This window comes from Pristiophorus japonicus, chromosome 1 (assembly GCF_044704955.1).
Source record: "Pristiophorus japonicus isolate sPriJap1 chromosome 1, sPriJap1.hap1, whole genome shotgun sequence".
NCBI classification, from domain to species: domain Eukaryota; kingdom Metazoa; phylum Chordata; class Chondrichthyes; family Pristiophoridae; genus Pristiophorus; species Pristiophorus japonicus.
The window spans coordinates 296,208,170-296,280,258 of record NC_091977.1 but is presented as its reverse complement, the minus strand read 5'-3'; the positions used below and the strand labels follow the sequence as shown (position 1 = coordinate 296,280,258).

General features: G+C 43.2%; 1 protein-coding gene across 1 annotated transcript; it reads left to right on the top strand.

Annotated features, from left to right (window-relative positions):
- The first annotated feature begins 31,988 nt into the window (after nucleotides 1–31,988).
- ywhaba (tyrosine 3-monooxygenase/tryptophan 5-monooxygenase activation protein, beta polypeptide a) lies at nucleotides 31,989–64,732 on the top strand. The gene is made up of 6 exons (XM_070888486.1): nucleotides 31,989–32,129; nucleotides 32,718–33,058; nucleotides 54,062–54,185; nucleotides 62,530–62,693; nucleotides 62,776–62,871; nucleotides 63,779–64,732. Exons 2-6 carry the CDS (start codon nucleotides 32,765–32,767, stop codon nucleotides 63,836–63,838), a joined length of 738 nt encoding a protein of 245 aa, XP_070744587.1. The 5' UTR covers nucleotides 31,989–32,129; nucleotides 32,718–32,764; the 3' UTR covers nucleotides 63,839–64,732.
- The last annotated feature ends 7,357 nt before the right edge of the window (nucleotides 64,733–72,089 follow it).

The following is a 72,089-nucleotide window of genomic DNA, read 5'->3' as shown; positions in this document are numbered from 1 at the left end:
TCCTGAAATTCTGGCTGCACTTCAGTCCCACTCTCCTGATCTTTGGGCACCCTGTGCGGAGGGGAGCGGGTAGGTCCGAAGGCCTCCTCGTAGGACTGCTCCTGGGCACGGCCAAGGGTGCCATCAGCCGGTCCAGGCAGCGGGCGGTCGAGGGGGTCGTTCAACCTGACTGCCTGCCTCTCTTCCGCTCTTACATCCGGTCCAGGGTGTCCTTGGAGATGGAGCATGCGGTGTCCACCGGTACGCTCGCGGCCTTCCGCGAGAGGTGGGCACCGGAGGGACTGGAGTGCATCATCACGCCCGGCAACCAAATTTTAATTTGATTTTACGTTTTAAAGTTTAATTTGTTTTAATTGCCGGTGCTTTTAGTGTCCCCCTTCCCTTTTATAGGGGGCATTGGGGAAAATTGTGATTTTAGTGCCCAAAAAAAAAAAACCAAAAAAAAAAAAAAAAACACACAAAAAAAACCAAAAAAAAAAAGGGGGGAAAAAAAGGGCCTTGAAAATGTCTGGAGTGTCACCCAGGTCGGGTGGCACCGTTTATTGTTTTTATGTTTTCACAGGTGAACTCAAAAGAGTTTCATGCACAAGGATCCCCAGATCCCTCTGCACCTCAGCATGTTGTAATTTCTCCCCATTCAAATAATATTCCCTTTTACTGTTTTTTTTCCCAAGGTGGATGACCTCACATTTTCCGACATTGTATTCCATCTGCCAAACCTTAGCCCATTCGCTTAACCTATCTAAATCTCTTTGCAGCCTCTCTGTGTCCTCTACACAACCCGCTTTCCTACTAATCTTTGTGTCATCTGCAAATTTTGTTACACTACACTCTGTCCCCTCTTCCAGGTCATTTATGTATATTGTAAACAGTTGTGGTCCCAGTACCGATCCCTGTGGCACACCACTAACCACCAATTTCCAACCCGAAAAGGACCCATTTATCCCGACTCTCTGCTTTCTGTTAGCCAGCCAATTCTCGATCCATGCTAATACATTTCCTCTGACTCCGCGTACCTTTATCTTCTGCAGTAACCTTTTGTGTGGCACCTTATCGAATGCCTTTTGGAAATCTAAATACACCACATCCATCAGTACACCTCTATCCACCATGCTCGTTATATCCTCAAAGAATTACAGTAAATTAGTTAAACATGATTTCCCCTTCATGAATCCATGTTGCGTCTGCTTGATTGCACTATTCCTACCCAGATGTCCCACTATTTCTTCCTTAATGATAACTTCAAGCATTTTCCCCACTACAGATGTTAAACTAACCGGCCTATAGTTACCTGCCTTTTGTCTGCCCCCTTTTTTAAACAGAGGCGTTACATTAGCTGCTTTCCAATCCGATGGTACCTCCCCAAAGTCCAGAGAATTTTGGTAGATTATAACGAATGCATCTGCTATAACTTCCGCCATCTCTTTTAATACCCTGGGATGCATTTCATCAGGACCAGAGGACTTGTCTACCTTGAGTCCCATTAGCCTGTCCAGCACTATCTCCCTCGTGATAGTGATTGTCTCAAGGTCCTCCCTTCCCACATTCCCGTGACCAGCAATTTTTGGCATGGTTTTTGTGTCTTCCACTGTGAAGACCGAAGCAAAATAATTGTTTAAGGTCTCAGCCATTTCCACATTTCCCATTATTAAATCCCCCTTCTCATCTTCTAAGGGACCAACATTTACTTTAGTCACTCTCTTCCATTTTATATATCGGTAAAAGCTTTTACTATCTGTTTTTATGTTTTGCGCAAGTTTACTTTCGTAATCTATCTTTCCTTTCTTTATTGCTTTCTTAGTCATTCCGTACTGTCGTTTAAAATTTTACCAATCTTCTAGTTTCCCACTAACCTTGGCCACCTTATACGCATTGGTTTTTAATTTGATACTCTCCTTTATTTCTTTGGTTATCCACGGCTGGCTATCCCTTCTCTTACCGCTCTTCTTTTTCACTGGAATATATTTTTGTTGAGCACTATGAAAGAGCTCCTTAAAAGTCCTCCACTGTTCCTCAATTGTGCCACCATTTAGTCTGTGTTCCCAGTCTACTTTAGCTAACTCTGCCCTCATCTCACTGTAGTCCCCTTTGTTTAAGCATAGTACGCTTGTTTGAGACACTACTTCCTCACCCTCAATCTGTATTACAAATTCAACCATACTGTGATCACTCATTCCGAGAGGATCTTTTACTAGGAGATCATTTATTATTCCTATCTCATTACACAGGACCAGATCTAAGATAGCTTGCTCCCTTGTAGGTTCTGTAACATACTGTTCTAAGAAACAATCCCGTATGCATTCTATGAATTCCTCCTCCAGGCTACCCCGTGCGATTTGATTTGACCAATCAATATGTAGGTTAAAATCCCCCATGATTACTGCCGTTCCTTGTTCACATGCCTCTATTATTCCCTTGATTATTGTCCGCCCCACCGTGAAGTTATTATTTGGGGGCCTATAAACTACGCCCACCAGTGACTTTTTCCCCTTACTATCTCTAATCTCCACTCACAATGATTCAACATTTTGTTCATTAGAGCCAATATCATCTCTCACAACTGCCCTGATATCATTCTTTATTAACAGAGCTACTCCACCTCATTACCCTTCTTGTCTATCCTTCCGAATTGTCAGATACCCCTGTATGTTTAATTCCCAGTCTTGGCCACCCTGCAACCACGTTTCTGTAATGGCCACCAAATCATCCCCATTTGTAATGATTTGTGCCGTCAACTCATTTATTTTATTTCGAATGCTGCGTGCGTTTAGGTGGAGTGTTTTAATACTAGTTTTTAAACCATTATTTTTAGTTTTGACCCCTCCTGCAGCCCCCTTATATTCATACATATTGTCCCTTCCTATCACCTTGTGGTTTACACTTACCCCAGTGCTACTCTGCTCTGTTGCCTCCTGCCTTTTGCATTCTTTCTTGGGGTCCTGTTCATCTGCGCTCTGACCCACTCTAACTAGCTCAGAGCCCTCTCCTGGGTTCCGAATACTCCTCGCATTGAGGCACCGAGCTTTCAGGCTTGCCTTTTTATTACACTTTGACCCTTTAGAATTTTGTTGTACATTGGCCGTTTTTGTTTTTTGCCTTGGGTTTCTCTGCCCTCCACTTTTACTCATCTCCTTTCTGTCTTTTGCTTCTGTCTCCATTTTGTTTCCCTCTGTCTCCCTGCATTAGTTCCCATCCCCCTACCATATTAGTTTAACTCCTCCCCAACAGCACTAGCAAACACTCCCCCGGTACACAAACAATGCCGTGCAGTGATAGCTAGAGCAAATAGGGTGTTGGGGTGTATCCATAGGACAATTGAGCATAAGATGAGGTGTACTGTCTTGTCCTTGTACAAGACCTTAGTCAGGCCACGCTTGGAATACTGTGTCCAGTTTTGGTCTCCTCACATGGTGGTTGATATTGAGGCTCTGGAAAGGATGCAGAAGAGGGCCATTGGACTAATTCCAAGTCTAAAGCATCTCAGTTATCAAGATAGATTAAAAGAGTTGGGACTCTATACCTTCAAGCAGCGTAGACTTAAGGGGGATATGATTGAGGTTTATAAGATAATGAAGGGAATAGACAGTGTTCCAGCTGACAGTTTATTTCAATTAAATTGGTTAGGCAGGACCAGAGGGCACAATTTTAAGTTGTATAAGGCTAGATCTAGGTTAGATGTCAGGAGGTGGTTCTTTTCACAGAGAATAGTAGACCTCTGGAACAAACTGCCGTTTCATGTGTTGGATGCAGACTCACTGAATTCCTTCAAGCAAAAGCTGGATTTGTTTCTGGCCACGGCGGAGATCACCTCTTATAGAAGGTAGGTACTGCAGGGAATTTAATGGCCAGAGTGATCTCCTGGACTAGTTTCGATTGCCTTGATGGGTCGGAGAGGAATTTCCCAGATTTTTTTTTTCCTAAATTGGCCTGGGTTTTTAATCTGTTTTTTTGCCTCTCCCAGGAGATCACATGGTTTTGGGTGGGGTGGAGTGTATATATTGTGATACACGAAGTATCGCAATTGTGTGGGATAGGCTTGATGGACCAGATGGTCTTTACCTGTCCGTCATTTTTCGTATGTTCGCATATTCGTAGTATTACAAGGCCTACTGAACTGATTCTGTGATGTCACTTTTTCAGTACTAACACACTAATAAGTGTCAGCCGTGGCTCAGTGTGTAGCACACTCACCGCTGAGTCAGAAAATTGTGGGTTCAAATCCCACTCCAGGGATCTAGGCTGACACTCCAGTGCAGTGCTGAGGGAGTGCTGCACTGTCAGATGTGCCGACTTTTGGATGAGACGTTAAACCAAGGTCCGCCTGCTCTCTCTCTCAGGGGGATGTAAAAGATCCCACGGCACTATTTTGGAGAAGAGCAGGGGAGTTATCCCCGGTGTCTTGGCCAATATTTATCCCTCAATCAACATAACAAAAAAACAGTTTATCTGGTCATTTTCACATTGCTGTTTGTGGGAATTGCTGTCTGTTGGCTGCCGCGTTTCCCAACAGTGGCTACACTCCAAAAGTACTTCATTCTCTGTAAAGCGCTTTGGGAGAGGTCCGGTACTCGTGAAAGGTACTAAATCTGACCATCTTTGAACAGAGAGTGCTGACCGTCATCAACATTAAAACATAGGCACAGGAGTTGGCTATTCAACCCCTTGAATCTGTACCGACATTCAATTTGATCATGGCTGATCTGTACTTCAACTTCATTTAACCGCCTTTGATCTATATCCCTTGATACCCTTACCTAACAAAAACCTATTGATCTGTCTTACAGATGTTTAGTGTAAGGACCATGCTTTCGTACGCCTCAATGAATATGTTGACTATGACTTGGAGTTCAGCCTTTGTATGTGCGCAGACGCAGGCGTCATCCGCATACTGTAGCTCGACGATAGAGGTTGGGGTGGTCTTGGATCTGGCCTGGAGATGACGAAGGTTGGACAGGTTCCCACACTTGTTGAGTGTGAGGTGGAGCATGGCAGCGAGGAAGATTGAGAAGAGGGTTGGCGCGATGACGCAGCCCTGCTTGACCCCAGTCCGGACGTGGATTGGGTCTGTAATGGATCCGTTGGTAAGGATCACGGGCTGTATGTCGTCATGGAGCAGGCGGAGGATAGTGACGAACTTTTGGGGGCATCCGAAACGGAGGAGGACGCTCCATAGACCCTCGCAGTTGACAGTGTCAAAGGCTTTTGTAAGGTCAAAGAAGGCCATGTACAAGGATTGGTGCTGTTCCCTGCATTTTTCTTGCAGCTCTTGTGCTGTAAAAATCATCTCCAGGATGGGACGAAATCCACACAGTGACTCTGGGAGGAGTTCCTCAGCCACAGGGAGAAGACGGTTGAGGAGGACTCCCTTACCCTCAGTGACTATCTGTCCCACCTGTGACAGGGACTGTGGTTCTCGTATTGGACTGTTCAGTTACCTAAGGACTCATTCTTAGAGTGGAAGCAAGTCTTCCTCGATTCCGAGGGACTGCCTATGATGATGATGAATTGGGTGGCAATGACATGTTCAAGGACCTTGGGGAGAAAGGACAGGTTCAAGATAGAGAGGTTGTTTGCGAAGGTAAGGGAATTGAATGGGGTATGGTAGCATAGTGGTTATGTTACCGGACTAGCAATCCAGAGGTCTGGACTAATGATCCAGAGACATGATTTCAAATCCCACCATCCCACCACGGCAGCTGGGGAATTTAAATTCAATTAATTAAATGGAATAAAAAGATAATAAGCCAGTAATGGTGACTGTAGACATGAAACTACTGGATTGTCATTAAAAACCCATCTGGCTCACTAATGTCCTTTAGGAAAGGAAATCTGCTGATCTGGCCTATATGTGATTCCAGTCCCACAGCAATGTGGTTGACTCTTAAATGGTGGCTCACCACAACCTTCTCAAAGGCAATTAGAGATGGGCAATAAATGCTGGCCTTGCCAGTGATGCCCACATCCTGTAAATAAACAAAATGAAAAAAAAAAAGCATGAAATGGTCAACAGTGTCAAAGGCGGTAGAGTGGTTGAGAGGGACAAAGTGCTAACAGTCTCACATGATGTCATTTACAACTTTGATCATTGTCTGTGTGCTGTGGGTGGATCAGAAACTGGATAGGATGGACAGTAGTAGTAAGAGCAGTGAGTATACAGTTGGGTGGCAAAGACATGTTCGAGGACCTTGGGGAAAAAGAACAGGTTCAAGATGGGGAGGTTGCTGGAGAAGATAAGGGGATTGAATGGATATTTTAAGAAAGGTGGTTATGATCGCAATTTTCAAAAGGCTGAAAACATGCTTGAGGATAGGGTCAGTTTAACAATATTGGCAAGCTGCAAAGGGATGATGGATAGTCAGGAACTGGATTGTAATCAAAGAATGTTACAGTACCGAAACAGGCCATTCGACCCATTATGTTTGTGCCTGTGTTTTAATTACGCACTCCTGTGCACTCACCATATCCTATAATATATCTCTTTTTCAAGAAATGAATTCCTTTTTAAAAGATGGTGTGGACCCTGCTTCAACAGTTTATGGCACAGAATTCTGCATTCCAACTATCGGCTGCATAAAGATATTTATTTCCCTTTATTTCTTTTTGTGACTTTCTTAAATTTGTCCCGTCATTACTGTCTCACCAATGAGTGGAAACAATCTATCATTATCTGACCATAACCCTGCATAATCTAGAAGACCTCCGTCAGGTCACCCCTCACAGGGGTGGGTGATGACAGCCTTCTCGGGGCCATCCTGTTATGTGAGCTGGGGGCCGAAATTCAGCCTGTTATCACCGGAAAGTGGCGGCCATGCAGCGGAGTCATCAGAGCGTGCACTGCAGCCTCTCCGCCCCGGAAGCTAAATTCATTTTTAAAAGTCAACCAGCCCCCGACAGTTTTTTGTGTTGGTGCACTGTGCCAGCTCAAGACCGCCAGCGGACTTCAAAGGCGTGTTGCGTGCATCTCCATTTTCTTGGGCCGAAAATTTTTCAGAGTTCTCTAAACTTTCTCACTCGCCCTTTTCATAGCGGCATTGAATGCTAGTGGTCTGGAGGCCTCAATCTGTACTCCACAGAGGCCTCATTGTGTAGGTTGAGAAATCTGCTGGCCTGCCTTACTAGTGGTGCATTAGCCATGTCCTTGACTCAAACGCCTTCGCTGCTCAGCCCCTAGCTGCAAACCCTGTCCTTTAAGAAGGCCAGGGAGCAGCTGGCTCATTAATAGCAAATCAGCAGTAGATGAATTTTGCAGTCCAAACGCCACTCCGCACCCAACCGCTGCAAATTGCTGATTCCCGCCAATCAATACCGCTCCATTCCATTTTTCCAGCAAAACTGCTGAATTTCGATCCAATGGCCGCTGCAATCATTGCAGTGGTAATGACTGGCAAAAAGCGGTAGGTGTGCCCTGTTTCGGGCGGAGGTGAATTTCTACCCCCAAGTCTAGATCCCCTAGACTTGGTGCCAGAATCAAATTAACGATGGGAGACGTGAAATCGACACCACAGAGATCATTAATCTTTGTGGGCAGCTTTCTTCGAGGCCAGCGGCAAGCACTGTCACTTTGCCGCTGGCTACAAATGTATCCTATTTAATTACTCCACTTGCTCTTCTTGTATTCTTTAATTCCCAGTACCACATTATTTTCTGAAATCCAAAAAGTACTTTCTATGACCATAATTCCTCCATCAGAAGATTTCCTTTTCCATCTGTAATTGGTTCTATTCTATCTTTTCTTTCATTAGTCTTTTACTTTTTATATGTTTATTAAATCCTTTACTATTTCCCTTTATGTTAAATGCAGTCTTTCTTCAATCTCTCATTGCCTTTCTCATCTATTTTGCTCTCTCTCTACATTTTCTAATGTCGGCCTCATTTGCTTCTGTGTTATTTCTCTAGGAATCTGGTTAAGTGATCTGGGGGCCGAAATTCAGTCTCCCAATAAGGCCTGTTACCGCCGGAAAGTGGCAGCCACACGGCGGTGTCATGTGGCCGCCGATTTGTGGTCGAATAGCCGTCAATTGCAAAATTCTCCTCGGGTGTTTTGCATCAGTGTGGACATCCGCCCTGCTCCCCCCACTTCTGCCCCACTCCTGCAGATGTGTCGTTAACGATGTAATTCCAAGGAACTCCTGCTTTTACTGCACCCTTTGCTTTTTGTGGGACTATGCCTAATTTGTACCCTAATTATCTATTTGAACATTTCCCATTGTTTTTTTCACCAACTTAGCCCTACCAACTTTTTATTTCCAATTTATCTGGACTAGTTCCATTCTTATCGTTTGTAATTGGCTTTTTTCCCCAGTTAAGCAGCTTTATCCTTGACTGTTCTGTCTCCTTTTCAAAGTTGTATCAAACCAAATTATTTTATGGTTGATTTTTCCTAGATGTTGCCTACCCTTAATTTGCCTACTTGCTGCATTTCATTTCCTAGAAATAGATTGAAAGAAAGAAAGACTTGGATTTATATAAAGCCTTTAACACCATCGGACGTCTCAAAGTGCTTTACAATCAATGAAGTACTTTTGGAGTGTTGTCACTGTTGTAATGTGGGAAACACGGCAGCCAACTTGCGCACAGCAAACTCCCTCAAACAGCAATGTGATAATGACCAGATAATCTTTTTTTTGTTATGTTGATTGAGGGATAACTATTGGCCAGAACACCAGGGATAATTCCTGTTGTGTATGGAGAAAGTGTCAGACTGAACACTGTGAACTCAAAGTAAAGTGTGACCTTAGTCTTTTCTTGCAGGTCTCCAGAGTGCCTCTCCAACCTGTGAGGTCTCCTGAAATACCTGTGCTCCCAAGGGATTATTGGATCCCTTGAGATTCCAGGGGATAAGCCCTTTGCTGACTGTACAGAGTAAATACGAGTTTACATATATAACAACACTCCCCCCCCCCCAAAGTCAATAGTGTAACTATTTACAATGTGAGTCGATCTGGGACCCTTCTTGCCCTGGTTGATCGTCTCGTGTGAAAGCTGGTGTTGTTGAATCATTTGTTGGGCTGGGCTGCTGTGCAGCTGGCCTTGCTGGGCTGACTGGTGTGTTGGGCCCTGCTGGGCTGCTGTGGATGATGGGTTCTGCTTCGTGGTCAACCGTGGTGCCGGTTGCCACTGGTGTGTATGTTGGGGGATCAAAATAAGTAGGGTCCAAGGTGGGTTGCTCAGGATAGTCCACGAATCTGAGTTTGATTTGATCCAAGTGTTTCCGGTGAATGAGTCTATTTGAAAGTTTGACCCGAAACACCCTGCTCCCCTCTTTGGCCATGACAGTGCCGGGAAGCCACTTGGAATACGTGTCTACAACCACAAGGAACATTTTACCCAAGAATGGGTCTGCATAGTCGATGTGTACCCTAGACCATGGTTTGGATGGCCAAGACCATAAACTTAGCGGCACCTCCCTGGGTACATTGCTTAACTACGAGCATGTATTACATCTGTGAATGCAGGATTCTAAGTCTGCATCGATACCGGGCCATCACACGTGAGATCTGGCTATCGCTTTCATCATTACGATACCTGGGTGGGTACTGTGGAGGTCATTGATGAAGGTGTCTCTGCCATTCTTGGGGATCACTACTCGATTGCCCCACAGAAGGCAGTCTGCCTGCATAGACATTTCATCTTTGCGCCACTGGAACTGCTTTATCTCTTTCTGCATTTCCACTGGGACACTGGACCAGCTCCTATGAAGCACACTGTTTTTGACTAGAGATAATAAGCGATCCTGGCTTGTCCAGGTTTTGATCTGGCGGGCAGTGACGGGTGATTGCTCACTCTCAAATGCTTCCATAACCATGGCTAGATCTGCAGACTGTGCCATTTCCACCCCTGTGATGGGCAATGGTAGCCTACTGAGAGTATCGGTGCAGTTTTCTGTGTCTGGCCTGTGGCGGATGGCGTAGTTGTATGCGGACAACGTGAGCACCCATCTCTGGATACGGGCCGATACGTTGGTATTTATCCCTTTACTCACGGAAAACAGGGATATAAGTGGCTTCTGGTCAGTTTCCAATTCGAATTTTAGCCTAAATAGGTATTGATGCATTTTTTTTACCCCATAGACACACGCCAATGCTTCTTTCTCAATAATACTGTAGGCTCTCACAGCCTTGGACAGACTCCTGGATGCATAAGCAACAGGTTGCAGTTTCCTGAAATCATTAGCTTGTTGCAATACACACCTGACGCTCTATGACGACGCATCACATGCTAGTACCAAACGCTTACATGAATCATACAACACAAGCAATTTGTTTGAGCATAACAATTTTCTCACTTTTACAAAGGCATTTTCTTGGCTTTTGCCCCAAACCCATTCGTCCCCTTTTCATAGTAAGACATGCAGGGGTTCTAACAGTGTGCTGAGATCCGGTAAGAAGTTACCAAACTAGTTCAGGAGTCCCAGAAACGACCGCAGCTCCATCACGTTCTGTGGCCACGGTGCGTTCTCGATTGCCTCCATCTTCGCGTTGGTGGGCCTGATTCCATCCACCGCAATCCTCCTTCCCAAGAATTCCACTTCAGGCGCCAGGAAAACGCACTTCGAGCGTTTTAACCTGAGCCCCAGGCAGTTGAGTCGACTAAGAGCCTCCTCCAGACTCTGCAGATGCTCGACTGTGTTCTGACCTGTGACCAAGATGTCATCCTGGAAGACCACGGTGTGGGGGACCGACTTCAGTAAGCTGTCCATGTTTCTCTGGAATATCGCCGCTGCTGATCGGATTCCAAATGGGCATCTGTTATAAACAAAAAGACCTTTGTGCGTGTTGATGCAGATGAGGGCCTTCGATGATTTCTCCAGTTCCTGCGTCATGTAGGCTGAAGTCAGATCCAGCTTCGTGAACGTCTTTCCTCCCACCAGCATTGCAACGAGGTCGTCAGCCTTTGGTAGTGGATATTGGTCCTGCAGGGAGAAATGATTGATAGTTACTTTGTAATCGCCACAGATTCTGACGGTGCCATCTCTTTTGAGGACTGGGACGATAGGACTAGCCCACTCGTTGAACTCGATCGGTGAAATTATGCCCTCTCTTTCCAGCCGGTCTAGCTCGATCTCTACTCTTTCTCTCATCATGTACAGTACTGCTCTTGCCTTGTGATAGATGGGTCGCGCCTCCTGAATTAGGTGGATCTGCACTTTTGCTCCTTGGAATTTCATGATGCCTGGTTCGAACAGCGAAGGAAATTTCTTTAAGACCTGGGCACACCAGCATATCTTTCCTAGCTAGCTCCTGCCAAGCAGCATGGGACCATCGCCCGGTACCACCCAGAGTGGTAGCTTGTGCACCGTTCCATCGTAGGAGACTTTACGGTAGCACTGCCGATTACAGGAATCAGTTCTTTTGTGTAAGTTCTTAGTTTTGTGCGAACTGGAGTTAAAACTGGCCTTGAGGCCTTGTTGCACCACAATCTTTCGAAATTATTTTTGCCCATGATGGACTGGCTCGCGCCCATGTCCAGCTCCATTGACACAGGGAGTCCATTTAGTTCAACATTCAGCAATATCGGGGGACAATTCGTGGTGAATGTGTGCACTACATGTACATCTGCCTCCTCCATCTAAGGCTCTGGTTCGTTGTGATTCTCCATGGATCTGTCCTCCTCTGCAACATGGTGGTTTGCAGGTTTAACAGGATTTGCAGCTCACCTGCACACTCTTTGAAGGTGTCCCATTGTTCCACAGCCCTTGCAAACGTACCCTTTGAATCGGCACAAATGGAAATAATGATCACCCCCGCAGCGCCAACAAGGTGTTAATGGCCTTGCATTCATCACCCTTGATGGTGGACTCTGAGACATTTGTGGACGTGCAGCTGCAGGTATGTGTGACTTACCCTGTACGTTACAATTTGAAAACAACATCACATTATTCACAGTACTTGTAGCAGCACTTGTGTGCTGAGAGATTTGCTTCGTACTGTCACTGGTGGCAATGAACGTCTGGGCTATCGCTATGGCCTTACTCAAGGTTGGGATCCCTACAGTCAAAAGTTTGCGAAGTATGGTTTCGTGGCCAATGCCAAGTACGAAAAGGTCTCTGAGCATGTGCTCCAAATGTCCTTCAAATTCGCAATGTCCTGCAAGGGCTTCTTGGCTTGGCGACATAACTCGCCATTTCCTGGCCTTCAGACCTTTTGTAGGTGTAGAACCAGTACCTCGCCATCAGAACGCTTTCCTTCGGGTTCAAATGCACTTGGACCAGTGTGCACAAATTGTCGTACGATTTCTCCGTGGGTTTCGCTGGAGTGAGCAGATTCTTCATGAGGCCATACGTTGGTACCCCACAGACGGTGAGGAGGATCGCCCTTCGTTTGGCAATGTTCTCTTCCTCATCTAGCTCGTTGGCCACGAAGTATTGGTCGAGTCGCTCCACAAAAGTTTCCCAATCATCTCCCTCCGAGAATTTCTCCAGGATTCCCACTGTTCTCTGCATCTTTGGGTTCGCTAGCTGTATCTAATCGGCAGTTGTTATGCATGGAGAAAGAGTCAGACTGAACACTGTGAGCTCAAAGTAAAGTGTGACCGTAGTCTTTTATTGCAGGTCTCCAGAGTGCCTCTCCAACCTGTGAGGCCTCCTTAAATACCTGTGCTCCCAAGGGATTATGGGATCCCTTGGGATTCCAGGGGATGAACCCTCTGGTGGCTGTACAGAGTAAATACAAGTTTACATATATAACAATTCCCCTGCTCTTCTTCGAAATAGTGTTATGGGATCTTTTACATCAACGTGAGAGGGCAGACGGGGCCTTGGTTTAATGTTTCATCCGAAAGACGGCACCTCTGACAGTGCAGTGCTCCCTCAGCACTGCTCTGGAGTGTCAGCCTAGATTTATGTGCTCAAGTTCCTGGGCGCAGATTCCTTTCTTATTGGTTAAATACATACAGATCTAGAAAGTAGTGCTGGACACATTGTAGAAACCTCTTCCCTTCTTTGCCATATACATCCCTCTTGACTATTTTGTAACACGAAAATTATTTAGCTCCCAGTCTAGCCATAGCCTAAGCCACATCTCTGCTAATCATATATTATACCTTTACCCGGCAGGTAGTTGGTGCCTCTAGCTCACCACTTTTATTCACAATGACCCAGAATTTGTGGGAGGGAGGGAGTTCACCACTGGCCATGAAGTACACTCTGCACAACGATCCTCGCAATCCCTTTGACAGGAATTTTGGGTTGCCTGACTCAATTCAAATCAATGGACTGTAGTGGGGATTCCCTTGTTCGAACTGTTGTGATGTCAACAGGCTGCCTCAGCAGCCAATCACAACACAGAATTCTCACAGCCAGCGAACAAGGAAGTGAGTAAGTTCTAAATAGCTAGAGAGATCAAAACAAAGATTGGGGCTCTCACATGGGGAAAAGGCAAACCTGAAATATAGATGGACAAACTTTAAAAAAAAATTTAAATACATTTTTTTGAAAAGTTTCTTAAAAATTTTCATTTTTATTAAAATGGACAAATTTCACACTGTGCAAAATTAAAATTAGTTTTTCAGACCCTTAACATTTGTTTAGTAATCAGTACACTGTTAAAACCCCAGTTACACCTAATCCCTTTGGGTCTAACTTCTTGTGGGGAATTTAACAGCATAATTACTGTGGAAGAGCTAAAGATTCCATCAGTTTCACTGTGTCGGTGCTGTCAATGACAGTCTGCAACTTCGGGATTTCCGCTTGCGCCAATCCCAAAGTTTCGGTAAGTTTCAAAGACGGAATGACGGCAAGCACTGCCAGTTCACCGTCATCCCGACCACAAATTCCAGGCCATTATTTTGTGCATTTATTTACATATAATGTAGACCTGCCTCTCTCCTTTTTCTGACCTGTTCTTTGTAACATTCCAGTTGATTTTCTCCTTCATCTTTCCTACACTCCTTGTCCCTTTTGCTTTCCTTTCTGCTTCCTCATCTGATTTTTCCCTCTTCCCTGACATATTAATTAAAGCTCTTCCCTGCAGCACAAGTTACTCTCCCAATGAAGACTTTGGCCCCAACCTTATTCAAATTAAGTCCATCAATTCTGTACAATCTGTTCCTGTCCTAGAACTGGTCCCAGGAATCTGAAACCTTCCTTCCCAAACCATCTATATATTGCTGTATAAATACAAGTTCTTTCTTTATAGAGGGGGCTGCCGGAGGGCAAATTTAAATTATTTTGAGCACTTTCTATTTCAATCATCCCCCTACGAACTACCAAGTTGAACCAGACATTTCAGCATATTGGGGTAGAATCGATACACCCCAGTGGCATGGCATCCACCACTGACACGTAGAAAAGGGCCCTGTTCCTCAACCCATAAGCTTTGCTGGGATCAGCTGGGATGTGCCCTCATCATTATGTTTTGCCTCCATGGTCTTTGAACTTTCAAAATAGCCCAATTTCCATCAGAAAATACAACTAATTGCAGAACATCTCTCCACTTGCATAATCAATTAACTTATTACCAGATTAAAACAGCCCATACATAAGACACGAGATAAACAAATTGAAATCATTCCTGCTACTGAATAGTTAAAGTGAAGTAAGTATAAGTGAAAATATAACACAATAAATAAGTAAAGCTGTAGTAATTCTTCCAGCTGAAGCTAAACTCCACACGGTGCTGGCTCTTTGCACTCTATTGGTCAGTCACTGTTCAATATGAGGCAGTAGCAGTGCTTCCAACAGAAGGTGGGCAGATGAGTATGCCTTTATTTGGAACCCTTAAATTTTGCTCAGCACGAGAGCAATGGCAGGAGCTGGCTGGAGCATGCAGTGCCAACACCAATACCCCATTCTGGACAAGCTAGTGCCACAAATATCACCTCATCGGATCTGCCAAGCTAAGTGGAACCTGCCACATATTCCACGAATGCATTGAACTAAGCACATTTGCAGCTTATAGTCACCTCCCACTCACTGTAGTGAAATCCTTCAAAGCTCATCATCAAATGCACGAGGTACCATGGATTCTTTATTCCTTCCCCCCTCCCCCCTCCACACACAAAAAAAAACCTTACTCTGCAAGTACTTTATCACTTACCTCTTTACATACTTTCACCATCCTCCCCCTGCCCCCCACTGAAAATCTTGCATGGTATATAATTGCTTGGATAGTGGACCTGTTATTACCTGTGGTTTGCATGCTTACACCCGAGTTAGATTGCATGCCGTGCCAACTAGAGGAAATTTTCTGTATTATTCTTAAAGAAAATCATGGTCCCTAGGATCAGATAGAGATTGATCATTGGTGGTAGAATCTATACTGCGGCTTTCTCACGCCATGCGAGGTGGAAACTTTGGATCTCCTGGGGAGGTTGGTAGTAGAGGGAATCAGAGATAAAGAACTCCGAGAGCAGGTGATAGCTGCTATCATAGCAGCCTTGAGCATGGAGAGAGTTGCCCCTTTCAGCTTAAACAGGTTTGGAGAGTGGTTATAGACAACCAGGTCTCAGGATTTCACTGATCTAATTGGTACGATTAGATTTGTTTTCCCAAATGGCAGGAATATGCTCACATGATGCTGCTGTTTCTCAAGCTAGCAGTACGTGTGTGCCCCCTGCCAACCCCCTTATATGACTGCACAGGTGGCAGAAAGGAGCCAGAGCAAAGCTGGCAATAAAAAAAATATTGCAGCCAACAACAGGTCTATCTTAGGACTCAGCTGCCATGAGACATGGGCCACTTCAGTCCCATTTGGACACGCAGCAGAAAAGCCACCTCATGCACTCCTGTTACTCAGGTAGCACTTAGGAGGAGTACAAGATTAAAAGAAAAAGACTTATATTTATACAGCACCTTTCACAACCACCAGACTTTCCAAAGCACCTACAGCCAATGAAGTACTTTTTGAAGTGTAGTCACTGTTGTAATGTAGAGCACGCGGCAGCCAATTTGTACACAGCAAGCTCCCACAAACAGCAATGTGATAATGACCAGATAATCTGTTTTAGTGATGTTGATTGAGGGATAAATATTGGCCAGGACAACTCCCCTGCTCAAAGGATCTTTTACGTCCACCTGAGAGAGCATACAGGGTCTCGGTTTAACATCTCATCTGAACGATGGCACCTCCGACAGTGCAGTACTCCCTCAGTACTGGAGTGTCAGCCTAGATTTTTGTGCTCAAGTCTCTGGAGAGGGACTTGAACCTACAACCTTCTGACCCAGAGGCAAAGGTGCTACCCACTGAGTCATGCCTAACATTAGGGTTAAGAGTTCTCTCATCACAGACTGGTACCAAGGATAAGCATGGTGGTAAGAAGCACTGGCCATATTAGTTGCATATAGACACTATTCTTGGCAAGGTTGGTGTTGATGACAAGACTTAAACAGGAGTTGAGTGTGCACAGAGAAGGGAGCAAAGGTAATGGCTTTGGGTGATGGGAAGGGTAGGAAAACTGTTGGATGCATTAGTGGTGGTCAAGATGATGTAGATGGCATTGACTTCTTTCTTTCTGCCATGGTATGTGTTATGTATGTAAACCTGTAATTACCATGTCTAACCATCAAAGGGTTTATCCCCTGGAGTCTCAAGGGATTGTGGAGCACCTGTATATAAGGAGGCTTCAGAGGCTGGAGAGGCACTCTGAGATCTGTAATAAAGGACTACGGTCACACCTTACTTTGAGCTTGCAGTATCTAGTCTGACTCTTTATTCAAGACATAACAGTATGGGCCAGATTTTACTGTACCAGGACATCTAATGTGATCTGCCATTAGTTAGACCTGCCCTTGCACATTTAGGTTTTTCAATTTTTTTGCATGGCAAGTTGCTGGAAATGCAAGCTGATAAGATCACAGCAAGGGGAACCATGTATCTCCTTAACCGATCAGATTGAAAGATTTAGAAATAAACAGGAAGGACTAAAAAGGAGGGTGAATTAGAGTGGATGAATTCAATGTCAAATCAGGTACAGAAAGGGAAAGAAAGATTGGATTAAGAGAGAGGAAAAAAAAGACAGAATGGAAAAGTTAAAAACATTCTGGGAGTTTCCATATTAACATGTAAGGGGTGGAAATTCTGTCCACCCTTTACAAGGCAAATGATAGAACATGACAGGACTATCTAAGTTGGGAGTTCTCAGTCCTGGCCATAGATGGAGACCAGAATAGTAGTGACAGCCGGTACATTTGGAGGGATGAGGTGTACCGGCCTACACCAAGGCGCATGTGGGCCCTACCGGAGAAGTCTGCATCTGGGAAGCACCCTGTACCTCTGAGGAGGATCAATTTACCCAAAAAATATTCTGAATTGTTCCCCTACCTCAGAGCGGTGGCAGGGTTGGGGGTGGGGACCCAAAGTCTGGGCACATGAGGTAAGGTTGCACCTGAATGGCACTTGTACCTAAATGGTCTGCCCCACGCAAATAAGATACCCTCGCACTGATCCAGCGGGCATGCTCCTGGTGCAAATTGAGCAGAAAATCTAAGCCAGTATATGTTAAGTATAGCTCAGAACTTCCTGTGCACTGCACGGCTTTTCCATTTCCCACACTAATAAGCAAGACTCACAGCTCCTAGTAGGTTTGTTTTACTGCAAGTTTGCACCTGGTAGGAAGTGGATTGAGATAGCCCAAAATACAGTGCTACTTATGAGGAAGTTGGAAGCATGACCCTTGTGATGCAAATAGTTGTCTGATACATTGAAGGTTGTACTGAATTTGTTAAAGCTATTTTTTGGAGTCCGCACTTTTGGAAAGGTGTTGTAGAGTGAGATATGGCTCTTATAATTTTCTTGATGTTAATGATGTGACAATTGTGAAATGGTTAGGACTCCAAGCCTGGCTATTAAAAAAAACTCAAAAAAGTTGCCAAACAGCTTCTAACAAGCCAACACAGCCCCCTAAAAAGCTAACAACTCAAAAAAACAATGTACAACAGAAAGTCAGCCCTGAATAAAGATTTATGACCAAGGCCTCTGCTTCAAGACAACTGAATAAGGTAAATTACTTTTATTGCATTCACAATTTTTATTCGTGTTTTAGGCTCACATTCCGCAATTTATTTTATTTTTCTTTGAAAACTGAAACCCAATTTCCTCATGCAAGACACATAAAAATAAGTTACAATGGGAGTGCGCTGGGACATGAACTTGTTATGACTGATGCTGTAGCTATGCCCAAAATTCCATTGGTTGTGGTATAGGGGGAAACAACTGAAATGTGCAGAAGTTCAATCTTTGCTGTGGTGGATTTCGATTTTGTTTAAAAGGGAAGTGAGTACTGGTGGTGTAAAATTTTATTCCCAAGGGAATATAGGGACAGGCTCCTCCAAGAAATTTTAATTATTCACAATTTTTGGGGATGAATTTTCCAGCCCAATGATCACGTTTTTAACATGCTACTATGTGATATTTTGAAAGAAGTATGTTTTCTGAGCAAGACAGATTGCTGGAGGCATCAGAGAGTGCGCCTACGAGCTTTCAGCACATGGATAGTCGTATGAAGAATTCCAAATCCCAAATGTGTGAGATACAAATTTTGTGTTGCTATTCATTCTTGGGACGTGGGCATTGCAGGCAAGACAATATTTATTCCACACCCTTAGAGGCCCTAAGAAGGTGGGGGTGGGTCTACTTCTTGAACCTCTAGAGTCCATGTGGCGAAGGTACTCCCACATTGAATGGACCTTGAAAATCAAATGGACCTGATTTCAGTCCAATTACCTCTCACTGCCATCCCACCCGTCACACTCCCTCTCCACCTGATTTTCCTCTTCTGGTACAAGTCATGTCTAAAAGGTTAAGAACTGGTGCTAAATCTGGCTAAGTAGTAATATGTCAATAGCACTCTGATTTCTGGATGAGCACATTAGCATTTTTATTCATAGACCTGTAACCTCCTCAAAGGAATCCAGTAAGTTGGTCAGACATGCTCTGCCCTTTCTGAATCCGAGCTGGCTCACTCTAATCATATCCTGTTCTGGCAAATGAAAATTCCTTAAATTCTTGGACATTTTTCTGACAATCGAACAAAAGGCTCACAGGTCTGCAATTTGAGCATTCATTCCTTACCACTTGTTTTAAAGGTGGGGATCACATTGGCTACATTCCACTCCGTTGGCAGGTTATCCAGTTCCAGTTAACTTTGAAAAATATGGGTGAACAGCCAACCTGCTCAGCCAACTCTACCAGCGCTCTTGGACAGAAACTGCCAGAGTCCAAGGTTAACCTTAAGGTTCCTAAATCTTTCTACGATTCTTCTCTTATGTGCTTTCAGTTGCGTAGACCCTGGAACTTCCTCTCTAAACCTCTCCATTTCTCTACCTCGCTCTATTCCTTTAAGACACTCCTTAAAACCTACTTCTTTGACCATCTGTCCTAATATCTCCTTATGTGGCTTGGTCTCAAATTTTGTTTGATAACGTTCCTGTGAAGCGCCTTGGGAAATTTTATTATGCTAAAGGCGTTATGTAAATTCAAGTGTTGTTATGATACTAAGGGGCCGAAATTGGCTATCGGCCCGGTTGCGAACGGTAACCTCTCCGAGGCCCGACATTCTGCGCCTGGTGTAGAAGTCCTTCTCCGGAAGCGAAATTGGGGGAACCTCCCCTCACAGTAAGCGGAGAACAATGTCGTGCGTTCCACTTCCTCGCGGGGCGGGATCAGGGGTGATACCTGGGCACATCACTGTAATGTCTGTAAGCTTGTAATGTTTGTAGCTCCACACTGTAGATGTGGACAGATTGTGTACTGCAAGTGCAGGGTTAATAATAAACAGAACTAGGCAGATTTCCGGAGATTTCCGAGAGAGCTGCCTGCCATGTTAGGAAGCTGTGTGTGCTGTGCTCTGTGAATATATCACATTTGGCGACAGAAGATGGGATTTTTTGGATAATTTAAAGCTTAAATTTTGTTGCTGAAGGATTCAGCCAGCCGACAGAGAGAATTTGGAAGTTTCTGTCTTTGGAAAAAGCTACAAAAATCCGAGGTAAAATACAGCACACGGTATGAACAGCTAGAGAGTAAAATGGCGGTTGTATTGGGATATTTGGGAGAATATAGACACGACCTGGAATGTTTTAAAGCGTATGTGGATCGGTTAAAAATGTATTTCATTGCAAATAACATAATCGAAGTGCCAGACAATGCAGTCCAGAACCAGGCTGTGTTGGAATGTAAGAAAGCGATCTTCTTATCGGTGGCGGGTCCAGCATTATACGAAATCCTTGTAAATCTGCTTGTGTCCGACAAGCCAAAGGACACAACGCTTAAAGAGATTTTAATGAAGCTGGAGCAGCACTGTAATCCCAAACCGTTAGAAATTGCTGAAAGCTATCATTTCGGAATTCGGAATCAAAAGACTGATGATTGTATCAGTGATTACATCATTTCGATAAAGGAGCTATCGATGCACTGTAATTTTGGAAACTTTCAAAACCGAGCATTACGGGATGGCTTTGTTTGTGGGGTGTAAAATGATGTGATCAGAAGGAAGTTATTGACGATGGATGACTTGACTTTTGAGATTGCTTGTCAGACAGCGAGGTCGATTGGTGTGATATCTTCACAGAGCACAGCACACACAGCTTCCTAAAATGCAGGCTGCTCTCTCGGAACTCTCCGAAAAGCTGCCTGTTGTTTAATGATTAACTATGCAGCTGCAGTACACAATATGTCCACGTCCACAGTGTATAGCTACAAGCATTACAAGCTTACAGACATTACACTTCTCCCTCCTTAATGAAAAAGCCATCATAACAAACATCATAAATAACTTTCATTTTTATACATATTTACAACTTGACCACTTGTTTTCTGTTTCAAAGAGAATATCTTCGCTCTCGAATAGAAGCTTCCAAACATAGTGTTGATTTCACACTCATTTGAGGCACATCCTGATGAACATTTTCCTCCACAGAATTTCTTTGATTTTCATTTGAACTCACTCTAACTTCAGGCTCTTTGCTTTCCTGACTCGGTCTCAGACTTTCATTCTGATTCTCTCCTGGATTTGGCCATCCATTTGCAATATACTCATACACCTTAGACATCACTGGGTCACGTTTGGTTACTCTACCAATCTCTTCAGCTGTGACTGGCAGTTCATCAATGTATGAAAAATAAAACACTTCTTCCCTATCGGGTGTAACCTATGATGGGGAAGGCAATCTAGACATTGCATCAGCATTACTGTGATCAGCAGATCGTCTGTATTCAATATCATATGTACATGCTGACAAAGTCAAAGTCCATCTCTGCATTCGGGCTGCAGCTAATGTTGGAACTGGGGACTTTGGATGGAGGATTGCTGTTCGGGGCTTATGGTCCATAATCATGGTAAATTTATGACCATTCAAGTATTTGTGAAACTTCTTGACCCCAAAAATTAATGCCAAAGCTTCCCTTTCAATTTGCGCATAATTTTTCTCAAAGGCACTGAGAGTGCGTGAAGCAAAAGCAATTGGTCTCTCCTCCTCACTACTTACTACATGAAAGATTACTGCCCCAACTCCATACGGAGAGGCATCACATGCTAGTTTAATCTCCTTAGATATGTCACAGTGAACTAACATGGTACTCTCTACCAATTTGGCTTTACACTCCTTGTATGCTGTTTTGCATTCTTTTGACCACTTCCACTGGACCTGTTTTTTCAAAAGTTCATTCAGTGGATGTAATACTGTAACCAAATTTGGTAGGAACTTCCCATAATAGTTCAAAAGATCCAAGAATGAACGAAGCTCAGTGACATTCCTGGGAATGGGTGCATTTCGAATTGCATCCAATTTTTCCATGGTTGGATGTAAATCATCTTTGTCTACCCTGTACCCTAAGTACTCCACTGAGTTGTTAAATAACTCACACTTACAAGCAGATACTCGTACTCTGTGCTTCTCTAGCCGTTTGAGGACTTCATTCAATATGTTATTATGAATTTGCCTAATCGGTGCTGAAATTAGAATCTCATCCAAATAACATACTAGCCCTTCAATACCTTGCAAAATCTGGTTCATCACCCTCTGGAATATGGCAGGGGCGGAAGACACTCCAAACGGTAGCCTATTAAACTGATATAGGCCTAGATGCGTATTTATAGTCAAACATAACTTGGACTCCTCATCTAGTTCAAGCTGTAAGTAGGCATTCGTAAGATCCAGTTTTGAGAAGATCTGACCACCTGTCAGTGTTGTGAACAAATCTTCTATATTCGGCAATGTATTGGGGACATTACCCTCTAGAACCTGGTTTACGATTACCTTATAATCACCACACAATCTTACCTTACCATTGGACTTACATACAACAACAATGGGTGTAGCCCAATTACATCGATCTATCTTACAAATAATGTTCTCAGTCTCTAGTTTTTTGAGTTCTTGCTCAACTTTCTCCTTGAGTGCATATGGTACAGAACGTGGCTTGTAGTAAACCGATCTAGCGTCCTTCTGTACCCTGACACTCGCCTTGAAGCCTTGGATCAGATTGCCCGTTTCGCAGAACACCTTCGGATACTGCTTGATAACCTCATCTGTTGCTGAAAATCTCGCTTCACAGAGAAAATCTTACTCCAATCCAGCTTCAGTGAGCTCAACCAATTTCTTCCTAGTAAAGCAGCCTTGTCTCCTTTCACTACTATTAGAGGCAAGTTCTGAAATTGATCTTTATATTTCACCGGTACGGTGATACAGCCTACGACAGGAATTTTCTCTCCCGAGTAGCCTCGCAGCTCTATCTTGGATTTCTCTAGTTGAAAATCATGCAATTTGTCGTGGTACTGTCACTCCGGTACTACACTCATGGAGACACCCGTGTCAATTTCCATTGGTATCTTGAATCCCGCAACATCTATGTGGATTTTGATGCTTTCCGAATCACTGTCCATTAACCTCGTGCTCCTGATGACGTGTAATTCCAACATCTCCTCGTCCTGTTGTTGTTTTTCCATGCTATGAAGTTTCTTTGGATTTCAACTCATAGCTTTGAACGCTGGACTCATAGCTTTAAAAACTGGTTTACCTTCAGTCGGCATGCCTTCGCAAGATGTCCAGTCTTTCTGCAGAAGAAACACTCTGCCTTCACGTATGGACAACTTTGAGCAATGTGTTGTCCCAGGCACCTATAGCATGACTTCGACGCTCTGTTAGAATTTGCAGTTTCTGAGACTTTCGGCCATGGCCGTCTTTTACTTTGAACCTGCAGGTGATTTACCTCAGTTGACTGACGACCATAATTATTATTTAATTCTCGGGAATATTGTTCGGCCATGCTCATCGACCTCGCTGTCTGACAAGCAATCTCAAAAGTCAAGTCATCCGTCGTCAATATCTTCCTTCTGATCGCACCATTTTTCACCCCACAAACAAAACGATCCCGTAATGCTCAGTTTTGAAAGTTTACAAAATTACAGAGCTTTTATCATGCTATGATATAATCAGCGATACTTTCATCCACCTTTTGATTCCGAATCCCGAAACGATAGTTTTCAGCAATTTCTAACGGTTTGGGGTTATAGTGCTGCTCCAGCTTCATTAAAATCTCTTTAAGCGTTGTGTCCTTTGGCTCGTCAGGCACAAGCAGATTTACAAGGGTTTCGTATAAGGCCGGACCTGCCACTGATAAGAAGATCGCTTTCTTACGTTCCAACATAGCCTGGTTCTGGACTGCATTGTCTGGAACTTCGATTATGTTATTTGCAGAGAAATAAATTTCTAGCTGATCCACATACGCTTTAAAATGTTCCCAGTCGTGTCTATATTCACCCAAATATCTGATTACACCTGCCATTTTTAATCTCTAGCTGTTCACACCGTGTGCTTTTTTTTACCTCGGATTTTATAGCTTTTTTCCAATCCAGAAACTTCCAAACGTCTCTCTGTCGGCTGGCTGAATCCTTCACCAACAAAATTTAAGCTTTAATTCATCCTAAAAATCTCCCATCTCGCCGCCAAATGTGATATCTTCACAGAGCACAGCACACACAGCTTCCTAAGATGCAGGCTGCTTTCTCGGAACTCTCCGGAAAGCTGCCTGTTGTTTAATGATTAACTATGCAGCTGCAGTATACAATACGTCCACATCCACAGTGTGGCGCTACAAGCATTACCAGACTACAGACATTACAATGGGCATGGCCGAACAATATTCCCGAGAACTAAATAATGATTACGGTCGTCAGTCAACCGAGGTAAATCACCTGCAGGTTCAAAGTAAAAGACAGGCATAGCCGAAAGTCTCAGAAACTGGAAATTCGAACAGCGTCGAAGTCGTGCTGTAGGTGCCTGGGACAACAAATTGCTCAAAGTTGTCCATACGTGAAGGCAGAGTGTTTCTTCTGCAGAAAGACTGGGCATATTGCGAAGGCATGCCGATTGAAGGGTAAACCAGTTTTTAAAGCATTGAGTCCAGCGTTTAAAGCTATGATTAGAAATCTCAAGAGACTACATAGCATGGAAGAACAACAACAGGATGAGGAGATGTTAGAGTTACACGTCATCAGGAGCACGAGGTTAACGGACAGCGATTCAGAAAGCATCAAAATCCACATAGATGTTGCGGGATTCAAGATACCAATGGAAATCGACACGGGTGCCTCCGTGAGTGTAGTACCGGAGTCACTGTACTGTGACAAATTGCGTGATTTCCAACTGGAGAAATCCAAGATAGAGCTGCGAGGCTATTCAGGAGAGAAAATTCCTGTGGTAGGTCGTATCACCGTACCGGTGAAATATAAAGATCAATTTCAGAACTTGCCTCTAATAGTAGTGAAAGGAAACAAATCTGCCTTACTAGGAAGAAATTGGTTGAGCTCATTGTAGCTGGATTGGAGTAAGATTTTCTCTGTGGAAGCGAGATTTTCATCAATGGAAGAGGTTATCAAGAAGTATCCGAAGGTGTTCTGCGAAACGGGCAGTCCGATCCAAGGCTTCAGGGTACAGAAGGACGCTAGATCGGTTTATTACAAGCCACGTTCCGTACCATATCCATTCAAGGAGAAAGTTGAGCAAGAACTCAAAAGACTAGAGACTGAGAACATTATTTGTAAGATAGATCGATGTAATTGTGCTACACCCATTGTTGTTGTACCTAAGTCCAATGGTAAGATAAGATTGTGCGGTGATTATAAGATAACCGTAAACCAGGTTCTAGAGGGTAATGTCCCCAAATACATTGCCGAATATAGAAGATTTGTTCACAACACTGACAGGTGGTCAGATCTTCTCAAAACTGGATCTTACAAGTGCATACTTACAGCTTGAACTAAATGAGGAGTCCAAGTCATGTTTGACTATAAATACTCATCTAGGCCTATATCAGTTTAATAGGCTACCGTTTGGAGTGTCTTCCGCCCCTGCCATATTCCAAGGGGTGATGAACCAGATTTTGCAAGGTATTGAAGGGCTAGTATGTTATTTAGATGACATACTAATTTCAGCACCAAATAGGCAAATTCATAATAACATATTGAATGAAGTCCTCAAACGGCTAGAGAAGCACAGAGTACGAGTGTCTGCTCGTAAGTGTGAGTTATTTAAAAACTCAGTGGAGTACTTAGGGTACAGAGTAGACAAAGATGGTTTACATCCGACCAAGGAAAAATTGGATGCAATTAGAAATGCATCCACTCCCAGGAATGTCACTGAACTTCGTTCATTCTTGGGTCTTCTGAACTATTATGGGAAGTTCCTACCAAATTTGGCTACAGTATTACATCCACTGAATGAACTTTTGAAAAAAACAGGTCCATTGGAAGTGATCAAAAGAATGCGATACAGCATTCAAGGATTGTAAAAGCAAATTGGTAGAGAGCACCATGTTAGTTCACTATGACATATCTAAGGAGATTAAGCTAGCATGTGATGCCTCTCCGTATGGAGTTGGGACAGTAATCTCTCATGTAGTAAGTAGTGGGGAGGAGAGACCAATTGCTGTTGCTTCATGTACTCTCAGTGCCAGTGAGAGTAATTATGCGCAAATTGAAAGGGAAGCTTTGGCATTCATTTTTGGGGTCAAGAAGTTTCACAAATACTTGAATGGTCATAAGTTTACCATCGTTATTGACCATAAGCCCCTAACAGCAATCCTCCATCCAAAGTTCCCAGTCCAACATTAGCTGCAGCCCGAATGCAGAGATGGGTTTTGATTTTGTCAGCATATACATATGATATTGAATACAGCCGATCAGCTGATCACAGTAATGCTGATGCAATGTCTAGATTGCCTTCCCCATAATAAGCTACACCCGATAGGGAAGAAGTGTTTTATTTTTCATACATTGATGAACTGCCAGTCACAGCTGAAGAGATTGGTAGAGCAACCAAACGTGACCCAGTGATGTCAAAGGTGTATGAGTATATTGCAAATGGATGGCCTAACCAGGTAACAGACAAAGATACACATCCATTCTTCTTTCATAGTAATGATTTATCAGTCAATAAAGATTGTATCATGTGGGGTGCAGGAGTGGTTATACTAAATAAATTCAGGTTCAAATTATTAGGAGACATCCATGACCAGCACCTAGGAATGTGCTTGACCAAAAGATTTGCACGCAGTTATTTAAGGTGGCCAGGTCTTGATAAAGATATAGAGTACATCGTGAGTCAGTGTATGACATGTCAATCGGTAAGCAAGCAACCACCAACAGTACCATTACAACCATGGAAATGGCCTCCTAGGGTGTGGCAAAGGCTACATATTGATTTTGCTGAGTTAGAAGGATAACAATTGTTCATTGTGATTGATTGCCATTCAAAGTTGGTTGAGGTGTTTCCAATGTGGAAAATAACAAGAAGTAAAACATTGAACATTTTACGAAAATTATTTTCTTCATTTAGCCTCCCCGAAGAACTTGTTTCGGATAATGGACCACAATTTCATTCAGAAGAATTTGCACAATTCACGAGCAAAAATGGTGTGAAACATCCCAAGGTTCCACCTTACCATCCTGCTTCGAATGGTGCAGCAGAGCGCACTGTACAAATTGTAAAACGTGTCCTCATAAATCAAATGTTAGATCCAAATCCAAGGAAACGACAGTTGTCATTGGATCACAAATTGGCTATTTTTTTGATTTTATATCGAAATACTCCTCATACAACTACTGGTAAAACACCAGCAGAGTTGTTTCTCAAACGACAGCCACGAACCAGATTCTCGTTGTTAAAGCCAAATTTGGCACAGTCCGTAGAAGAGACACAATTAAGACAGAAAGAGAATCATGATCGAGGTAGAGTAAAAGAGAGAAGTGTGAAATTAAACCAGAAGGTGAGAGTGAAGAACCATCACCATAAATGGTTAAAGTGGTTACCAGGAAGAGTGGTGAAGATATGTGGTCCTCACACATATTTGGTAAAGATGTTTGATAAGGGACAGGTTAGGTTTGTTCATATTGATCATATTTTACCTACACACATGGAAGGAGTTGAAGGTGGGAATGATTCAATTATTTCTGACTTATCAGATAGTTTTGATACACCAGCAGCAAATCCTAAATCCAATGTACTGGAAACAAATCCAGGAGAGAATCAGAATGAAAGTCTGAGTCCGAGTCAGGAAAACAAAGAGCCTGAAGTTAGAGTGAGTTCAAATAAAAATCAAGGAAATTCCGTGGAGGAAAACGTTCCTCAGGATGAGCCTCGAATGAGTTTAGATTCGACATCATGTTTGGAAGGTTCTGTTCGAGAGTGAAGGTATCCTTTTTGAAACAGAAAACAAGTGGTAAAGTTAAATTTGTAAATATGGGAAAAAAATAAGTTTATAGCCTGTGTTATGTATAAACATGAAAGTTATGTATGATGTTTGTTATAATAACTTCTTCATTAAGGAGGGAGAAGTGTAATGTCTGTAAGCTTGTAGCGCCACACTGTGGATGTGGACATATTGTGTACTGCAAGTGCAGGGCTAATAATAAACAGAGCTCGGCAGATTTCTGGAGACTTCCGAGAGAGCTGCCTGCCATGTTAGGAAGCTGTGTGTGCTGTGCTCTGTGAATATATCACAATCACAGAGTGCTATGCGCGTTTCAATGCCCCTCCCCTTCCACTAAAGGGACGCTGCGAGCTCTGCAAACCCTTTGATGGCTTCCACTGGATAACCAGGGATTTGGGGTGCTGTGGCCGCAGCCCGGGCTGCAATTGCAGCCCAGACTCAGCGTAAGCATCGGACAACGGCCCAACTGGTAAATGGGTTAAAAAGAATAAGATGGCCGCGAGCAGCGCAGTGCACCTCACCTTTAACTTTCGCCCTGTGATGGGTATGCGGTCAGGTTTGCGATCCACGATGCTGGTGCAGATATTGCCCACAGCGGCCTCACGGGGCGCTGCCCAATTTCCACCGCGGGACAGAAATGGGCCGCTACAGACGAAAAGGGGGCGCTACCAGCGGGGCGTGACGCTACTGGCTTAGCGCCTCCACTAACTCCCATGCAGATTCGCGGGATCCGGTTCCCCAACCCCCACCCCAGAGGTGCTAACGGGAGGCACACAACAGGGGAATTTTGCCCACTAAGAGTTTACAAGCAGCTGTCTCCCTTCTGTTCCACTCTCAACAGAGTAGACTGATGGGGCAGTAATTGGCCAGATTGGATTTGTTCTTCTTTTTGTGGACAGGAAATATTTGGGCAATTTTCCACATTTTTGGGTAGATGCCAGTGTTGTAGCTGTACTGAAACAGCTTGGCTAGAGGCATGGCTAATTCTGGAGCACAAGTCTTCAATACAACAGCCGGGATGTTGTCGGGGCCCATAGCCTCTACTGTACCAAGTGCGCTTAGCCATTTCTTTATATCACATGGAGTGAATCAAATTGGATGCAAACACTTCAGCCTTTTATTTTGGACTTGTGTGCTGGGCTCCACCATCATTTAGGCTGAGAATATTCATGGAGCCTCCTCCTCCCGTTAGTTGTTTAGTTGTCCACCATCATTCATGATTGGGTGTGGCAGGACTGCAGAGCTTTGATCCCAAATTCAATCGCTAATCTATGCTGAGTTGCCTATTTCAGCCAAAGTAACAGTGCGGACAATGCAACTTGTCTCAGCATTCCTGGAAGGAGAAAATTAGCTTGGGTTCCTGCATCTGATTGCTATCTACTAAATGCTACTCAAAGTGCACATTTATTGATGTTTGGCAAGAAGAGAATAATTTAGACTTAGCTAAGATGTGTGTCAGCCATGACTAGGTTGGTAGCATCCTTGCCTCTGAGTCAGACAGTTGTAGGTTTATGTCCCACTCAGGGACTTGAGCACAAATATCTAGGCTGACACTCAAGTGCAGCACTGAGGGAGCGTTGCACTGTCAGAGGTGTTATCTTAAAGATGAGATGTTAAATCGAGGCCCTGTCTGCTTGCTCAGGTGGACATAAAAGATCCTATGGCACTATTTCGAAAAAGAGCAGGGGAGTTATCCCTCGTGCCCTGGCCAATATTAATCCCTCAATCAACATCACTAAAGCAGATTGTCTGGTCATTATCACATTGCTGTTTGTGGGAGCTTGCTGTGCACAAATTGGCTGCTGTGTTTCAAACATTGCAACAGTGACTACACTTCAAAACGTACTTCATTGGCTGTAAAGTGATTTAGGATGTCCGGTGGTCATGAAAGGCACTATGTAAATGCAAGTTTTTCTTTAGATGTCCCCACATTCAAAAAGGTTGGCAACACAATTTTATTCTGGGCACATACATCAAGGATGAGCACTTGGAGGGCAGAAAAGTAGAATATAATGTTTAGCACAGTTGTTCATAATATAGATAGAAGATAAAACAAGTTGTCGTGCAAATCCCACATTTATACAAGAGGATCTGTTTCATCTGATTGGTCACTAGCTAGAAACCCATCTAATGTTTGGATGGTGGGTGAGGACAGCACTGGGCTTGGCTGTGATGTCTCAATAGTTGACATTGAGAAACTGGAATACTGGAAATCAAAAGGTGTCTTCCAACAAAGCTTTTCAAATTAAAATGTCTTCCTGCAGGGCACCCAAATCAAGAGTGTGATCATGTTGTAAATGCACATTTTAAAAAAAGAATTTAAAAAATGTGAATTTGTGACTTTGAGATAATTTTTTGTGAGGGAATAATGGGATCAGCCTGGATAAGCAACTAGGACTGGGAAAAGCCTGGGGCCAGGGTGGTGGAGTTGACAAGGGTAGGACTAGAGTGAGAAAAATAGGATCAACTTGTAAAAATCAAAATAAAGCAGCCAGCAACCTTGCAATATAAATATTCTCAGCCCTCGTTCTAATTTTGTGAAGGGCAACAACTTATGGGCAAAGTGTGGAAATCAGCAATATGAGCAGATATGCTGCCTAATAGTTCAATGCATATTTCAGTGAGGATGCTGGAGATTACTTATTGTGAAAACCCTTGCAAATGGCAAATTTGCAGCAGGCAAACCTGGCCTTCTCCACCACCCACTATAGAATTTCAGAAAATCTTCTGGCTAACATTTATTCCTCAAACAAGCCACTAAAACAAATTATCTGATCATTTATTTAATTCCGTTTGTAAAATCTTGCTGTGCACAAGCTGACCGTCGTGATTGCCTACATTACAACAGAGACTACACCTCAAAAGTACTTTATTGGCTGTGAAGCACTTTGGGACGTCCTGAGAACATGAAAGGCCATTTATTTCTTTCCTGTGTTATGTTAAGATGCCGAAAGGACCACAGAAGGGGGTTGGGGGGACTTCTATTTTTAAAAACTGACTTCAGGTGTCTGACATATATTGTAGAAATTATCCCCCATTTAAAAATGAAAGCAACAGACAGCCAAAAGGTAGTGCATCATATATATATTTTAAATTAAGTTATAAGAACCAGAAATGGAAATATACTTTAAAACAGTCAAATTCTCAGTGGAGTTGGGGAAGATAGCGAGAGTGATCTAGGAGTGCTGATACACAATTTTTTAAAAGCAGCATTGCAGATGGAAAAATCAATTAAAAAAATACAAATGACATTCTGGGTTTTATATAGAGGTATTTTGTATCTGCACCAGGCATTGGAAGAACCACAGCTGGAATATTGCGTTGTGTTTTGAGCACCATGTTGTAGATTTACTAGGATGATAACAGGATGCGAGATTATGGTTATGAGCAGAAACATGGAAAATAAGGGTTGTATTTATTGGAGCAGAGAAAGTTAAAGAGAATCTAATAGAATTGTTTAAAGGATTTGAGAGGGTAAACAATTACATTATTTCTGCTGGCCAGTGAATCGGCAATAAGAAACACACATTTAAGATTAGTACTGGAAACATGAATGGAGGTTAGAAGATGCTTGTCATGCAAAGGGTTTTAGTATATGGAATGCGGTATCGTGAGTGGTTATTGAGTTGAGTCAGTTATGACATTGAAGGGAGAATCAGATAAACGCTTGAAGAAAAAAATGTTGCACCGCACAAGGAAACAGCGAAGAAATTGAATTCGGGTGGAGAGCTCCAATGTGGAGCCAGCACCTGCACAATGTCCAAACAGCCTTGCTTGCTAAAATGATTCTATTGCATGCTTTAACTCCGAGTGCAATGTCTGAACAGATTGCAATAAATGTGGTGCATTGGGGCGGGGGAAGAGTGGGGAGGGGTAGTTTTAAACAACCTTCCTCTCTCCTCCCTTCTCTCCAAGTGCATTGTTTGCTCTGAGCTGCAATAGGGCTGCTTGCTGCTGCTGGGTGTGTTAAGTTACCCTCCTTGACCCACCCTCCTCACCTTTGCTATATCTCTACACACGTGTAGCATTGCGCAATTTAAAAAAAAAGCAAGAATATCCCTGGCGACTTTCCCAGCGAGATTTTTAATGGGTGGGGGTGTAGCAGAACCAGATAAAGGAAAGAGCGCCTTTCTCTCTCGCGCTCCCATTTGTGCGCGCGCGCGCGTGTGTGTGTGACAGACAATCGATTCAAGACGTCAATCATGCCGCCGTTGCCGGGGCAGCGGCTGACGTCAGCTCGCCCTGCGTCTCATTGGAGGAAACCCCGTGGGTTGGCGAGAGCGGCTCTTGAGGATCAGCTGAGCGCCTACCCGCCCCTCCCCCTACTCTTCTCACTCTCTCTCTCCCCCTGCCTGCTTTGCCAGCGTCAGTCAGTCCGTCCCAGCCAGCGGGTGAGGCGAATCGAGGCGGCTCCTCCTCACATCCCACCCACCTACCCTCAGCGAGCGGGGCAGACTCACTTGTGAAGCTCAGTCGGACCAGCAGGTAAAGGCCGCAGCTCCCCCCCCCCCCCCCCCTCCCCTCCATTCATTGAGACGCAGTGGCTCCCCTCGGGTCTGGTAATGGAGGTGCGCTGCCTTTGTCTCTCCCCGGGCGGGGTGTGAGGGAAAGCGGGCGGGCGGAGGAGGCCGCTGCTTTTAGAGGGAGACCGCGGCCCCCGCGTGTAGCTCAAACTGCCCCGCCTGAGCGTCGGCAGCCGAGTAACGGGACACCCACTCGCCCTCCCTCCATTTTATTTTCCGAAGCGGGTTTGGATGCTTTTTTTTCTTGGTTTTTTTTTTCCCATATCGGGGTGTTGGGTGTTTTTTGAGTGAGTCGCACTGCTTTAAAAAAAATTAAAATAAAATTTCCACGGGTGACTGTGAAGGAGACAACTCCCACCATCTTCTCATTTATGGGCGGCGGTGCCATCTGATTGAGGAGGGGAACAGAAAGAAGTGGGAGGCTTTGAATTTGAATGTGTCCCCGCGGTGGGCTGGGAAAAGGGAGACATTTTATTTTCCCCGTCGGGTTGTTGGATGATTTTTTAAAAATTGATCCTCCCCTCTCTCCATTTTCTTTTCCCTCCCACAGTGTGAGAGCGATCGACCACCGCCACCAAACCCCCTCCTTCCACCGTCATGGACAAGAGCGAGCTGGTGCAGAAGGCCAAGCTGGCCGAGCAGGCCGAGCGCTACGACGACATGGCGGCCTCGATGAAGGCGGTGACCGAGCAGGGCCTGGAGCTGTCGAACGAGGAGCGAAACCTGCTGTCAGTGGCCTACAAGAACGTGGTGGGGGCGCGGCGCTCGTCCTGGCGGGTCATCTCCAGCATCGAACAGAAGACCGAGAGCAACGAGAAGAAACAGCAGATGGCCCGCGAGTACCGAGAGAAGATCGAGGCCGAGCTGCGGGACATCTGCAACGATGTGCTGGTGAGAAGGGGAGGGAGGCGTTTGGGTGCAGAAAAGCCACGGTGGGCATTTGGAGGAGGGGAGTCTCATTCAAAGCCCCCCCCCCCGTCTTTAATCTTTTTTAAAATGTTAGTTAATATTTAGTTAATTGCCTGCCAGAGGGAAAGGTGGGGGCGGGTTAACGGGATCCTTTCTCCACCCACTTACCTCATCCGAATTTTTTTTAAAGACACAGGGTAGGTCGCCATTTACAATCCAGAGACCTGCACTCCTTTATACACACACATACATTTGTATGTCTTTTTTTAAAAAGCCAATTTCTGGAATGTGTTTCTACTTGTGTAACTTGTCTTTGGGGAGGGGAGCGGTTTCTTTATCTGAAGATTGTGGCTAGGGTGGGCGACAGTTTTCTTTCGATTTTATAATGGGTGTTTTTTTAATCTGGAAATAATCCAATCGGGTGGTTTTTTTACAAAATAATTTTCTCTCTCACTCCTCCTCCCCCCAACCCACTTCTCGCGTCTCGTTTCCCTTTCTCTCTGTAAATGGAGGAAATCTGCGGTTATTCAGTGTGATCGTCGGCTCGGAGGGCGGGCGCTCCGAGATGTGAACAATCCTTATTACCGACGCGCCGCAGCGTTTATTTGTCTCCGCTTTGACCTTGTTTCCATAAATCTGATCATTCCAAGCTTCCCATAAGGAATCTGCCACTGGGATCAGTTGCAACGGACGTTTTTTTTGCGGGCGGCGGGGGGGTGGGGGGGTGGGGGGGTGGGGGGGTGCTCTGGGTTAGGTAAACGAAACGCAGCCAGATTTTTTTGGGCGTTGCCGGTAATTAATTTCTCTGCTGCCGGTCTAGGCCTTGCACTAAACGTCTCCAGGCCACGATTTTATGCTTTCCTTGCTAGTATTTCCTAATTCAAAGACAGATTTTTTAGAAAGCGAGTTTAAAAAAAAAATCGACTACCCCTCCCGCCACACTTTTTCCCACCGATGACGATAAAACTTTCGCTATTTAATCGGATTGGATTTACGTACATGCAAATCTAGGTCCGTGTTTAAACCCGTATCTTGACCGTGTTTAACTTTTTATATATAATATATATTACTGTTTTATTGGCAGTGCTTGGTTTGGCTTTCCTTGGGCGTGTCTTTGGAGGCCGCTGATAACGATTCCTTTTAGGTGACACTGCTGTATTAAGATAATAGACCACTACGGCTAAAGGATTATTACAAATCAGTAGCTAGTGGATTAATCACTGCTGTTCTAGTTTGTAAACCTGGTAAAGGGTGGGGAAAGAAGAGGTGAGTTTGCAGATGCCCTGTTTTTTTTTAATCTTTGGATTCAGGTGAACTTTTCCTTGTAGGGTTTTTTGTTGCAGTGGAGGAGTGTGGAAAGGAATTCTTGCATCATGAGGTCATTTCCTGCTGCTTCCCCTGCAATACCCCTGCTTTCTTTGCAAAGTGGATTGGTTAGTACTTGGATCTAATGGCTAATTGCAGCATTTAGAAAGTGAAATATATTTGAAGACTTAACCCAACAGGGTGCCCATCTCTTTCACAACCCCCAGGAAAATTCTACCTGCAACATGGAATATGCATAATATATATTCCATTGCACAGATTGATTTGGTCTGTCAATAGCTGTTGATGCTGGTTAATCAAACATGTAATGCGAACTTTAGCATTGCATTTTTAAAAGATGCCTGAAATTAATATTGGATTGACAGTACATCACTGCGGGTTTCTAACTTTTGATTTTTCAACCTTTAATTTCAAACATTATTGTTAACACTGCATCAAACCTACTGTTTTTAACCTGAGTCAGCATGGAAAGCTCCAACTGCATTTCCCATTCAGGTGTAGGTTGATTTTTTTTATTGAGGTCTCGTAGTGACATCAATAGGCTTGTGGCTCGTTGGAGCAGGCCGGGGAGCGGAAGGAGCAGCGTGGAGGCCTAGCCCAGCAGTCCGCGCAGCCCCCAGCCTGCAAGCACCATTGGAGCAGGCCGGGGAGTGGAAGGAGCAGCGTGACGGCATACCACTCCAGGGAGCAAGAGAGCAATGGCAGTGAAGAGTGATGTCATCAAGATCCAGGTCGGTGATTGGAACGTGGGCAGGTACAGCAGGAGCGTCGAGGTCGGGGCGAAGGAGCGGCGAGAGATTGTAGAGGGACGTGATCGGAGCTCAGGAGAGGCGTGAGTTCGGGGCCCAGAAGAAGCGAGGGCTCGGGCAGCACTGGCCAGCCCACACTGCGATTATGTGTGCTCGCTAGGTCAGTGCAGCAGAACTGGTCTCCAGTCATCTTGGTTAACCCTTGCTACTGGACCAAGACCTAGCTCTGTCAAGCCTGTGTGGTGGCTGGTGTGCAACGGTCACCACACGTTTAAAAAAAAAATCAAAGACAGGCATCTTCTATCCTTCGAGATTTAGTTCGGACCTGGAATTTTAGGTCCATCATTGAAACACCTGTGAACTTTTTGATGAAGCAAGTCATCCTCAATTCGAAGGACTGCCTATGATGTGTAGCTCGTCTGTTCCTGTATACATGTGTTTAAGCAAAATAATTACATACATTTTATAATTAGCATTATTTTGTGCTTTATAAAATGTTTTAGAATAGAAACTCACTTGCCTGTATACCATCTTATCCCTTTTGCCTTTCTCGCCTTTAATTGTATGTTAGCTGCAATAATTTTAAAAAGTTATCATGCTGTTAAATATTAATTTAGGACTTGCCACTTAAGTGGGTATGGATGGGATCTGTGAAACTTTGCCATTTTAATACTGTCAGGCTTTAATTTAGCCAGATTACTGGTCAGTAATGTACTGAAATAAATTGAGTTTGAAAATTGGAAAAGTAACCTCCTCAGCTCATTAAGCTTCATCACTCCAGATAAGGTTTCACATTTGGTTGTCATAATTGTATTTATTGGAGGTTTTGTTAGCTCAAAGAAAACAGACCAAGATGTTTGTTGTAGTAACCGAGCGACTTCAGTTAGTGCTATTTTTTTATCCCTGGCTGCAGGCTGAGAATTCAGTGCTTTGATAACTATTTGTAAAGTTATAATTGTAGTTGATTTTTGTATTTCTACATTGCAGCATTTGCGTTTTCCTGTATGGTGGAATAATTTGCTGATTCAAATTATTTGTTTACTGGAAAAGATGTGCAGCACCTTTTTTTGTTAACGTTCCAGTAGTTATTGAACAATCTTATGTGATAAATTAATTAGAGCTCCTGTTGTATTTTTTTAAACAATTTACATGGTGTTTGGGAAGTGTATAGGAACAAGGGGGAAGCCATTCTGCCTCTTGACCTTGCTCCACGATTTAGTCAAATCATAGCTGATCTGTACCTCAACTGAATTTACCTGCATTTGATTCATATCCATTGACACCCTTTTCTAACACAAATCAACCTTAGTATTATAAATTTCAATTGACCCAACTTTCACAACCTTTTGGTGGTAGAGTTCCAGCTTTCCACTATCTTTTGTGAAAATTTGGAATTTTCCAGTTCAAATGATTTATTTGAATGTTCATTTCACAATAATAAACAGCATTATAGTCTATTGTTGAGGTAATTTACTTTTTTGTAGTTCTATGGAGCTGCTTCGCACATCATTTTGTACATTTTTTTTGTTCTGATATGCAGAATCTGTTGTCTAGTAATCCATGACCCTTTTGATTTTTGTTATAAAAATCAAATATGTACTGAAGATAAGAAATTAATGTGCTGAGCCCTTTGAATAGCCCTAAATTGTACGTAGGTTTAAATGTAAAAATGGGAATTCTCATTCAAACTTGGCAACTGACGCTAGCCAACTCCTTAGTGGAGCTACTTGGATTTTTTTCCTGCTTTTTGGGGCCCGTGTTTTTTTTCTCCTTTTCCCAGATGCTGAGCTCAATTATAGCACCCTAATTACTGACAGCCAACTATGCAGAACCTGTGACCTTGCTGGTCTGTGTGGTTCAGTACCATATGAGGCAGTGCTTTTACTCTGAACCATCTCTTAATGTGGCTAACACCAAGGGTCCTGGTTAAATGAATAGGTTGCACAAACTAGATTCCACTTCTACAATGTACTTTAACTTTCTGATCCACGCCTTTGAGTAATTGCTCTGCAACTTTTACCTAAGTTAAGGTGCCATACTTTTCTTCCTTTTCCTTTATTTTCCCCCCACCCTGCCAAATTAAAATAATTCAGGTTGATTAGATGTAGCTTAGATTGAACTATAGAACCAGTGGGAACCTGTTCAACCTTCGTTGCCTCCAGGCTAGATCCGAAACTCCCATCCTCTGTCATTGAACTAAAGTACGTGGATGGCACTTGCATCTGCGCACACAGAGGCTGAACTCCAAGCCATCGTTCACATATTCACCAAAGCGTAAGAAAGCATGGGACTTGCACCAAATATCCATAAGACAAAGGTCCTCCACCAACCTGACTCCGCCACATTAGCACTGCCCCCCCCCCCCCCCCCCAAAACCCCTGGTCATCAAAATTACAAATCGCAACCTTGGACGACGTGGACCACTTTCCATACCTTGGGAGCCTACTATCAGTAAGGGCAGACATCGACGATGAGGTCCAACACTGCCTCCAGTGCGCCAGCGCAGCCTTTGGTTGCCTGAGAGTGTGTTCGAAGACCAGGACCTCAAATCTGGCACCAAGCTTATGGTCCACATGGCTGAGACGTGGAACATAAACAGTAGACACCTCAAATCATTGGAGAAATACCAATGCTGTCTCCGCAAGATCTTGCAAATCCCCTGGAAAGATAGATGCACCATTGTGTGTGTTCTCGATCAGGCCGATATCCCCAGCATCAAAGCACTGACCACACTGAACTAGCTCTGTTGGGCAGGCTGCATGCCTGACCCAAGACTCGCAAAGCAAGCGTTCTACTAGGCACTCCTACACGGCAAGCGAGCCCCAGGTGGGTAGAGGAAATGTTTCAAGGACACCCTCAAAGCCTCCTTGATAAAGTGCAACATCCCCACTAACACCTGGAATCCCTGGCCAAAGACCGCCCTAAGTGGAGGAAGGCCATTCGGGTGTGCGCTGAGCACCTAGAGTCTCGTTGCCGAGATCATGCAGAAAACAAGCGCAGGCAGCAGGAGGAGTGTGCGCTAAACCAGACTCCCCGCCCACTCTTTCCTTCAACGACTGTCCCACTTGTGACCGAGACACCAATTCCCATATTGGACTGTACAGCCACCTGAAAATTCAATTTTAGAGTGGAAGCAAGTCTTCCTCAATTTCAAGGGACTGCCTATGATGATGAGATTGTAAAACCCCATTTTGGATGTTTTGGTGCATGTGGTACAATAACTCTTGTTTTGAAACATCCAATTTAATTAATTTGGTAAAATGGTTGTCAACTAACTGTTTCCCTGATGTATCTGCTGCGTATATGTACCAATCTTGCAGTGTACTCTTGAAACGGGCCTCTTTATAGCAACAACTTGCATTTATATAGTGTCTTTAACATAGTAAAATTTCCCACAGCTCTTCACAGGAGCATTATCAAAGAGAATTTGTCACCAAGCCATGAGAGATATTGGGATAGGCAGAGGTTGGTTTTAAGGAGCACCTTAAAGGAGGATAGAGGTGTTTACGGAGCGGTGGAATGAAATAAATCAGGGGGCTCAAGAACCCATAATTGGAGGAGTACTAAGATCTAGGAGGGTAGGACTAGAGGAATTTAGGGATGAGGAGAGGCCATGGAGCGACTTGAAAACAAGCATGAGAATTTTAAAATCTAAGCCTTGCTGGCCTGGGCACCATTGTAGGTCAGAGGACATGGGTGATGGGTGAATGGGACTTGATGCGAGTTAGGATATGGGCAAGAGTTTAGAGTGAGCTCAAGTTTATGGAGGGTGCAAGGTGAGAGGTTGTTCAGAAGAGCATTGGAATAGTCTAGATTAATGAGGTGAGGTGGAGATGTGTGATGTTACGGAAGTGGAAGTACGACACCAAAGTTTAGAAAGGTCTAGTTCAACCTGAGACAGTAGCCAGTGAGAGGGTTTGAGTCGGTGGCTAGGGAAGAGAGCTTGTGATGGCTCTTCCATTACTGGATGTCAGACAAGAAACCTGTCAAATCAGGGGCAGTGTATGGGTGTAGAGGGGTGGCGGTGGTGTAGAGCTGGTGTCGTCACCTGATGTGTTTTCGGATAATGTCTCTAAGGGGGCAGTATGTAAGTGAGACATTGGAGAGCGGGGAGAAGAGAAGCCATTACAAGTGATTCTCTGTGTATAAATAGGAATGGAACCAGATGAATGTAATCCCACCCAGCTGGATAATGGAGGAGAGGTGATGAAGGATGATATTTCAGCTGCTTGTATTTAAGCAGCACTTTTAATGTTTAAAAAGATGCCCCAAGGTACTTTATAGTGTGATCTCAAAATCCTAAACACCAAGCTAAAAACGAGCAAATTAGATGGGATGCCCAAAAATTTGGTCAAGGAGGTTGATCTTGAGCGTCTTGAAGGGTAGAGAGGTGCTTGGATATGGAAATCTAGAGCTTGGGGCCTAGATGGCTGAAGGCACGGCTATCGATGGGGTGAAGGGTGGGTGCATGATGCCAGAGTGAGAAATGCAGTGTTTCTTTTTTTGAGGGGGGGGGGGGGGGGTTGATATTTTAAGGGTTGGAGAAGGTTAAAGATGGGAGACCATGAAGGGTTTTAAACAATAAGGATGATTTTGAGTTGGAGGAACTTGTCAAGAACTGTGTAATGGGTGCTTGGCACCTGGTGCGTGATGGGTGATAGCACATGGGCAGCAGGGGTTTGGATAACTTGACGTTTATGGAGAATGAGACATGGCAGGAGAGCATTGAAATGGAGGAGATAAAAGCACGGATGAGGATATCGGCAGTAGATGACCTGTGGTAGAGGCAGGCAGTGTTATGGAGGCAGAAGTAAGTGGCCTTTGTGATGGAGAGGACATGTCTGAAGCTCAGGTTTGTGGAATAGGGCACTAAGGTTGTAAATGGGCTGGTTCAACCTAGGAAATGGCCTGGAAAGGGAATGGAATTGGTGGCAAGGTTATGGAGTTTGTGGTGGGGCCTGAAGATGATGACTTGGATTTCCATGATGTTTTAACTGTGGCAGATAGTGGCTCATTCAAAAGTGGATATTGGATGAACATTCTGACAATATTGATGTAGAAGAGCGGTGGAGAGGGAGAGCTGGGTGTTGTCAACATAAGTGTGGAAGCTGATCCCCATGTGTCATGAGAAGCATGTAGTTGAGGCAGAGGATAGGTATTTGGGGACCTCGGGAGTAATTGTGTGGAGGTGAAAGAATGACTTGCATTTATATGGTGCCTTTCACGACCACTGGACGTCTCAAAGCACTTTAGTCAATGAAGTACTTTTGGAGTGTAGTCACTTGTAATGTGAGAAATGCAGCTGTTAATTTGTGCACAGCAAGCTCCCATAAACTGCAATATGATGATGAGTAGGTGATGTGTTTTTGTTGTGTTGATTAACGGATAAATATTGGCCAGGCCACCGGGGATAACTCCCCTGCTCTTCTCCAAAATAGTGCCATGGGATCTTTTACGTCCACTTGAAAGAGCAGACGGGGCCTTGGTTTAATGTCTCATCCGAAAGACGGGAAAATAGCTAGGTAAAATATCTAATATATAAACCTATCTGTCGTAGGTGTAGGGGTTAATAAGAGTGACCTCAGCCTTTGAGTGTTGAGATAAGCAGGAATCAATCAGCTGTGGGAAGATATAAGAAATGGTGTCGGTTAGTCTGGGTGTAGAAGTGGAGTCTAAGGGATGATTAGCACTCTTCTTCGAAGCAATGACACAGGATCTTTTATGTCCATCTGAGGGAGCAGACTCTTAATGACTCATCTGAAAGACGGCACCTCCGACAGTGCAGCACTCCCTCAGCACTGCACTGGAGTCTCAGCCTAGATTTTTGTGCTCAAGTCCCTGGAGTGGATCTTGAGCCCACAACCTTCTGACTCAGGTGAGTGTGCTAACCACTGAGCCACAGCTGATGGTTGGGAAGAGAAGCTATTGCTGGCGGCGCTTTGGCTATGATTCCATAGGTAAAAGATTCAAATATGCAGTTGTGAGAAGAATGGCATGTATTTTAAGGACTTTGAAGGGAAAGCGAGGTTGAAAATTGTCAATAGTTTGCAAATGGGAGGACAAGGGTGGCTTTTTTTGAGGGGGTTGATGGTTGGACTGCAGTTTGGGAAAGTGTTCAAGGGGAAAGATGGTGAGTCTCATGGACAAGCTGAGCTCATAGCGTTTGAGGGGAAATAGAAAAACTAGAGAAAGATCTGGGTTGAGGGCTTCAGTTGGGCGGGGGGTGGGGCGGGGTGTGATTTTTCTCAGTAGATAAGGGGAGGAGGGATGGAAGCAGCAGTGCCCACTGAACAGGTGGTCTCTATCTTCGTGAGAAAGAAAGTCATGAGCTTGTGTTTGGAGGAGGAGTAAGCCCTGGAGTCGGAGGTTAATCTTGGGATGATTCTGGAATAGTGAGAGGTTTTTGTAGAGGCAGATCTGGTGATAGATGGCTAAAATGTTGGTGCACACTGTCGGAGGTACCATCTTTTGGTTGAGGTGTTAAACCGAATATTGTAACTACACTTCAAAAATACTTCATTGACAGTAAAATACTTTGGAACATTCCAAGGCCATGAAAGGGGCTATAGAAATGCAAGTCTTTCTTAAAACAGTTGTGCATCAGAGACACTGAAATCTGCATCCCTTGGACTTGAGGGAATGAAGATGGGGGGCCATACCAAGGAAAGCACAGATTGGACGTTAAGGTTTTACTGGGTATCAAAGTGATTAAGTAGATCGACAGCTACAGAAATATAATGGCGAATGCAATCCCAAGGCTTGGTAGTGTGCAGTTGTGGGTGATGGGTCAGTGCAGAAAGAAATGGGGTTGGAAGGAGATGGGGATATGTGGGTAGTAAGGAAAATGGGAAGTGGCCAGGTGACCTTTTCAGTAATGCGAGTCGAGAGGCCAAATGAACTGGCAAGGTCAAATGGGTGGCTGAATGTGTAGGAGAGTTAATATGGAGAGAGGAGGATGAGGCTGTAAAATCTGAGGGGGGGCAAAGTGAGTTGGGATGGAGATTGAAATTACCGGGATGAGTATTTGCTCAGTACAGAAGCAGATAGATGAAAGGAGGTTGGATATTTCAGTGAAAAAAATCAGTGTGGTGCTTTGGGCACAGTAGTGAATGCAGATTTTAAAAGAAGAGGTGAGGGATCCACCGTACATCACTTTCCTTGCGCATGTCACGAGTCAACAGTCCTGTGGCGAACTTGTATGGCTTAATATAAGCTTTAAGGGTCCTAAAGTGAAATGCTATTCGTCCATTTGAATCTAGTTGTAGATGTAAAGTTTGTGCCACAACATAAACACTACCCAGAATTCAGTGAACAAAACTACTTGAACATGATTTCTGATTGGCAGTGCAAAATATACTTAGATAAATTTCTACGGTGTTGAAGCATATTCTAGGAAAGGAGGAGCCCATCTTTTGCACTAATGCACACTATATCTGATCTATGAATTGTTGATGCTGAACCAGTTTGCAACCAAGTACATGGTGTACATTCTATCTATACAATAAATCCATGTTCTAATTTAAAAATCACACGTGCATAAAGACTGTCTATTTGAACAATTTCTGAAGCTGCTGGGCCATCTTGGTTGTACCTTTATGCTAGGAGAATGTATAAAGTTCAACAAAATGGGAAGGCGGTGGCAGTGTAATTTAATATGGGCAAGTGTAATGTACATTTTTTTGAGGAAACACCAGGAATAGATGTACATACTCAATGGGAGGATGCTGAAGGTGCATATGAATAGGGGGATGGCCATTTCCTCTGGCTGGGGAGTCACTGAAGAGAGGTCAGCCGAAATCCCTTATTATTGATGAGGGGCTGTATGGTCTCCTATGCTGTAAATTTCTGTGGTTGTGTAATATATAACTTTTTTTTATTTCATAATCTTCCATTCCAATTTCTCCTGTTTTCTCATCTCCATGCACTGAGTAATCCTGGAGTTCCATAGCTAACTGCCCAATATGTCTCCAAGTGGCCATTTTTCATGAGTCTACACAGTTGCGCATGGGTGCATCAGAGCAGAGTCCGATCATGTATATGCACATCTATGCTCAATTGGTGCAGCTAGCTTGCGATCACAGACACTACTAATTCCTAACTAATGTGTCAATATGCTTGGTGCATAAATACAATTTCAAGTCAATTCTTGGCTCTCTTTATTTCCCACCCTGTGTTTATTGCATTTCACAGTAAATATCTAAATTAATAATTGAGAATCAGTGCATATGTGGAACTGTAGATTTCTGTACTGTTCACGGCCTGTAGGATACACTTTTGCCTGACATGCTATGTCTTTGAGGTGCTAACCTAGTCCTTGGACTGTAGTTGCTTGATCAAAGTCTAAACAAAAAGGTTCCTGGTTTTATTGAACTCCGTTTAGAGCAGTACAATAAATTTGTAATCCTTTATCTTCGTGGAAAATCAAGGAGAAATGTTGAGGTAAAAAGAACCATCAAGTAATATAAGACAGTGATATCTAATCTAAGTTGGAGGCAGTTATTAAAGTCACATGTCAAATGTCTTTGAAGGGCGTTCTAGTGTTCCAATGAAAAGTGCCGCAGATTATCAAATTCATAGACGTTCCTGATTCTAGATGAGATCCAGAAATGATACCAAGCACTTGATATCACACACAATTTGAGCTAGGACATCACATTGTTCATGCCTTTCATCATTGTGGAAGTTTCCTGCACAAGTATCTTGCTTTCTCTTGATGCTGTTGAAAGGTGTTAAGGTAGCGATTGCCTTCTGGGCCAATTCATTTTATCCTTCCCAATTTTGCACATTTCTGTTCTCTTATTTAAACTGTAATTTTACCACCTAATGTATCCCATTTATTCTAACCCTTTTTAACCCTGTAACAAATCTGCTTGTTCTTGCTCCCAACAACTTAAGATGTGGGTATGAATAAAATGCCAATGTAGCACCACTTTCAAGCAAACATAATCTGTACTGGCATTGGTGTGATTGTGAACTGTAACCAGCTGATTTAGACCATTTTATGATTCTTTGCTACTTAAAAGCAAATTTGAGGTTGGAGCTGCATTCTAGTTAGCTGGGAGTGAGATGTGAGATTCTGCTGAAGGGAATTGAGGGATTTTACAGAACTCTTCCCTATAGGCCTAGCTGCTCCAGATTCAAATTCCAGTGAATATATTGTTTCATTAATGAAGCGCAGCAAGTATGCTAACTGAGTTTCATAACTTTTGTATGCGAGAGCTCTGCAATTAAATGTTTAAATCTAAAAATGCTCCAGATATAGGCTAGATTATTTTATTGTTGGGGCTATTATGGAAACGTTATTTGAGTTTAACATAACTAATACGATTGATTTCATCATGTAACTATTTTGACTTCAGTAATAGTCCTGATAGTGTGTTGTCCCTAAGTTAGCATTTAACAAAACTCCCTGTATTTTACAAATATTGGCAACTGTACAGTTAATGGATCATTGATAGCTTGAAGGTTGCTTTTGAGCCACTCAAACGGGAGGGTCTTTTCTCCCCCATTGGCTATAGATCTGGTTGTAAAAGTTGTATGAGACGTGAATTGGCTAGAATAGACTGGCGAATGATACTTAAAGGGTTGACGGTGGATAGGCAATGGCAAATATTTAAAAATCATATGGAGGAACTTCAACAATTGTACATCCCTGTTTGGAGTAAAAATAAAACTGGGAAGGTGGCTCAACCGTGGCTAACAAGGGAAATTGGGGATAGTGTTAAATCCAAGGAAGAGGCATATAAATTGGCCAGAAAAAGCAGCAAACCTGAGGACTAGGAGAAATTTAGAATTCAGCAGAGGAGGACAAAGGGTTTAATTAGGAGGGGGGGGGAATACAGTATGAGAGGAAGCTTGCTGGGAACATAAAAACTGACTGCAAAAGCTTCTATAGATATGTGAAGAGAAAAAGATTAGTGAAGACAAACGTAGGTCCCTTGCAGTCAGAATCAGGTGAATTTATAATGGGGAACAAAGAAATGGCAGACCAATTGAACAAATACTTTGGTTCTGTCTTCACGAAGGAAGGCACCAATAACCTTCTGGGAATGCTAGGGGACCGAGGGTCTCGGGAGAAGGAGGAACTTATTGGTCAGGAAATTGTGTTGGGGAAATTGGGATTGAAGGCTGATAAATCCCCAGGGCCTGTTAGTTTGCATCCCAGAGTACTTAAGGAAGTGGCCCACAAAAAGTGGATGCATTGGTGATCATTTTCCAACAGTCTATCGACTCTGGATCAGTTCCTATGGACTGGAGGGTAGCTAATGTAACACCACTTTTTAAAAAAGGAGGGAGAGAGAAACTGGATAATTATAGACTGGTTAGCCTGACATCAGTAGTGGGGAAAATGTTGGAATCAATTATTAAAGATGAAATAGCAGTGCATTTGGAAAGTAGTGACAGGATCGATCTGAGTCAGAATGGATTTATGAAGGGGAAATCATGCTTGACAAATCTTCAAGAATTTTTTGAGGATGTAACTAGTAGAGTGGACAAAGGAGAACCGGTGGATGTGGTGTATTTGGACTTTCAAAAGGCTTTTGACAAGGTCCCACAAGAGATTGGTGTGCAAAATTAAAGCACATGGTATTTGGGGGTAATGTATTGACGTGGATAGAGAACTGGTTGGCAGACAGGAAGCAGAGTGTCGGGATAAACTGGTCCTTTTCCGAATGGCAGACAGTCACTAATGGGGTGCTGCAGGGCTCAGTGCTGGGACCCCAGCTATTTACAATATACATCAATGATTTAGACGAAGGAATTGAGTGTAATATCTCCAAGTTTGCAGATGACACTAAGCTGGAGATGGTGTGAGCTGTGAGGAGGTAGCTAAGAGGCTGCAGCGTGACTTGGACAGATTAGGTGAGTGGGCAAATGCATGGCAGATGCAATATAATATGGATAAATGTGAGGTTATCCACTTTGGTGGCAAAAACATGAAGGCAGAATATTATCTGAATGGCGGCAGATTAGGAAAAGGGGAGGTGCAACGAGACCTGGGTGTCATGGTACATCAGTCATTGAAAGTTGGCATGCAGGTACAGCAGGCGGTGAAGGCAAATGGCATATTTGCCTTCATAGCCAGGGGATTTGATACATAGAAACATAGAAAATAGGTGCAGGAGCAGGCCATTCAGCCCTTCTAGCCTGCACCGCCATTCAATGAGTTCATGGCTGAACATGAAACTTCAGTACCCCGTTCCTGCTTTCTCGCCATACCCCTTGATCCCCTGAGTAGTAAAGACTTCATCTAACTCCCTTTTGAATATATTTAGTGAATTGGCCCCAACCACTTTCTGTGGCAGAGAATTCCACAGGAGCAGGGAGGTCTTGCTGCAGCTGTACAGGGCCTTGGTGAGGCCTCGCCTGGAATATTGTGTTCAGTTTTGGTCTCCTAATCTGACGAAGGACGCTCTTGCTATTGAGGGAGTGCAACGAAGGTTCACCAGACTGATTCCCAGGATGGCAGGACTGACGTGAGGGGAGACTGGATCGAATGGGCCTGTATTCACTGGAGTTTAGACGGGTGAGGGAGGATCTCATACAAACATAAAATTCTGACTGGACTGGAAAGGTTAGATGCAGGAAGAATGTTCCCGATGTTGGAGTCCAGAACGAGGGGTCACAGTCTAAAGATGAGGGGTAAACCATTTCGGACCGAGATGAGGAGAAACTTCTGCACTCAGTTGTTAACCTGCCGCGTTATTGATGCCAGTTCGTTGGATATATTCAAGAGGGAGTTAGATATGGCCCTTACGGCTAAAGGGATCAAGGAGTATGGAGAGAAAGCAGGAAAAGGGTACTGAGGTGAATGATCAGCCATGATCTTGTTGAATGGTGGTGCAGGCTCGAAGGGCCGAATGGTCATCTACTGTATTTATTTTCTATGTTTCTCTAATTATGGACAAAGTTGGAATCTACCTTTGCTTGAAGAATCACTACCTCTTTTGTGTTGAAGAATGTGATGAAATTTGTTGTAGATTTCCTATTCTGAATAATTGAAGTCTTGGATTGTTAGAATTGATCTGTGGGATTTAGAAGTACTAGTGTTGATCAAGGAATTAAGATTTCTTGTTTCGACAAGTTTAAGGTGCATTCTAAAGGTGGTTTCAATTGTAATGTTTTTTAAATTCAAGCGGTGTGAGGAGGGAGTCTCTAAATGGGCTTTGGTCACCACCTGCCAAATAGAATTGGTGAAAGCCCATGTGTGTCCACTTGTGTGACTAGGATGATTTTACAATGTCCTTTTAAAACTCAACAAAAAAGTCAAATCTAAGTGTTAGAAGGGCCGGGGGGGGGGGGAAGGGGAAAAGAGGAAAAGAGGAGAGTGCGAGGTGCCGATCAGAAGGGTTATGCACTGAGCCCAGGGAGCGAGGTGCCAATCGGATGGCTTCTGAAGACAGCAATGAGTACGGGGGGGTGGGAGGGAGAGAGGAGAGTCACAAGATTGCAATTAGTTAAGGGTGGGGGGAGAAGGAGGAGAAGTCACAAGACCTTGGGTGTGGTCCATCCATACAGACGTGGGGGTTGGGGGAGAGAGAGAAAGAGGAGAGAACTGAACCTGCCCTGCCTGCTTTCCTGCCATTTTGAGCTTCTTTCAAAGGTAAAATTTAAGTATGGGAGCAATACTGCGTTTGGTCTTGGGTCTTGGACACTCCATCCACCTCTGCTTACAGACGGTGGCAGTGTTTCTGGGCTTGGTACCAAGCTTATTCTTTCTAAGATCTCTGGTAGCGCACCTGTTGAGATGGTGAGTAGGAGGGCCCAGGCGGCAGATACTTCAGAGATTGGTGTGGGGATTGGAATGGGAGTGGCTGTTGGTTGCGGGGTCTGGGCATGTTCCCTTATTGCAGCAGCTAACTCCAACATGCCGTCCCTCATGCGCTCTGACAGTGTCAACAACCTGCAACATTCCCTCCCTCATGGTCAGTGACAGTGCATCAGCTACCTCTGACATTCCCTCCCTCATGGTCACTATTCCCTCACTGATGGTCCCGGACATCGTTCCCATTTCCCATGTCATTGCTGTTACTTCTCCAATAGTCCCGCTACCTCATCACTCACCCCACGGATGGCGACCTGACAGGTAAGATCAATGCTTTCCACACTCAATGACATCATCTGAACCACATCTGTTAGATCCTGCACCTCAGGAGAGCGCGGTCGAGCTCTCGTTCCCCTCCTCTCCGGTGGGGCCCTGGGTGTGCCTCACTGCACTCCACCACTGGGACCCGCAACCTCGGAAGGTGGGAAACCACGGAATGTCCCACCACCATACAACCACTAGTCACGAAAGGGGCTGTCACCGCAATGAGCGGTACCACTTCCTCCAAAGTCAGTACAACAGTGGAGGCTTCATCCAACTCCATCCCCTCCCTTCTCACCCACATGTTCTTGGTCTGGAGGGTTGGATTCAAACATGTTATCCCCCTGGTCAGGCCGGTCCTCATCTGAATTTTCTTCTACGTCAGCCTCCAGTTCTGCAAAATATACTAGAACACAGACAAATGGTGAGCAGCAGAGGAGGGGGCAATGTGGGTGGCATGAGTAGGCTCACAGTGCAGGCCAGGCAGCAGGCTGATTTGAAGGACCACGATGAATGATTGCACATTGCATCAACAGAAGCGTAGCTGACAGACATCCCCAGGAACCAAAGCATAGCTAGCCCGCGCAGTATTTAACATTTAGCAAAGCCAGACTATGGAATTTGCAGGACTTACACTCTCCCTCGAGTGTGGGCCCAGCTTGTGCAGTACTGATTACTTTATCCATCAAAGCAGCGACCCCCTCTTCCAAGGATGTCAGTGGATGCAGATTTGCTGGGCCTCCTCCTGTTTGAGTTTTTTCCGTTTTATTATGTGCCCCACCTTCCTCTGCAAAGATGAGAAAATAACTTTTTGGAGAAGGTGTCTTTCTGCTGGGTGGGGCATATGCAGATGATCACATTTACAATTGCAATTCCATTGAAAAATGAAAATATTACTTAGACTAACTACTTGACTAAGGTCATGCCGCCACTTTTTACACTGGCCTCCAGATCTCGTGGTGGTCACTATTGCGCAGTAATCTGCAAGTTGGTTCCAGCGTTTCTTCATTTCTTTGGGTGAAACTTGTGACCTGCTGGTGTCCAGCTCCTGCCATCTGTTCTCAATCACAGTAACTAGTGCCTCCACTTCATCCTGTAAGAAATTTTTGGTCCTTGCACCACGTTGCATTTTGTACTGCTGCAGCTGCGATTTTTACAATGGTCTCACGCAGCACTTGTAATACACGCAACTGGCTCTTTAAAAATGGCTGGCTGCCAACTCTGAGCTGTACTGCACATGTGCATCCATTGCAACGATGCCAAACGTAACTTTTCCCCCCCACGCATGCACAGAAGGTGCAGCATCGTCTTTCAGCGCAGACAACAGGCTCCACCCCCCCACCCCAGAGGCAGCTGGGCACGCTGCGCGGTGCCAAATTCGAATTATAGATCGGGGAAACTTTGGCAAATTATTTCTGGCCTAGAAAAACTGGTAATTCTGGCAATATGCCAGAAAATGGACTTGGGCAAAATTGAGCCCTATAAATCTATTGTGTATTCCCACTTGCCTTATTGCCACATAGACAGAGTTAAGCACGCAATGCAGTCTGTTAAAACCCAAATTAGTACAAACTTTAATAAATTTGTTTTAAAAAGGAGCTAAAATTCTGATGCAATATTCATTCCATTTACTTGTCAGCACTTTTTAGTCATCGCACTTGAAAATTTAGGGCACCTGTGTTGCCGTGACCTATTTTTCCTGGTATACTTGTCGATGGGTTGTATTCCTGTGCTGCTTGATCTGTTCCGAGGGGAGGTATCGAAGATAAATTTTGAGTGACTCCACTGTGCAGATGTCTATTTTTTTTCAATCACTGAAATGAGCACGCTAGTCTCCATCAGATTCTCCATTCTGCATTGCTTTGTCTTTTTATGTAGAATATGTCTTGAGATGCTTTAGAGATGAAACTGACACCAAGCAATAATAGACATTACAAGATGAAAGCATGCCTGAAGTAGTTTGAGGAGGCTTTTCAGCCTGGAGAAAGGATGCAGAGAGTTTTGGGGAGGAGTTCCAGAGAATAGGGCCAAGACACTAATAAAATGAATGATCACCACGTTAACTACATTTTTGTTTTGCAGAAGCTATATTGTGTTCTGTTCTGAAAGTAGTCTGGTAAATCTTTAGCCTGTTGGGGCATCCTTGCTGAAGTCCCAGATAGTCAATACAGTGTCAGTATCTCTAGTGTGCTTTACTGTTTTTAAAACTTGAATGCTTTCCCAACCTAATAGTATTACAGCACTGCATACAGGTTTGATGGCAGTTTTATTGGTGCTGCATGTAATGCCTGTTGGAATTTGCAATTAAACAATGTATGTGTGCCACTGGTGATGACATAACTGCTCAATACTTTGTCGGGAGCAGAATGTTGTGGACATCCTCCACAATAATAAAGTCCAACCATGTAAATCTGTCATGTGAAGGCTCAGATCTTGCTTGAACATTATCCAAAGATCTCGTGCCATTGCTCCTGAATAAGGTTAGTCGAACAGTGCCAATAAGATGAGTTAATCTGCACTTGGCTATGCTGCTCCATCCAGTTCTCACCAATGAATAAGCATCCTAGTATCTATCAAGTGGCACTAACTCACCAATAACCACCTCACCGATGCTCAGTTTGGGTTCTGCCAGGATCACTCTGCTACAGATCTCATTACAGCCTTGGTCCAAATGCGGACAAAAGAGCTGAATTCCAGAGCTCGAGTGAGTGACTGCCCTTGACATCAAGACAACATCTGACAGAGTGCGGCATCAAGGAGCCGTAGTAAAACTGAAGTCAGTGGGAAGCAGGGAAAACTCTCCACTGGCTGGAGTCATACCTAGCACAAGGGTAGATGGTTTGGTTGTTGGTCAATCATCTCAGCATTAGGACGTCGCTGCAGGAGTTCCTCAGGGCAGTGTCCTAGCCCCAACCATTTTCAGCTGCTTCATCAGTGACCTTCCCTCCATAAGGTCAGAAGTGGGAATGTTAGCTGATGATTGCAGTGTTCAGCGCCGTTCATAACTCCTCAAAATGAAGCAGTCCACGCCCAGCATGCAACAAGACCTGGGCGACATTCCGGTTTGGCTGATAAATAGCAAGTAACATTCACACCACACAAGTGTCAGGCAATGACCATCTCCAACAAGTGACGGTCGTAACCACCTCCCATCACCGAATTCCCCACCATCAACATCCTGGGGAGGTCACCATTGACCAGAAACTTAACTGTACCAGACACACACATACTGTGGCTACAAGAGCAGGTCAGAGTCTGGGTATTCTGCAGTGAGTGTCTCATGTCCTGGCTCCCCAAAGCCTTTCCACCATCTACAAGGCATAAGTCAGGACTGTGATGGAATACTCTCCTCTTGCCTGGATGAGTGCTATACACCATCCAGGACAAAGCAGCTCAATTGATTGGCACCCCATCCATTGCCTTCAACATTCAATCCCTCCACCACTGGCGTACTGTGGTTGCAGTGTGTACCATCTATAAGATGCACTGCAGCAACTCTCCACAGCTTCTTTGGCAGCATCTCCCAAATCTGTGATCTCTACCACCTAGAAGGACATGGGCAGCAGGAGCATGGGAACACAATCACCTCCAAGTCTCGCACCATCCTGACTTGGAAATATATTGCCGTTCTTTCATCATAGCTAGGTCAGAGTCCTGGAACTCCCTAACAGCACTCCGGGAGTACCGTCACCGCAACGACTGCAGCGGTTCAAGGCAGCAACTCGCCACCACCTCCTTGGGAAATTGGGGATGGGCAATAAATGCTGGCCTTGCCAGCAATGCCCACATCCCGGAACACATTAAAAAGAAAAACTTGCTGGCAAGGAAAACCTGGTCTTGATTCATTTGTGCATTGATGGGATCTGCTTTAGTAGGAAGGAAGTCCTCAATGTCTCTAGTTTAGTTCGAGCTAGCCAATTTAAATTTTCCTCATTTTATTTTGTAGTGGCTTACAACTTAACTTTTCAGCTATTGTAGAAGTTCCTCAGATGATCAGTATTGCACTTCATTTTTAGCTGTTCTGGCTAATACAACCTGTTCAAGTGGCTCCTATTGCCCACCTTTTGAGTTCAGCTTGGTTGAGCACTCAGTATGCATCAGACATGTGGAAAATTAGACCTTTCACATGGCAATTAATAACTACCTGAGGTTGAATCGTGTACCAAGTGAGGTGTCTCGTGCTTAGACTATCTTTTCTAAATGCTTTCCCTGCACGCTCTTGTTTCGGCCAAAGAGCTGATTAAATTCCCCCCCCCCACCCCAATGTTTTCATTAACTTTCCAAGGAAAGTTAGGATACATTACACTTGTGCTGGCTATCTTTTTGGCCGGTTATATAGCTTCATAACTCTCTCTCCACAAACAATTGCATATAACTAGAAATTGTATTAAAGCCATTCTGCCCATCAGAAAATTATAATTTTCCTGTTGGGAACTGAACCCCAGTCTTCTTTGCGTCAGGTAGCGAAACTGTAAACTTGTTTTCTAAGTACAATGGGCTAACAGTAATTTGTACGCTTTTATCCAGTGTTTCTAACTTTATACAACCGGCCAGTATGTTGAGTGCTGCTATCTTCCATCCTGGCTCTCTTTGGGTCATAATCACCCACTTTCAATATTTGATATAATTTTACATTGGTTTAATTTAAAGAGTGAATTCAGTAGCCACTGTAGATAAGGGCTTTCATTCTTTAGTTCTTTCCTACGCAGATTTGATTCCCAGCCGCTGCTGAATTAAGTAGTTAGGTGAGGTGACCATTTGAATCCACGGGGAGGGAGGGAGAGGAGGTGGATAATACAATCAGCCAGTGTTTATGTTCCTGACTAGCCAGTGAGCTGCTAAATGCAGATTTCTGGTGGGGATGGAGTCAGCTTAGTTGTCCCTCTTTTCTCTCTCTCTCTCTCTCTCTCTCTCTCTCTCTCTCTCTCTCTCTCTCTCTCTCTCTCTCTCTCTCTCTCTCTCTCTCTCTCTTTTCTCTCTCTCTCTCTCTCTCTCTCTCTCTCTCTCTCTCTCCTTTTTTTCTCTCTCTCTCTCCTTTCTCTCTCTCTCTCTCTCTCTCTCCTTTCTCTCTCTCTCTCTCTCTCTCTCTCTCTCTCTCTCTCTCCTTTCTCTCTCTCCCCCCTCTCTCTCTCCTTTCTCTCTCTCCTTTCTCTCTCTCTCTCTCTCTCTCACTCTCTCTCCTTTCTCTCTCTCTCTCCCCCCTCCTCTCTCTCTCTCTCTCTCTCTCTCTCTCTCTCTCTCTCTCTCTCTCTCTCCTTTCTCTCTCTCTCTCCCCCCCTCTCTCTCTCTCTCTCTCCTTTCTCTCTCTCTCTCTCTCTCTCTCTCTCTCTCTCTCTCTCTCTCTCTCTCTTCCCCCCTTCTGATGCTTAGAATCCAGGCCTACATGTGAAGAGCTGAGATCCTGGCGATCTACTGAAACCCATGCAATTGTATTCGAGCTTGTTTTTGAGAAGAAAGACTTGGGGTGGTAAAGGAGAATAAGATGTTTGAGGTGGGCAATACTTCATGGCCAACATAGTACCTGTACCAACTGTAAAGAAAGTTTTCTTAATGTTTCCCTTAGTATGGCAGACTATCCTTATGGAATATAGTCAATGGCTTGTCCCGACTAATCAAATTCCTCTTGAATATTACAATGTTTTAATGGAAAATTGCTGAATCTTACAAAATTTCTTTATTTGAATAATTGATGAAATGTCAAAACCTGTATAAAACATTGAGATGCATTAAAGATTTGATCCAAATCGATAATCATTGTTTAGACATCCAAAACATCTTAGTATGCTACATTTTTAATCTGTGTCCTATACTTCAAATTAACAGGGTCTTCTTGATAAATACTTGATTGCCAATGCTTCTGCACCAGAGAGCAAAGTTTTCTACTTGAAAATGAAGGGAGATTACTATCGTTACTTAGCTGAAGTGGCTGCTGGGGATGACAAGAAAGGTATGTAGCAGCATGAAATATTTAGTGGGGGCATAGATCTTGTCATAATTGTGAAACCAATTACTGGAATGTTGCTGATTAAGAATTTGCATGGAGAAGATAATTGCAACTTTAAAATTTAAAAACAAACTAATTTGAGCAGTTTGTTTGCTGGCACAATGTTTCATGTATTTAGTTTGTCTAAATTGTCAACTTGCAAGATCAGTATGATGCAGTAAATGTATTAAACTAGAAATGAATTGCATAGTGACTTTGGGGTTCTATTTCTGAAATAGTTAAAGAAGCAGTAGAAGTGTGTTGTGCTTGCTTATGGATCCAGGGCTTTTTTCCCCTTGGACCTGAAATTTGAGAGCTACTCCTACTGATGGGAATAAGTTCTGTATCGGTGGGTTAATCCCCAAATATGACTGTTCTAAATGGATATCCTGGAAAATGGTGCCTTTTCCACTGCCCTTCTTCTCCTCCCGCCCCCCCCCCCCCTTTCCTCGAGCACATGAAAGGTGCTGGTTTGCTGAACAATGGTTCTGCAGATATCAACAACTCTACGGTACATCTTCCTGGTGACTATTCCTCATGTCAGCCTAGAAAGTGCGTTTTGGGATGCTACTTAATTGTGGAAGCATCACAACTGAACTTAAACTTGCTCGACATCTACAAATGCATATTTTTCACCTGGGATTACTGGATAGTAATCAGTAGCAACTTTCTTCTTTCTCTCTTCTCAAACCCAGGCTACTAAATCCTACTGTAGCTGCCAAACTGTTCCTCTGGCTAAGATCAACAAACTCAGATGGGAATTCAGAATGTATACAGATCACTGAAAAAGTGAGTGAGCCTGGTTAGAATGGATGGGTGGCACTATGCCAGCGCTCATTTTAATCAGAGAGGAGGAACCATTTACCTTTTCACTGTGGGCAGGTGCTGTGGGAAAGGCCTGATATTGTGGTGAGCATAGACCTGAATGGCTTCTGTGTTTGGAGGGGGAGAGGAGGAAGCAGATTGCAATTTGTGGTGGGTGATGTTGGGAGGTATTGGACACTTAGAAAGAAAACTTGGGAGTTTTTAAACTTGACGCTTCAAGATTGTTATGGTCCATTTGCAGTTCTGTGCAATTGTAAATCAGGGTAACTTAAATGTGAATCTACTGCTGAAGGCTCATGTTGCCACTTACTACTTTGGGGATATAGAGTTTCAATATTTTGGTAAAGTTTAAGCGAAGGAGAGTTTGAACTAATTCGTGTAAGTTATTGAAAATAATGAAGACAAACACTGTGGAGGGTTGGGGGAGAATTCAGGATCTTGTATAACTTTAGTGGAAATTGAATGATATGGGTTATGGGGAGCAGGCAGGAAAGTAGAGTTGAGGTAAATCAGCCATGATCTTATTGAATGGCTGAGCAGGCTCGAGAGGCCAAATGGCTTACACCACCTATTATGTTCTTGTAGCAATTAATCACATGATCCTCCCAGCAACACCTGCCAATGCATTTGCATTAGAATATTGAGACCACTCACCATTTTTAGTATCTTAATAGATTATTGGTTTAAGTGGATGACTCTAGCAAGGCTGCATTTATTGCCCACCCCTAATTGTCCTGAGAAGCTGAACCTTCCCCATGGTGATACACTCCAATGTAAGTAGAGTTGCAGGATTTTGAGATGACAAAGGATCTGGTATATACCCAAGTCAAGATGGTGTGACCTTGGAGGGGAAGTACAACAACATACTTGCAAAATGTATGATCTGAAGCATCATGAAGGTGCATTTTGTCTTCATTACTAATTTATCCACTCCTGTAGGCTTCTCTTGATGCTGGTGTAGTTACTTGGCAAAATTCTTGGAGGATAGTATATATGCTCTTAGGCTACTTAGAGGTGTTCTCAGGATTTGGCTCTTTTCTAGGTGCTCTATTCTCCTGTGTGGGAGTATCTGGAGACGGTGGTATATTTCCATGGTAATAGGCTTGCCACTGGTCTGTCATGAACAGACTAAGTATAGGAAATTGCTCATTATCTTTGAAAATGAGCCAAAAAGGTGGTACTCAGTAAGATAATGGGACTAAAGGCAAATAAATTCTTTGGACCTGATGATTTGCATCCTAGGGTCTTAACAGAAGTAGCGGCAGGGATTGTGGATGAATTAGTTGTAATTTACCAACATTCCCTGGATTCTGGGGAGGTCCCAGCAGATTGGAAAACTGCAAATGTAACACCCCTATATTTTTTTTAAAAAGGAGGCAGACAAAAAGCAGGAAACTATAGACCAGTTAGTCTAGCATATGTGGTTGGGAAAATGTTGGAGTCCATTATTAAAGAAGCAGTAGCAGGACATTTAGATAAGCAAAATACGGTCAGGCAGAGTCAGCATGGATTTATGATGGGGAAGTCATGTTAAATTTGCTGGAGTTCTTTGAGAATGTAATGAACAGGGTGGATAAAGTGGACGTGTATTTGGACTTCCAGAAGGCATTTGACACTGCCACATAAAAGGTTAATGCACAAAATAAAAGTTTACTGGGTTGGAGGATAGCATGGAGGATTGGCTGAGAGTCGGGATAAATGGTTCATTCTCTGGTTGGCAACCAGTAACTAGTTGGGTGCCACAGGGATCAGTGCTGGGACCCCAACTATTTACAATCTATATTAACGACTTGGAAGAAGGGACTGAGTAGTAGCCAAGCTTGCTGACGATACAAAGATGGGAGGAAAAGCAATGTGTGAGGACGACACACAAAATCTGCAAAAGAACATAGACAGGCTAAGTGAGTGGGCAAAAATTTGGCAGATGGAGTATAATGTTGGAAAATGTGAGGTCATGCACTTTGGCAGAAAAAATTTGAAGAGCAAATTTTTTCTGCTAAATTTAAATTATTCTGCCAATTTAAATTATTATTTAAATGGAGAAAGATTGCAAAGTGCTGCAGTACAGTGGGATCTGGGGGCACTTGTGCACGAAACATAAAAGGATAGTATGCAGGTACAGCAAGTGATCAGGAAGGTCAATGGTATCTTGGTCTTTATAACAAAGGGGATGGAGTATAAAAGCAGGGAAGTCTTACTACAGCTATATTGGTGAGGCCGCACCTGAAATACTGCATGCAGTTTTGGTTTCCAGATTTACAAAAGGATATACTTTGGAGGCAGTTCAGAGAAGGTTCACTAAGTTGATTCTGGAGATGAGGGGGTTGACTTATGAGGAAAGGTTGAGTAGGTTGGGCCTCTACTCATTGGAATTCAGAAGAATGAGAGGTGATCTTATCAAAAGGCATAAGATTGAGAGGGCTAGACAAGGTGGATGCAGAGAGGATGTTTCCACTGATGGAGTCTCGAACTCGAGGGCATGATCTTGGAGCCACCCATTTAAAACTGAGATGAGGAGAAATGTCTTGAGGGTTGTAAATCTGGTATTTGCTGCCTCAGAGAGCTGTAGAAGATGGGACATTGAATAAATTTAAAACAGTCTCGTAAACAATAAGGGGTTAAGGGGAGCGGGAGGGGAAGTGGAGCTGAGTCCAAGATCAGATCAGCTATGATCTTATGCAGGATTGAGATGCTGTATGGCTTACTCCTGTTCCTATTTCTTATGTTCTTATAACTGGGATCAAAGACTTCTCGAGGTACCTGATGAGTGGCTTCCTATTAGGCTTTCTTGGTAACTGGAGATCCATGCAGCTACAGCCCAGACTATTGTAGATAACATTACACAAGTGTCTAATGTTGCAGTACTTCACTTGTGAATGCCCTTGATGCAAGAGTCAAGTCAGCATTCAAAAGCAATCTGAGTAGATGCACAAAGATTAGAATTTCAGGGTCTCTTTTGGGCTTCCAAGCTGGATTCTTTGATACTATTCCTGAGGAACGTAACACGTATCACTTGCATTTATAGAGCATCTTTAACATAGAAAAATATCCCATGGCCCTTCACAGATGCAAGTTTTTAAAAAAAGATATCAAACCAAAGAAAACGACCATTAGGACTGATCACCAAATGCTTGATCAAAGAGGTGGGTTTTAAAAAGGATTTTGAAGGAGAGGAGGAGGATAGAAAGATTTAGGAAGTGGGTGTGTAACCTCGGCAGCTAAAAGCATAGCAATCTGTGGTGTGGTGAAGGGAGGGGGGAGTGGAAATGCAGAAGAGGCCTGAACTAGAGCAAAGTCTGGAGGTTGTGACTAGGGCTGGTGGTAGCTACCAATAGTGAAGGGCAAGGTCATGGATGGATTTAAACAGTGATGTAAATTTTTTTTAGCTTGAGCCTGAGACACCCCAGAGCCGATGTAGGTCAGTGAGATGGGTAAATGGGACTTAGTGCAGGATAGGATTGTGGACAGCAGCATGTTGACAACTGAAGGTAATGGAGGGTGGGAGACCAGCCATTGGAATAATCCAGCCTGGGTGTGACTGGCATAAATGAGGGTTTCAGCAGCAGATGGGCTGAGGTGGAATTCGGTGGTTTTTATGATGGACATGCTGTGGGATTGGAGTCACTGCTCAATTGAGGGCCGAACTGGATGTCACTGAGTAAATCATTCATCAACAGCAGCTATAGCCATTGTTCTCTGGGGGCCCTGTGCTTGACTGACCAGGCTGGGTTTATGCCTTAAGTGCAGGGTCCTTCAACTTTAAATCTCCCACCCTTTGAGGAAAAGGCATTTCAATCCCAGAGGCAGTAGCTGCAGCCACATGATGCATAACTATTCACTGGTGAACTGTACCTTTTATGGCCACTGAGTATTCAATTAACCCATTAAGTAGGCTGCACCCTGAGATGGTGTATTATAATTTTATACGCCTCATTTAAGTCTCATGTTCCAAAGAAAACAACCCCAGCCTATGCAATCTTTCTTCATAGCTAAATATCTCCAGTCTTGGCACCATCCATGTAAATCTCCCCTGTACCCTCTAGTGCAATCACATCGTTCCTGTAATGTGTCCAGAACTGTACAGTTCTCTAGCTGTGGCTTAACTAGTGTTTTATACAGTTCAAGCATAACCTCTCTCTGCTCTTGTATTCTATGCCTCAGCTAATATAGGAAAGTGTCCCTCCCGTATGTGCCTTAACCACCTTTATCTATCTGTCCCTGCTACCTTCAGGGATCTGTGGGCATGCACTCCACAGTTCCTCTACACTTCTCCGTTTCCTACCATTTATTGCATATTCCCTTTTCTTAGCCCTTCCCAAATACACTACCTCACACTTTCCCGGATTGAATTCCATTTGCTACTTTTCTGCATTGATGTCTTCCTGCAATCTACAGTTTTCTTCCTCACTAGCAACCACATGACCAATTTTTGTAACATCTGCAAATGTCATAATCACGCCCCCTGCATTGAAGTCTTAAATCATTGATGTATACCACAAAGCAAGGGACCTAGTACTGAGCCCTGCAGATCCCCACTGGAAACAGCCTCCCAGCGACACACACACACCTGGCGACCATTACCCTTTGCTTCCTGGCATTGAGACAATTTTGGATCCACCTTTCCCTTGGAACCTATGCAGACTTGTGCTTGAAGCAGTCTGACTGGGCCTACTATGCGGACGTCTTGAGATGAGTCTAGGCAGATGACTGGTTGAGGTATGTAAGTGGGGTACTTGGCTCCACCTTGATTTGTTATTCCCTGAATCAAAATGCTTTATGTTTTTACCCTTTTCCTTGGGATCAAAGGCAGAGGAAACTGGTAGCCGCCTTTGGCCGAAGATAAGCTTAGTCCTGAGCATTGATTGACTTTCGGATTCTGTACACGAAAAATGTTAATTTACTTGGATATCAGTCAAGACATAATGACTTGGCCTCGCATTTAATCAAGTGAAGCTTTTTGTCTTTTGTAGCTTAAAATCCTTTTTCTAGGGTGTAGGTTTTCAACTGGGGTTCTTGGATCCTAGGTGGGTCTGTGACCAAATGCTAAGAAGTTTTCAAGATCATTCTTCCCCCCCCCCCCCCCCGGTATGTGACTTACCAGTAGTAATGTTCCAATGTTCCCTCGAAGCTGTGCGAGTGCGTGGCTGCGCAGTAATCTGAAAGGTGCCGTTCACAAGCATTTACATTTGAAATACTGCGCAGGCATTGAAATAAACAGGCCATGCACAACAAATACAATTTAGAGGGAACATTGCCCCCCCCACCCAAAATTAAAAAATCTATTATATAAAGTGCTAACTTTTACAGTTTTAGTTTTTTTAATTCATTCTTGAGAAGTGGGCATTGCTGGCAAGGCTGGTATGTTTTGCCATGTCCCAGTTGCCCGAGGTGGTGGTGGGCCATCTTGAACCACTGCAGTATTATTTGTAGCAGTTTTGATGCATGAGGGTTGCTTTCTAGGCCACTTCAGAGGGCAGTTAAGAGTTAACCATATTGGTGTGGAACTGGAGTTGGGCGAGGATGGCAGATTTCCTACCCTCGAGGACATTTTACAACGATCCAACAACTTCATGGTTACTTGAACTTTTTATTTCCAGAATACAAATTCTCAAACTGCCATGCCAGGATTTGAATTTGCATTTTCTGGATTACTAGTTCAGGTTTCTGGATTACTAGTCCAGTAATTTACCACTATACTATCGTACTAAATGGAAGGAATTTGCTCATGAGCCATTTACTATACTGAAAAAAAAATACAGCTGAGATTTTCCTTCGGGGACTTCTATTTGGTTCATAAGTCTATATAGCAACCATATTGGCTTCACTATAAATCCATCATATAACCAATTAGCAAGTTGGATTGAAAAATGTCTTTAACGTTGGGAAGATTGGCACTCGCTGTACTTGTACTACTCAAGGTTACTAACATTACAATGTACCAGGCTGGCTTGAACAATGGCATTGCTAGACCCATTTCCTGTATTGGTATGGAAAGACTTTGTTTAAGCCAATGTTTTCTAATTTTTACTATAGTTGTACAGGCATCTGCAGGTACTTCATTCAAGGCCCTTTTGTCACTTGTGCACTTTACAGTTAGTTAACAAAACTTTGAAACATTGGGGGTATTAAAACCATGCCTCATCCCATCCTGAAGTCCACATATCCGTTTGGGGTTGCTGGACAGTGATCAGGGGGAACCTCCTGGGCCTTTTCTCGCTTCAAAGCCAATGATCTGCATTAAGTTGTATATGCTATTACTGCTACTGTGATTGGAATTGACTAATACAGCACAGCACAGATGGGGAATCAGTTCTTGAACCTTTGGTTTGTATAATTCAGTCCCCATTAGAAAGAAGCATGGTTAAATGATACCCATCAGTACAGTTAAGATTTTTATCCTTTCACAGTTTGTGAACCTGGTATACAAGTTTTTTATATGCCAACCATTAACTTTATTGAAATAGTGACAACATTGCTCAACATTTGGATCTTAAATCCAACGAACAGTTCCGGTTTGGCCTTCCATAGTCGTTGAAAGACTTGAAACATCTATTTAGTTCTCCCTTTGGTACGGGGAGTGATTGAGAATTTTTTAATACATAATATTTTTAATGGTGTCTACGTTCTTGTCTCCTGTCAAAGAATGAAGCACATTTCAGGAAAGAAGCTAGTGTCTTTTTAATCCTGTGCACAATAGTGAATTCAAATTGTATACGGTGGGTTTAATTTAACTTGGAGAATGAGCAGGAAGTGAATGGTTCAGTGGGTTTTTAGCTGGCCTTTCACCTCTGGGTTCAAAGCCAGCCTAGTTTGATTGGATGACATTCTCCTCTGATGGCTAAGTGCTCTGAATGGAATTTGAACTGTCTTAATCCAGTTTCTAGTGGGCATGGGTTTACAGCATTTAATTGTCCCAATTTGAGAATAATTGGCAATTTCAATAAAAGCATAGGATGGTGGTGTGGGAAATGGAATCACTGGTCCAATAATGGAGTGTTCTTGAAATTGTGGCAGAGTAACTGTATCTGACCTGGGAGTGTTTGCTGCATATTTGAAATGGGAAGTGTTCCATTTCCCAGGATCAACATCCCTCGTCTTGAGCACAGTAAATGCGTAGCTCTAGTACAAGTCATTTTTAATGCTCTTATTTGACTTAAGACTTTGCAGCTTCTGTAATAGTGCTCAGTGGAGTATTTTTGAAAAAAAATGAATGGGGAGCAGTAAGACTATTGCTGCTCATAATTTTCTGTTTGAATTGCTGTCATACCAGGCATTTTAGCGTGTAGTATCTATTTCGTAAAGCTGTCATGGGGGCAGAAATCTGTATCTTGCTAATCATTATAATTCAGATGGCGTATTAGTCAATTGGCATTGCATAAAACATGCAGTATCAAGTTGGTTTATTAATGTGTATATCTGCATGCTTTAAAATGCATATCTTCAATTGTGAGCTACAGTTGTCAATGTATTTTTTTGTTGTTAGCCACAGTGGAGCATTCGCAACAGGCCTACCAAGAAGCATTTGAGATCAGTAAAAAAGAGATGCAACCAACACACCCTATCCGCCTGGGACTGGCCCTTAACTTCTCAGTGTTTTATTATGAAATTCTTAACTCTCCAGAGCAAGCTTGCACTCTTGCAAAGACTGTAAGTACAAATAAAATTCATTTGGGCAAAAAGTTTGTTACCAGGATATTTGCATCTAACTTGTATTTTCTCATTCTAAAAGGCATTTGATGAAGCAATTGCAGAGCTTGATACACTGAATGAAGATTCCTACAAAGACAGCACATTAATAATGCAGTTATTGCGAGATAACTTGACAGTAAGTACTTATCCCAGGGAAAACTTACTTTTGTAGGTGGAAAAATGAAAGTGGATGTTGGTACTAAAAGTTTCATAGCCTAGCACTGAATTCATCATGGCAGGGACCAGATGCAGTGCTCAGTTCTTCCATGAATACTTCAGTAGGAATTAATGCTAACCCACACTGCATCATGACTTGGCAAAACATATATGGATTTATTGAGCATAAACAATCCAAGACCCATTGCACTGTGGGCTGGTTTGAGTTCTGGTCTGTCCAGAGAGTCCTTGATCTCTGTCACAGGAACACCTGTGCAGTTAATATTCAGCTGAAATATAAAATTTGCAGAAGCCTAGGATTTGGGTCATCTGCCTGACCTGTTGGCAAGGGAGCGGTTTATGATGCATAGGCTACAGTGATCGATTATAACTAGCTTGTTTTTCTGTTGTTTCTTCCCCATCTGTCCTCTTTGAGGTATATTGTCTCACTGCAGATGTGGTTGGCTGTCTCCATGCTTCTGCACGATAGCCTGATATCCGAGTACACTACGCATGGAATTTGATAGGTTTGCTGCAATGTGGGCACATAATCTGACACATCCAGACATCGAAGGCTGAGCTGTCTTTTTTTTTTATTCACCCTCAAACTTGCTATCTATGTTTAGCCTATTGATTTGCAATGTTAAACTATTTTATAGTTGAAGAAAAAATTGATGACCATTTTGCAATCTGTACCAAGCACTGTGGAATCAATCTGGTTTCAAAATTAAATTATGAAGGACCTGCAACCCAGAAAAAAAATAACTGAAAGGGCATGATTATACTCACTTTTTTTTTGTTATATCACACAGAATAGCCATGTTATCTGGAATGCTTTTGTTGGCATAAGATACCAAAGTAGTAATTGGAATTTTATCTACTTCTAGTTGTGGACCTCAGACAACCAGGGGGAAGAAGCTGATGCTGGCGAGGGAGGAGAGAACTAAACTTCTGCCTTCTAGTTCTGTCTGCCTCATTCCTGAATCTTCACCATCAAGACTATTTGTAATCTCTGCTGTCCCACTAGTTTCTATTTTAGGTCTTTGGAGAGCTTCTGTCACTTCTGTTGGGTCTCTGTGTTTCCCATGTGGTTTGTGTTTGATAGGGGAGAAGAGCCAATTCATATTGGGAACTCTTGTTTGTACTGTATGTTCCAGGTGGCCAATGTAAATTCAGGGTGTGGAATTTTTATACAAGTTTTAAATGTTTGGTTAGTACTCTTTGTAGCTGTGGTTTACCACAAAGCTAATGTCAAATGTTTCCTGTACTAGCAAAGAAGGATGCCCATAATTTAGTGTATGTAATGGGAAATGGCATAGGTTCAATGCGAATCGAGCAATTTCCAGAGAGCTACTAATCTGTAGATCAAACCTGCACCATCTATTACATGTCTCAGGATTTTTGGGATAGGGCAGAGGAGGATTAACATTCCATGAGTTGCAAGATTCACCATTGCTCATGTCTTCATTTTGCTACACAAATGACATCTGAACATTTTATTTGTATTTAAAAGAAATTATTGTCAACGTAAGAACAAATGTACAAGCAAACATGCAGTAAAATTAAACGCTTAACTTTGATAATGTATGTTTAAGAGGTAAAGACCTTCCCATGTGTTTATCTGGTAACTACCTTTTTGTTTTTTAGTTTTTGCTTTGTGGTCTTGATTGCCTAACACGCATGTGGCTGTGAAATAGTTAACAGGGAAGTAATGAGATATATTGCTGTATGGCTAGCTGCATTCATGTCTTCTGGACTTTTCATAAGAACACACAAGCATAATTGTTATCAAGAAAATGTGTAAAGTTGATGTAAGTGGAATAAAATGTTTTATGAATGGATTTTTTAAAATTTCAATTTGATTTACTAAATTATATGCTGATACTTGTGTCTCAAGTGGAATGGAATTCACAAATGTAGTCTGGATGTATGAGGTTGGAAGCTTTAGAAAAATGCTCAAACTGCTGCCTCATAAATGAAGGAATAATTGTTCAGCATAATTTCAATCTAGATTGGTTGTCTGACGATGTCTTGACCTATTCCTGAAACTGTTGAAACCTAATTGAGTGGTTGGTATACCTCAATTTTAACTGTAAATAGTACATTGGCAGTGTTTTCAGTATTTGCCTGAAAATCATTTAGCTGTGCACAAAAGTAAAACTAAAGATTATGCATCATCTGCAAAAACTTCAGAATTTAAAGTGAGACCAAGTTTTGCTTTTCGGTGGACATCTTACCAGTAGCTTTATAGTGGTATTTTTTCCTAGTTCCCTGGTTAAACGATACCTATTTTACAATGGCAACTCCAATGTACTATGTTATTATAAATCAATTATCCTTTGAAAATGTTAGCATATTAGATTTTTGTTTAACTTTCATTGATTATCAAAGTTAATACAACCCATGCAGAAATATGTCTGGCAGAATAAATGTACGGACCATAAGGGATCAAAAGACCAAAAATGAGAACACAATACAAAGTTGAGAGGAGGCAGTGAAGAAGGAACCAGCTACAGGAAAAAAAAATGTGTAACTGTTAACAGCTGTGGTATGAACCAACAGTTGTTTAATTTTGACAGCAAAATCTGTACTGTCTTGTCATTTGGGGTAAAAAAATAAATGTACCAAAAACAATTAAATATCTGGAATAGTATGAAGAACAGAAATGAGAGTTTCCAGATTGTCTTTGTATTCTTGTCTTTGTGCTCCCTTCCACCCCTCTTCTCCTTACCCCCTAAAATTTGTGTTGAATGGTTGGCCATAACAGCATCTATAGTAATGACTATTGCTTTCAAACTGACACTGAATGCACATATTGCTTTTTCTGTAAGTAGTGTTCTCTTCGTTGGTGTCTTTTGTCAGGGTTGAAATATTTTATATATCTTGATAAAGTTCCCATGCACTAAGGTAACTTTTGTCACAGGGCAGTTGTGTAGGTTTCCTCCATGGACCCAAGGAGTCTGTTGCCACATCAAAGTACACGGTTACATTAAGTGTAGTGTGAGAAGCTACTCCATCTAGTGACTAAAATACTGAAGGTGCAAACAGGAAGATTTAAGGCTATTTCTTCAGTGGTGGTTACATTGGAAATTTACACAAGTAGATTTTCCTATAGCATCTAGCACAATGTAATGATCCAGGGCTGCAATGTTGTGCATTTTAGGATTTTTTTTTTTCTCAGCCTGTCAATCCCATAACCTAGCCAGCCCTTTGGTTTGTTAAAATAGTTAATGGCTGGGTTGACTTGACTCCAGTTCTTATTTGAACCTGATTTTCCCTGCAGTAGGTGGATGTTTTTTTGCCCCCACTGGCTTAGATGCTGGATGAACTATTCCATCTACTTGACTTTGAGGCTGATTTGTTCTAGAAGTGCACCATGCCCAGACCACCATAGCAACCCTCCTGCCTTTCTTGCCCCCTTGGTCAAGTGGAAGCATAACATCTGGAGGAATTAAGGTAAGTGTTTTTTATTGGGCAAGAAATGCTGCATTTTCACTAATTACTGTTTAAAAATGGTGCTTACTAATGGGCTATTTAAAACCATAATTCAAAGTCTATAGCTGTTGTCTTCAGTTGTCCACATTAACACATTTGAAGTTTTCTTTTTAACCACATTGATGGATGTAAAGTTGAATTGGAGACTAAATCAGTCTGTTTTATTTCTGCATCGAGCCAAGCCGGGTCTAAATATAACCTTGAGCAAAGAGGCTACAAAGGGAAATAGACAGGTTAAGTGAGTGGGCAAGAACAAAGCAGATGGAATATAATGTGGAGAATTGTGAAGTTATCTACTTTGGTAGGAAAAATAGAGAAGCAGAATATCTTTTAACTGGTGAGACTGGAAAATGTTGGTATTCAGAGGGACCATAGTGACCTTGTACACAAATCAATTAACACGCAGGTATAGCAAGCAATTAGGAAAGCAAATGATATGTTAGCCTTTACTTCAAAGGGATTGGTGTATAAGAAATTAGTCTTGTCTCGGACCCTGGTGAAACCACACCTCGAGTACTGTGTATAGTTTTGTTCTCCTTGCCTAAGGAAGGATATACTTGCTTTAGAGGGAGTGTTGAGTTATTGTGGCTCTGATGGTCACATTGAATACTATTTTTGAATTGACCCAATTAAATGTTGCATGTTGTTTGTGATTGCTAGACGTAGTCTGGGAAGGGATTTGTAATGCAAAGAATAGATAAACACCACAATTATGGTGTATGCAATTTATTTCAATGTTTTTGTATTATATAGATGAACTACAGTCTTTGTGAACCAGTAGCTGTGTTACTGAACCAGGAAGAGCTGAGATCTTTGGGTGCATTAAGGCAGTGCTTGCAATTTTAAGTACAATATTCCTAAGCTGCAGGAAAGGAAGAATTGGCAAGGGTACAAGATTACTGTCCAGTGATTGGTAAGTCCATGTGAGGACAAGATCAGGTTTGGCTGAGGAATTGAGTACATTTTGGTATGTACAATAAGTCTGGACAATCAAAGATACCCAACTACCTAGGCCTTAAAATATTCAGGGTAATTTTAAATCATGGAATATTAAAGTATAGAAACGGGGCCACTGACTCTTTTCTTGCTCTTGAGCTTCCTAGTCTAATTCCTGCACACTCCATACCCATTTAATATCCCTTTTCAGTCAACAAATTTACTTTTAAGACTTTGGACATTGCTACAACAATGTTTTGAGATTCAGAATACCACATTTTCCCTTTAATTTCTAATCACGCTTCTGTGAAGTGCTTTGGGATATTTTATGTATTCTAGGTGCTATATAAATGTTTTCTCATTCATAGATTTGTGCCCTTGTTAACCAGTGGAAACTCACGACCTTATCCTTACTCCTTTTCAGGTCACTCTTAATTCATTGGCTCTTATGAAAACTTCAAGTCTCTAAAACTGTAACCCCTTATTAGTAATGACTTATGCTGTACCTTTTCTGTTTTTATGCCCATTCTATAAATGAGGTGCACAACACTAAAATACTCAACTGAGATCTAACTAGGGTCTTGCAGAAGTTTGTTACCTAATTGTTTTTTTTTGTATATTGCCTAATGCAAAACCAATGATTCACTCGGCAGTTTTGATGGCCATATGTATGTGTATTTACATTCTGATCATTTAATATGTAATACTTTAAGATGCATGTCCTTAATGTAATACTTCACCTTTTCTACACTAAGCTGTATCTGTTGGCCTATATATCTCTTTCATGGATCTTGTTACAATTATGAAGCCATGCAGAGATTTGAACATAAGCATATACGAGTGGTTTTGTCAGTAGAGTGGTCCTGCCAGATTTGATGGACAGCTAAACCAGTTGTGCAGTAGATACGCTCAAATCTGCACTGGCTGGACTCGAGGGGATGAAGGTGGAATGACCAGGAATAAAGCTTTTGTTGGTGACTGGCTTCAAAGGTGATCATAAATAGGAGAGCAGGAGTAGACCATTTGGCCCCTTGAGGCTGCTCTGCCATTCAATAAGATCATGGCTGATCTGATCATGGACTCGGCTCCACTTCCCTGCCTATTCACTTATCGCTCAAAAATGTGCGCCTTAAATATATTCAATGACCCAGCCTCCAGTTCTCTGGGGCAGAGAATTCCAAAGATTTACAACCCTCTGAGAAGAAATTTCTCCATCTCAGTTTTAAATGGGCAGCCCCTTATTCTAAGACTATGGGCCAGACTTTTGACTTCATTGTTGCCAATTTACTCGGCGTTACAGCTAGTTTTTCACCCAGTTTTCCACAAGTTTTTGAACGTTGCCCACCGGGACTAAACTGCCCACGTGCAACGCCGAGAACAACCGCCAGGGCGTCAGTTTGGGCTCAAACGCTGACTTCCAGATCGCCGAGAGACCCGCCCTGTGAAAGCTGCTTTTACAGGGCGGTAAGGGGGGCCCTGTAAAGAAAGATAAGTTAAAGGTTATTTAACTTATTTTTAAATTTTACCACAGCGATTAGGGTTAAAACTGTCTTGGGAATGCTTTGTGTTTTTTTTTAAGTTTTCCCCCCTCCGTAGGCCCAACCGCAGCCTCGGACTAAATTCTATGACTTAGCCGCCGAGGAGTGTGCAATGCCTATTTTCTCGCCAGGTGATCAGTTCTTTTTACCTTCAAAGTGGAAATTCTCTCCTTTTTTCGCCAAACGTTAGCGATCCTTCTCAGTGGGTGTTGAGGGCCTTTATGGAAAATCTGGCCCTATGTCTCCTAGTTTTAGTTTCCCCTATGAATGCAAATATCCTTTTTGCATCCACCTTGTCGAGCCCTCTCATTATCTTATAAGTTTCAATAAGATCAGCTCCAATGTGTATAGGCCCAACTTAATTAACCTATCCTCATAAGTCAACCCCTCATCTCCTACGGAAGTGTTTGATCAAATCAATGGTCGTGAAAGTATCCTAAGGAATGGAAGGCCAAAGGCTAAACAGTTGGGTGTTTCAAAGTGTAATTGGAAGTGACCTGGGGGAGTTTTTTTCCCCCAGGGGTAGATGCAGAAGGATGTGGGCTTGGAAAGGGTTTGGGGTACATGGGTGGTGATGGATATAACAAAGTTGGCTTTCTCATGGGAGTAGAGGTCAAGAGCATGACTGAATAAGAGTAGGATAATTTGAGTTTTAGAGAGAACAGGAAAGTGGTCAATTTGAGAGAGATCGAGATGGAAATCACAGGATGGATCATTCAATGCAGAGATGGAAGGAGGATGTCTCAGTGAGAAGGTTGAGTGGGGGTGAAGAGAGAACCAAATTATTCTCAGATGTGACCCCTGCCTCAGCACTTCCACCACCACACCCCCTTCCCAATAATTGCCCTGGGTTTTTGCAAGGGCAATTGATTATTTAGGTGAGGTACCAGAGGGGGAGAAAAATATTTCTCCATAATTTTTAGACTTGTGTTTCTGGAAACGTGAAGGAAACAACTTTTAGATTAAAATGTTAATTCTACTTTTAGAATTCTTAAATTTTGAATATAAGATTAGTAAAAAAAAAGCTTTAGATGTAATTGTCCCTGCAATATGTTGTTAATTAAAACAGTACTGTTGCATTCCATTAGAAAGGAAGTGGGCTATCTGAAACCACAACAGGTTCTGTAACTTTAATACCTCTCCACTTTGGAAATAATTATCCTGCTGTAAATAAAGCTTTAGTTGGAACTTATGGAATATCTTTCACATCTTATCTGTTTTTTAAGATAAAAATGTAAACTCACAACTTTGCCTCTTTTTAAAAAAAAACCTGTATCTGGAAAAAACTGCAGTCCTTTATTTTGAGTGTCTGTTTGAATACAAGCAACAGAAACAATTTGTATAGCACCTTTAACATTGTAAAATGTAATGTGCATTCCTCTGTTAAAGTTCCCTCCATTTTTTTATATATATTAAAAAGGCAATATCCCTTGATACCCTTGCATTACAAAAATCTGCCAATCTGTCTACATCTACCTTGTCAAGCCCCCTCAGTATGTTATGTTTCAATAAGATTACCTCTTATTCTTCCAAAGTCCAATGAACATAGGTCCAACCTACTCAACCTTTCTTCATAGATCGAACCCTTCAACTCGGGAATCAACCTACTGAACCTTCTCTGAACTGCCTCCAATGCAAGTATATCCCTCCTTAGGCGGCTCAAGCGAGGCTGGAGTATCAAGATCAAGGCGCGAGCCGCCTTCCAATGGCCACCATTGTCCCCTTTTTAAAAGATGGTCATGATTAATGCATCTCGGATCTCCTGGCGAGCGGTGGGAGGGAGCCGGGTAACCAGGGAACCCGGTTAGTAGGGAGCTGGGTGGGACATGGGAGTAATGGGCTGACCAAGTGTGGAGAAGAGAAGCAGGCCACTAGTCACCAGAGCCAGGGAGAGGCCATTAGAGTCGATATCAGACCAGGAGCAATTAGACTCTGGTCTGAGGATTCTTCATTCTGATTGGTTGAGGAGACACGCTGTTGCTTGCCTTCTCACACAGGTCCCAGATCCCATGTCGGGTGCGCCACACTGAAAAGGATCTCTAAATACCGCTCAACCTATCTTCATGTCAACCCCCTCATATCTCGAATCAACCTCGTGAACCTCTGAACAGCCTTCAATGCAAGTATATTCAAGCAGGCCTGGCCCGGAAATCAGCATGGTCCCAACCTGCAGGACCATCAGCAGACCGGGGCCATTGGAGGGAGCAGTATGCTGCTGCAGGAGGACGATGGCTGACTGCAGTACGAGCAGGAGTGGCAAGGTCGAGATGAAGGAGCGGCAAGAGTTCGTAGAGGGATGTGATTGGGGCCCAGGAGAGTCGAGAGATTGAGGCCCTGAAGAGGCGAGGGCCCGGGGCAGCATGGACCAGCCCACAAGGCAATGTGTGTGCGCACTAGGTCCGTGCAGTAGAGCTGGTCTCCAGTCATCTTGGTAAATCCTTGCCACTGGACCAAGACCTAGCTCTGTCAAGCCCGTGTGGTGGCTGGTGTGCAACGGCCACCACACGTTTAAAAAATAAAAATAAAAATTTAAATCCACGCACAGGCATCTTCCGGCCTTCAAGATGTAGTTCTGGACCTGGAATATTAAGTCCTCCATTGAAACACCTGTGAACTCATCCCTTTTTGGCGTGAAAGCAAGTCATCCTCGATACGAGGGACTGCCTATAATGATCCCTCAAATAAGGAGACCAAAACTCTCCACAGTACTCTAGGTGTGGCTTCACCAATACCCTGTACAGTTGGAGCAGGACTTCTCTGCTTTTATACTCCATCTGCTTTGCAATAAAGGCCAACATTCTATTTGCCTTCCCGATTATTTGCTGTACCTGCATGCTAACTTTTTGTGTTTCATGCACAAGGACCCCCCAAGTCTCCAGCATTTTGTAATTTTTCTCCATTTAAATAATTTGCTGTTTTATTTTTCCTGCCATACCAGTTGTGGATAACTTCACACCTTCCCACATTATACTCCATCTGCCCAATTTTTGCACATATCCCGTTGCAGATTTTTTGCATCCTCCTCACAACTTACTTTCCCACCATCTTTATCATCAAACTTGGCTACCTTACATTCAGTCCCTTCATCCAAGTCATTAATACAGATTGTAAATAGTTGAGGCCCCAGTACCAGTCCCTATGGCACCCCACTAGTTACTATTTGCCAAATCGGAAAATGACCCATTTATCCCGACTCTATTTTCTGTTAGTTAGCCAATCCTCTGTCCAT

What these genes read in the sequence shown, in the direction of transcription:
- ywhaba (XM_070888486.1), top strand. Translation starts at nt 32,765, where the DNA reads ATGGACAAGAGCGAGCTGGTGCAGAAGGCCAAGCTGGCCGAGCAGGCC. An exon ending in TGCTGGGGATGACAAGAAAG is followed by an intron (nt 54,186 to 62,529) that starts GTATGTAGCAGC and finishes TTTTGTTGTTAG; the next exon opens with CCACAGTGGAGCATTCGCAA. An exon ending in TATTGCGAGATAACTTGACA is followed by an intron (nt 62,872 to 63,778) that starts GTAAGTACTTAT and finishes ATCTACTTCTAG; the next exon opens with TTGTGGACCTCAGACAACCA.